At 38.8% G+C, this 72,089-nt stretch overlaps 1 protein-coding gene across 1 annotated transcript; it reads left to right on the top strand.

Annotated features, from left to right (window-relative positions):
• Window positions 1–23,075: 23,075 nt before the first annotated feature.
• LOC127197594 (solute carrier organic anion transporter family member 1A5-like) lies at window positions 23,076–49,127 on the top strand. Its single transcript, XM_051155540.1, has 11 exons — window positions 23,076–23,179; window positions 23,596–23,742; window positions 26,295–26,393; window positions 27,672–27,893; window positions 29,931–30,095; window positions 31,205–31,400; window positions 33,302–33,467; window positions 35,495–35,667; window positions 40,690–40,754; window positions 41,770–41,887; window positions 48,681–49,127. The coding sequence occupies exons 2-11, from the start codon at window positions 23,622–23,624 to the stop codon at window positions 48,901–48,903; spliced, it is 1,548 nt and encodes a 515-aa protein (XP_051011497.1). The 5' UTR covers window positions 23,076–23,179; window positions 23,596–23,621; the 3' UTR covers window positions 48,904–49,127.
• Window positions 49,128–72,089: the final 22,962 nt, after the last annotated feature.

Raw genomic sequence — 72,089 nt, 5'->3', positions numbered from 1 at the left:
CTTAAGGTCACAGCCTGACAAGCTCTGAGGCTATCTTTAATACCACCAAAGAATGAGCATAATGTTTACATTGGCTTTTTCAATGAATTCACATAAACTAAATTTTTTATTGACAAGATCATTTAGACTAAAATAACTCTGCTGAAAAACATTATAAGATTCAAGGTATTGCTGGTTCAATAGTTTTTATTCAAGAGATTGTGTGTGTGTGTGTGTATGGGATGTGTGTGTGTGTGTGTGTGTGTGTGCATGTTTGTGTTTACTTTATGTGTATATACATGTTTGTGTGTATGGGTTTGAGTACATACTTAAGTATGTGTACAGGTGCAGGTGCACATATATGGGTGTGCACACTACAGTGGCCAGAAGTCATGCTCAAGGCGTTTTTCTAGAATGTTCAACATTATGTTTTTGGTGGGGTCTTGACTTAGATTGGAATTTCCTGCTGTGAAAAGATGCTATTAACCCCTTTTGCATCTTTTCAAACAGAAAGTATTTAAATGGGGCTGCCTCACAGTATCAGAGGTTTGGTCCACTATCTTTTTTTTTTTTTTTTAAAGAATTTTATTACTATTATACAGTGCTCTGCCTGAATATACATCTGCAGACCAGAAGAGGGCACCAGATCTCATTATAGGTGGTTGTGAGCCACCATGTGGTTGCTGGTAATTGAACTCAGGACCTCTGGAAGAACAGTCAGTGCTCTTAACCTCTGAGCCATCTCTCCAGCCCTGGTCCACTATCTTTATGGCAGGACACATGGTTGATTGCAGGCAAGCATGGTGCTTGAGAAGGTGCTGAATTTTCTACATCTTGACCCCAAAGGCAGCAGAAGCTGACTATGTTCCACACAGGACCTATCTTGATCATAGGAGACATCAAAGCCCATCGTACTTCCTCCAACAAGGCCACACCTCCTCCAACAAGGCCACACCTCCTCCAACAAGGCCACACTTCCTCCAACAAGGCCACACCTCCTAATAGTGCCACTCCTCTAGGCCTTGCCTTTAAATCATAAGTCTACAGGGGACAGTCCTATTCAAATCACCACAGTTCTCTTCACTGAACTGGTTGGCAGTTCATTTGGTTACACTGCGAGGTTGTCACACTGCCATGATCCTGGTGTCTGGGATCTCCCAGTGTTGGGGTTACAGGCAGGTGCAGAGAAGCCAAGCTTTTTAGTTGGCTACTAAGAATCTAAGCTCCGATTTGAACTAAAACACTTTGACCACTGAAGCATCTCCCTAGCTGTGCGGGACAGTTTTATATCAGCTTGAGACAGGCAAGTGTCATTTGTGGACCAATGGCCTAGCTTGTGGTACATTTTCTTGACTGATGAGTAATGGGAGAGGGCCCAGGTCACTGTGGGAGATGCCATCCCCGAGAAGGAAGTCCTGGGTTCTATTAGAAAGTAGATTGAGCAAAACATAAGGAGCAAAGCAATACTCACCTTTCCTCCATGGCTTCTGCATTGCTTCCTGCATCCAGGTTCCTGCCTTCACTTCCTGTCCTGACTTCCCCCAGTGATGAACTGTGACACAGAATTGTAAGTTAAATAAAACCTTTTCCCTCTAAGTTGCTTTTGGTCCTGGAATTTTATCATAGCAACAGAAACCCTGACTAAGACAGTCTAGCCCTAAGACATGTTTTCCCCCAGAATTACTTGTTACAGCACAGTAAATTATTAAAAAATGGTCACTTAATAATTTACAAGTATTCCCCCACTGAGTCATCTCATTTGCCTTGATATGAGGGTTTGTGCCTAGTTCTATTATAACTTGTTATACCATGTTCTTTGATCTTCCTGGGAGGTAAGAAGTTTTATTTTTTTAAGTGAAAGGAAGAGGAATGAGTCTGTGGTAGAAGGAAGGTTGAGGGGAGGGACTTGGAAGAGTAGAGGGAGAGGAAATTATGGTCAGGATGTAATGCATGACTGAAAAAAATTAAAAAAAAAAGAAAAAGAAAAACAATTTAGCCTTAGAAGTTAAAAAAAAAAAGACGATTTGTTACAATTCAGTAAATAATTTAACAACTGTGTCTTTTCTTGGAGAGACAGCAGTTGGACACTTAAATCATAGACATCTGCAAATAATCAGAAGACCAACATGAGAGAACGAGAGAAAAGGGTTGCCACTCATGGGGTCAGATGCTTTGCCAAGATCAAGGTATGGACTGATAGATGTATGCATGCATATACACATGAGAATCTTTTAAAACAAGCACCAAAAATTCTTGTAACACTGTTCAGCTTGCATGAAGTTTTGCAACACAAATGCCATTTTACCTAATGTGTTGGTAATTTCTTGTCATAAAGATTGATTTTATATTAGGAATATCTAATCAGGATTATTCATCTAGAAAACTTAATTGGAATGATTTAGGGGGCCTTTTTTTCTTAATTTTTGTTATCTATTTATCTATCATCTATCTATCTATGTATCTATCATCTAGTTATTTAATTATTTTACAGGCAGCTTCCTGACCCCTCCCTCCTCTTCTCCCAGTCAGGCCACCTTCTCCTCATTCCCCACTTTCCTTCTTCTCAGAGAAAAGGAGGCCTCCAAGGGGTACAAACCAACCCTGGCATCACAAGTTGCAACAGTACTAGGCACATCCACTCCCACTGAGGTCTTACAGTGCACCCCACCTAAGGGAAAGGGATTCAAAGGCAGGCAGAAGAGTCAGAGACAGCCCCCTGCTCTCACTAATAGGGAACTCAAATGTTGACTTAGTTTCACATCTGCTACATGCATTTGTAGCATGTCTATGTCTAGCCAATGCATGCTCTTTCGTTGATGGTGCAGTCTCTGTGAACCTCCATGGGCCCAGCTTAGTTGATTCTGTAGGTCTTCTTGTGATATCTTTTATTACTCTGGACTCTTCTATCTTTCCTCCCACTCTTCAACAAAAGCCCCTTAGCTTGGCTTATTGTTTGGCTGTGGGTCTCTTTATCTTTTCCCTTAGCTGCTGCATGCAACCTCTCAGAAGACAGTTATGCTAGGCTCCTGTATGCAAGAATAGCAGAGCATCATTGATACTGTCAGGGGTGGTCTTTCTCCCATAGAGTGGGTTTCAAGTCGGACCAATCTTTGCTTTGGCATTTCCTTAATCTCTGTTTCATCTTTACCAATATACTTCTTATAGGCAAGACAAATTTTGGGTTGAAGGTTTTATGGTTGGATTGGTATACCACTCCTTCTAGTGGAAGTCCCACCTGGCTACTTGGGGTGGAGACTTCAGGGTCCTTAACCCTCTCAGCTAGGGTCACCCCCAATGATTCCGGGAGCCTCCCTTGTCCCAGAGGTGTACCCCATACATATTTATTTTCTTTTTCCCAGCCCTTTCCCCAACCCCTGCTCCCCACTACCATTAACCTCCCTAACATCTTTCCCTCCCAGTTTCCATCTTCCATCTACTTTAGATGGAGTGAGGTTCATGTATCTTCCCTTGTGTCCTCCTTGGCTTCTTCGGGGTGAGTTGTAGCATCATTATCCTGTACTACATAGCTAATATCCACTTATAAGTGAGTATATACCATGTGTGTCTTTCTGGGTCTGGGTTACCTCAATCTGTGTGATATTTTCTAGTGCCTACTCCAATTTATCTGAACATTGCATGATGACAATTTTTTTTTTGTAAAAGCTGAGTAATATTCTATTGTGTAAATGTACCACAGTTTCTTTATCCATCCTTTGGTTGAGGGACATCTAAGTTGTTTTCAGATTCTGGCTATTATGAATAAGGATGAATAAGGATGCTATGAACATAGTTGAGCAAATGTTGTTGTGTGGTGGATCATCCTTTGGGTATATGCCCAGGAATAGTATATCTGTGTTTTGAGATAGCACTATTCCCAATTTTCTGAGAAACCACCAGATTGATTTCCAAAGTGGTTGTACAAGTTTGTACTTTCACCAGTAATGAAGGAGTATTCCACTTTTCCACATCCTCTCCAGCATGTGTTGTCACTTGAGTTTTTTTTATCATAGCCACTCTGAAGGGTGTAAGATGAAATCTCAGAGTCATTTTGATTTGCATTTCTCTGACAACTAAGGACGTTGAACATTTCTTTAGTTGTGTCTCAGCCATTAGAGATTCCTCTGTTGAGAATTCTGTTTAGTTCTGTACCACATTTTTATTGGGTTATTTGGGTTGTTAGTATTAAATTTCTTGAATGCTTTAGATGGTCTTAAAGGAGGATGGGTTTAAAATGTTCTAGGTGTGTATTATGTTGTGGTGGAGTTCAATCAGAGGTCAGAGCTCAGTCCTGTGCTCAGCCTAAAGGGCTTCCTGACAGGGGTCAGGGGTCACAGCTAGGAGAAAGTTCCCCTGACAGAAGTACTTGTTGATTAATATGCAAAGATGACTTCATGACCTGGTGAGACAAATATTTTCTTCAAGCTTTGGTATTACAACAATCACTGTTTCTAAGGAAACTGTCTATTCTTTTACCTGTTCAAGTTGTTTTCAGTATTTTAGAGACAACTACTGTTTTCATAGCATGAAAACATCTTTATATCACAAAATGTGAACTTACATTAACCAAGGACACTTGAACACTGGCCTAGTTTCTGAAGAACGCTTCAAATATTCCTTGATATGTTGCCTCCAAACCCATCCCATTAGTAATCCTTTTACCTTTATTCCCATGTGGTGGAATCCATATATTTAATGTAAAAGAGACTCAGACTAAGCCCCTGTAAAATGCTTTTATCAGCAATGATATTATTGGAACACAAACCCCCACAAGATTTCCTTCAGTTCTCACATGCTTCTGAGGGGTACATGTTCCCTGGCTCCTAAACTTCTCCAGATGCTTACAAGATGTGCCATTTTGTACAATTTGTATACTTTGTTAATACTTAAGTGTTTTTCATCTGAAAAGCACAATGGTAGTCTTACTTTTTAATGCTAAATTTTTTTTCTGAGAAATCTCTGTGTGACTGTCTCAGTGCCGCTGTATGTATGTGTGCTCACTCTTCAGGACTATCCTCTGGTCCTGGTTTGAGAGATTAGACACAGGTGGTCACACACACCTGAAAACTTCTCTATCCCTTATCTATAAAACTTGTCATATGTCTTTAAGATGTTTTAATTTATTTATTTTTATATTTTATTTTATGTAAATGGATATTTCCCCCTCATGTATGTTCGTGTACCAGTTGAGTGTCTTGTATCTTTGTAGGCCAGAAGAAAGTGTTTGAGTTAAAGGTGTTTTTCAACCATCATGCCTGTGCTAGAAATTGAACTCAGGTCCTCAGGAAGAGCCACCAAATGCTCTCAACTACTCAGCTGGCTCTAGCTTCCAATCATACAATAATGATGAGTATTGTGATTATTAGTCACTATGATTATTAGAAAAGTCATCATGGATCTATAATCACTACTTTTCATAATTCATTTTTAGTAAATGTCTTAATTGATGCTTATATTAATATGAAGAATCACCATGACCACAGGAACTATTATAAAGGGAAACATTTAATTGGCTCAGACCTTTAGTTCATTACCATCATGGAAGAAACTATGGTGACCCAAAGGCTGACTTGGTGCTGGAGAAGGAGCCATTAGTTCTACATCCCGTCAGCAGGCAGCAGGCAGAGAGGGACTGTGGGCTTGACTGGAGTTTCTGATACCGCAAAGTCCACCCCACTGAGGCACTTCCTCTACCAAGGCCAACATCCTAAAAGTACTACTCCCTGGCGGCCAAGCCGTCAAATTTATGAGCTTGAGGGGGCTATGACTAGTCAAACTATCACAGTTACTTTGGAGTTTAACACGAGTAGATACTGGTGTGAATGCTAAGAAAAAAAGTTAAAAACCATGACTTTACAAGAGAAAATTTAGAGTAATTACTTTACAATAATCAGTTATCTTGTTTTTTTCTGAATTTAGAACTATCTAGAATGTTAAGGTGGTCAAATGGTCCACATTAGTGAACTGAATGAAGGCCCTGCTTTATACATTTAGAAACAAAATCATTCAGAAAAGTTTTCTGGGACAGGGGAAAGGATGGCATTCATGGGCTGCAGTCATGCATGCACTGGTGACCTCCCAGGTTCCAAAGGTTACTTCTCACCTAGGGGCTACACAGATTGCTGAATAATCTGCACAGGTTAAAAAAAAAACCCAAAACCTCTGAACCTTGAAGCAGAGCTGCTAACAAGAAGATTGTGATGGGGAAGAGAACCGAGGAAGGGAGGAGGAAAACAATAAGGAGAACATGCCATGTGTGCATGAAATAACCAACAGTACATTTAATAAAAACTATTAAAGAAAAGAAGGGAAAATTTCTCAAGGGGGTTGGGGAGATATCTGGGTCAGGAATGTAGTTGTCTTAAAAGCAAGAGAGCCTGAATTCAGTCCCCAAGGCCTGCAAAAAACTAGGCATGGAGACATACAACTATAATTCTAGCATGGGGGGGGATGGAGTCAGGCAGAAAATTGGGGCTCACAGACCAGGAAGTCTTGCCTTGTCTGTGCATCCCAGGTAGGTGAGTGTCCCTGTTACTAAAAAAAAGAACAAAGCTTGATGAATTACAACTGAGGTTGTCATCTGTCTCCACATGTGCATATCCACACATGAACTCATCCCGAACAAACATACACAAACTATCACAAAAAGGAAAGGATGAAAAAACTTAGACAAAAGAAAACTCTCAGGAAGCACAACAAACAAACAAACAAACAAAAGACAAACAATAAAACCTGTTCCAAAGGAGTTTTCTTCAGACTCTGCAGTGCTGAGGTAAAAAGTCAGCAGAATTGGCTGTAAGCTCAAACTTTTCTAACAATTACATTTTTTATGAACTTATTCACCTCACTTATAACCCAGATAACCTAAACTATAGGAAAAGGAGATTAAAGAATACAATAATGAAACAGTGAAACAGGGAAGACATCGGTTCTGATGGAATGATTCTCCTGGACTAATTAACAGGATTTCTTCTGCTGGAACCTGGAGCAACCATACCTGGATACTCAGCTAGAGTCCTTAGCCCAGAAGCCTTCCCTCAAGTGGTTCTCTCTATGAGCGTCTCGAAGTGGAGCAATGAACAGCCAAAACTATCCAAAGTCTTCAAAGGTTCCCTGTTCTGTTTTTGATTCACGTTCATATATCCTCACAGATTTTGTTCAATGATGTTTTTTCAGCTTGTTAACAACCAATCTCCCCCACATGGTGGTTCAATTTCTAAGGTGATAAATATCACCTGTTTTCTCCCAAATCCTTTTTTCATCCCCCACTTGTGATCTAAACAAAAGAAACGTTTCTCCTCTTTCAATTAGCTTTACATACACAGATGTTATGTAGGAGTAGACCTAAAGCAACATGGCCACTGGCTTCTTTTACTTTCTACACAGAACCAAACACTTTAGAGAAAGAACAGTGGATTCATTACCAATTTAGCTTCCTTTTCCAAAGCACAAAAAGAATAATTGATCTTCCCAACCTTTACATATCGGATCTGAAATACAAAACAAAGTGAAAAATTTAAAGTTTCAGTCACACTCTCTAAAAGATTTGCAGTGGGAAGAGATAACGTATCTGTAAATGACATTTCAATTTAGAAGAAAAATGTCCAGAGATGGAATTACACTATACTACAGATGTAGAGTACTTTTGAGGCACACTGAACGTAGTATTACCATTTCTCAATTGTTTTTTCTTTTCTTATGTTTCTGCTCATGGTTATCTAAATTAATTGGTACTTGTGACAATAAATTTATGACCAATAAGTACTAATATAATACAGTATAATTCGAGCACACAGCCACTCTTTCTCCTGCACCTGAGGGAGTCCAGAAAAGTTCTGCTCTGGGTTTCTATCCCAAATACACCACTTGGACTGCTGAGATAATGTGTTACAGAGAATATTCAACCAGAAAGAATAAAAATCATAGATTACTTTGCTGTGGCCATTGACTCCAGTAGTGAGAATGTAGCATTTTGTGCCCAAGAATGCAGAAAAAGATGAGAAGGTGTTGAACTGGCCCAGGACATCCAGAGACCTGCCATTCCTGCTGAAGAAACATAGTAGGCTTGCTGCAGAAACAATGCGTTGGTGCAATTCTGTGGTCAGTTCCTTCCCTTCCTGAAAGGGGTCAGCACTTGTTCTGTAGATAACAGTACAATGCTGAAGATCCATCAATAGGTGTGTCTTACACAGATTAACTCCATGCCACAAACCCATGCATTTCTGTTTGCATAAGCTACACTGACAAAAGAGCAAAGCCATACATATTGACAAATCTCACCATGACTAGCAACTATTCGGACTCCACTTTTCCTGAGTGAGGACACTGTGACAGGCAGAGGAGAGATTACACTTTATTGGATACAATTCTTCACCTCATGGCAGAGGCTGAATTTTCAGTTGATGGCAGATATATATGTGAAAAACAACTTTCTCACTTTTCCTCAATGTTTTTCTTCCTAGATATTTCTGTTGGCATTAACCTGGGTATATGTATGCAAAACAATATCAGGAATTTATATGAAGGCCATGCTCATACAGATAGAGAGACAATTTGATATCCCCACATCTACAGTTGGGTTAATCGATGGGAGCTTTGAGATAGGTGAGTTATACTTATTAAATTACTTATTTATACATATTAATATTTTACCCTTGTTTTCTGCTTTAGACTATATAATCTGACAGCGTTACATGCTTCCTCATGTTGACTGAATAGCCTGATGTGGTTTGAAGAAGCTGCTTATTGAAATATCCTCATGATGGAAGCTAATTATCACCACACAGCCTGACACAGTCTGCTTCTCTGAAGAGTGGCAGAAGATTAGCGGCATTAGTATATAATTATATCATTTGATAAGTCAATGAGAAGCTAAGGCCTTTTCTTTGCATTTAAGATTGTTGCTATGGGAACCTAGTGGAACTTATATTCTAAATGAGATAACAAATGTTTCTTTTCCCCTACTGAGTCTGTGAGGTTGACTGCTCTTCACTCCTAGTCACTAGGGAAGATGGGGGAGTTTTCCTGTTTCTGAGTGTGTCAGACATGATTGCTAAGAAGAAAGGATGAACATCAATCCTGCTTTTGGATGATGAACTGGGATTTGTGAGTACAAAGAGTGACTGAGCAAAATATACACAAAGTGACAGTTTATACTTTTGATTTTCAAACGAAAACCCAATGTTCAATTTTACAAATAAGGAGACAGATGTTGGGGTGAAAGTATGCTAGCTCAGACAGGTAGAGAAAGAATACAGTTGACCTTATTACTCAGCTGACACATTCCAGAAGGAAAAGTTCCATCTCCTTCTTCAAAGTGTCTTAAATATCCTCCAACTCCATGTCCCTTCTTCCTGTGCTTTCTTATGCTCACTCCCTGTCAGCCATTTGATTGCTCTGCCCCTTGACCCATAGCTAGCTTTATTTAGCTCTTGTTTACAGAAAGCTCTTGGGTTAAAGGTGTGTGCTAGGTCTGAGCCACACCACAACATTGTACTTCTATTGGCACAGGAAAAATGGCTGCTCATGTCACTGCTGCCCAGTTATTGATTATTGAAAACAATTCACACAGAAATTCATGGTAAACTTTATTTATTTATTTTTTGAAAACTTTAATTTCTGTGAATTTATGGATTTTATACTAAAGGCTAAAGATTCCTGGTTAAGGTAGAAAATATTAACTATTATTATCACCACTGGCTGTAACAGGTGATTTAACAGGAAGCCATAAATTAAAATAGTTATGAGAAGAAAAAATTCACATAGGCATATGAAAACAGCATTTGGTGTGCATTTCCCCAGGCAGTTTTGCAAGGACCTTTTCCTACAGTGGATAACACCTTACTTTTCCCCTGCCTCCCCATGAATTATTTAAGGAACATATCAAGGCAATGCAAAATGTGAACTCAGGCTAATGTGAGGAGGGGATGTTTTTAGTTTTAAGCAGTAGATGTTGCAGACAAAGCCCTGTGCATTCACGGGGAACACAGCCATACACTAGAAAGATGCACAAGGAGTTTATACCATGGAAATCCTGGGACATTAACTTCTGCATAATGACTTCAATGACAGAGATAGGTTGTGATAAGAAGACAGATGTGGGACAGGTGTTATTCAAAGTAGTGTAAAGTATCTTCTACTTTGATAGCAGAGCAGAGAGTAGCAGAATGCAAAGGCTTCATATATCTTTCAAATATTTAAGTTCACTTAGAGGTATACTAAGTCATTATTGAAGAGTGTTTCATTTTTCTGGTCTTTCCTTTATGTACAATATGAGCAGGGTAAACATTCTTATCAATATGAAAAAACATAGTGTGTGAAGAACTTCCTTATATATTTGGTTCTTTTCAACTCATTTTTTTTTTTTGTGTGTGTGTCCCAAGTGTATCCCAAGTATAATCGTGAGTAAAGTTTTAGCATTCTCCATAGTGGAAGATTCATTCAGTATCACAGTTGCTTTAAATTTTAAAACAATACACAAGATATTCTAAGCTCCCTTCCCTGTATTGAGACGGTTGTTAAACAATGGACCCTAGAGTCCAAGTGCTGGAGAGGCTGTTGACTAAGAGCTGCTAATACTTTACTTAAACATGCATTCTCATTCTCCCTCCCAGGAAACATTTTGTTGATTGTATTCGTGAGTTATTTTGGAACACAACTGCACAGACCTTTCATGATTGGTGTTGGATGTATAATTATGGGCCTAGGGTGTTTCCTAATGTCTCTACCTCATTTCCTCATGGGCCGGTGAGTATTTCAGTCCTTGATGATATTTTACGTTCAAATTTCACCTACAAGAAATGAAGCTCAGTATTCCCAATCTGAGAGTAACATTGCTCCCTAAAGTACAAAGGATAATATGGAAATTAGGAATGTGGCTTCTGGTCTGCCAATGTGATTTGTGACTCTTGTGGCCTCAGGCCCATTTAAGGGCCCATGTAGTCCAGTGTGGACTTGAGACACCTCTTCCATGAAGTTTAGACACATGATGGGGTTCTCTGAACCTGCCAACTCTTGTGCTGAGCCCTTCCTCAGCTCTATTTTGATACTTTGGTTAATGGGGTCCACACCTGGAAGGCTCGCCCCAAACTCTCAGGCACTGATCCTGGCCCTTGAGAGGCAGAGACAGGCAGATCTTTGTGAGATCAAGGCCAGCCTGGTCTACAAAGGGAGTCCAAGACAGCCAAGGCTACACAGAGAAACCCTGTCTTTGAAAAGGTTGGAAAATCAAGGGTCACCAATGTCAAGGCTTTCCTGTTTACCAAAATAACTTACACAAAAACTTGCAAAAGTGAAAAAATTTAAATTATTTATTTCCCTGTTGTTTTAAATGAAAATCTCAAACATTCTATTTTACAAGTAAAGGCTCAAGAACCAGATGCTGCAGTGAAAAAAAAATGCTAGTTTGGAAAGGCAGAAAAATCACCAAATAGACTTTCCTACTCAGCTCACATCTTCTTGGTTAAGGCTCCCCAAAATCACTTGCTCAGCTGACAGCCCAGAAGGAAAAGGCCAGCCTTACTCCCCAAAAACCCAAAATGCAAAAACCAAACCAAAACAAAATGGAAGGCTGAAGGCTTGCTACCTCAAAGCTCAAAAAGCCTAAAAAGCTAAAGGTCAAGGGTCTGAGGTGCTCAAGAGCTAAATCTAGTAGCTAAAAGCCCAAGAGCCTCTCCTACTTCTACACGCTGTCTTATATACCCTTTGACTCAAAGTCCCTCCTCTTTAATCCCTGTCAGCTGTTTCTTGATGTGCCTCTTGACTTAGGGTTAACTTTATTAAATCTTGTGTACAGAAAGCTCTTGGACTAAAGATGTATATTAGGGCTCAACCTCATGAAACAATAAATAGATATTTACACTTCACAACCTCAGAGATCACAATGGGATCAAATATCCCGCAACACCTCCTTTCCTGGTTTCTGGGGGACAGTTTTCAGTTCTTTTATCTGTTTGCCTGAGTTTCTTAGTAGTTTTTAATACCTTAATGTTAAGTGACATAAAAATTTACTATTTATATTTTTATGACTATAACAATGTTTTCTACCCTACAGTCACGCTACTCTTTGTTGTGGAACTTAATTTTTATCCAGACTTAATACTTGTACCTTATCCCCCTTTCCACTTTCTGTATTCCTCCTGCCTCTGAACTTCAAAGCTTTAGGCCAGCTAAGTACCATTTAAAAAAATTCTCCATTATTCACTTCCTTATGGATTTGTTTTACTCCCTTCTTTCATTTTCTTCTTCCGTGTGCCTCTTTTTAATTATTTGGGGTTTTTCTCTCTTCAGTTTTCTTTGTTTTTTAAAGATCTTTCATCTATTTTGTGTGTGTGAATATTTTCCCCCAAGCATGTATGTGCAACATGTGTATGTGTGTCTGGTAGGCCCAGAGATAAGAAGAATGTGTAAGATCCTTGCACCTGGAATTATAGAAGGTTGCCAGCTACCGTGTGCATGCTGGAAAATAAACTCAGGTTCTCTTCAAGAATGACAAATGCTCTTAAGCATGGAGTCATCTCTCCCCAGTCCTGCTTTTCTTTTCCTTGAGATCCGGTATTGCTGTGCATAACAAGGGTATCTGGATTTAATTTGTTGTTCAGGGTTGCCTCAAAGTCTGGGAGATCCTCCTGCTTCAGCCTTCCATGTGTTAGTACTATTAGTATGAGGCACCACAACTAACTTGTTTTGCCCGTATCCTGCTGACAAATATTCACTGGAGAAGCATCCTTCCTTCTGTTTTTCTCTCCTGTAGTTCATTCTATAGAGAAAATTTTCCCCTATGCACTTTGAAGACATTGTCTCAAAGTTTGTGGGAGTTGAAGTTAGAATTAGTATTCTAATGCCTGTGATCCTTTCCTAACTCTGATGATTATTGGCATTAGTCTTTTTCCATCTCAATGAGGTGCCTTAGGTCAGGATATTTGCAAAGTTTCTTGCCCTCTTTTCTCTTTGATAATTTCTTCTGAGAGGACATCTTGTTACTTGGTCAAGAATTCAGTGTCTCTTTCTGTGTGACTCTTCATCTGTCTCCCTTGTCCCTGGTTCCTTCAAGTATAGCTTTTCTTTGTCTCTGACATCAGTGCAATAGGTTGTCCTCAGGATGGCCTTGGTTATTCACTCATATCTAATAGAGACCAAGAACAGAAGAGAAATCTAACAGGAAATTCTACATGCAAGATAATGGGAGGGGTGTGTGTGTGTGTATGTGTATGCAAGTATGTATATGTGTGTGTATGTATGTATGTACATATGTGTATGTGTGTGTATGTATGTATATGTGTGTGTGTATGTGTGTTTTGTAGGGTATGTTCATAGGTGATTGAGTAGAAACTGACTGATTTTGAGCTATCTCTAAATTGTGTGTGTCTTGAAATCTTAGGAAAGAATTCCCTGCTCTTGCTAAAGATGCAGAAACTTGGCTAGTAGCCAGAAAAGAACGGGAATATCACCTTTTATAAGTTAAAATAAAAGTATAATACCCCTCCCTTTTGGCATCTATGTCCTCCGTGTACCTCTTTGGATCCTCTTACACCTGTGAGCACTTCCACTTGGAGAGATGCAGGATGAGTCTGAGGACCTTGGTATTCCATATGTGCACTTTAACCCTCACTTCAGGCTTGGTTTGTGTTCCCACCTTGGGCAGAAAGCTCTTTCTGCAGCTTTCTAAGGAGGCTTGGTCCATACCCTGTTACTCTCAGCAGAATGATGGCTGCTTCACTACCTTTTGATTCAGTAGCCATTCAAATATTGATGTCCCAATCTCCAAATTTTATTGAGCTTAATGTTGACTATACTTTTTAATCTCTTACTCACACTTTTAAAAAAAGATATTTTGTTTGTATATGTTGTGGTGATGGTATATGAGAGAGAGAGAGAGAGAGAGAGAGAGAGAGAGAGAGAGAGAGAGAGAGAGAGAGAGAGAGAGAGAGCTTTCCTGTGAGGTCATGCAGCAACTCCGAGGAGTCTATTTTTATTCTCTCTACGTATGTTATAGGACCTGGATGGAATCTGTGTTGTCAGGCATGCACATAATAACCATTGTTACCCACAGAGGCATCTTGGTATCTCACAAGCTTTTTTTTTTAAAAAAAGAGAAGCTCATGTATCTCATTGTACTCTCAAATCACTCTGTAGTTAAGTATATTCACGAAATTCTGCTCCACATCTCCCAAGTGCTGGGATTTTGGGATTATAGGCATTTTCCACCACCATGTCTAGTTTTATTGAATACTCAGACTTAGATGGACACATTTTCCTCATTTTGCATTCTGTCATTTTCTTTTTTAAGAGAAGCTGATTCTTGGTGATTTGCTCAAGTTAAATGACCAGAGTTTATTAGAAATTTTTGTCCCATGACACTGTGTTGTCAGTTGGTAGACTTTGTCACCTCTCACTATGGTGTGTAGATTTTATTTTTTATTTTGGGGTTACTGGACACATAGAAGAATGGTTGATTGAATTTTCAGAAAGGAATGATAGGGCCACAGCACAGAGAACTCAGAGCAGGTGTCTTATTTTGTGCTGTTTGTGTCTCCCTAAAGCTTTTATCTTCTTAATTCTATTTTATTGAATCTTTCTTTCTTTCTTTCTTTCTTTCTTTCTTTCTTTCTTACCCCACACCTATTATTTCTAGGAAATAGTCATTTAGAAATCACAGAGAGTTGATATTCAAGAATGTAAAAGCTATATCACCTGTTGTGGGATTATTAATATTTAATATTGATTTATATTTTTAATAAAATCAGCAGTTACTCCTTAAACACCTTTATACTCAAATAACAATACAAATAGACTAGGATATATTTAATTGGCCTAGAGCTCAATACTGAACAATATTTAATCCATCCTAAACATCTAAGCTAGTATGGTTTCCTTCCATTCAGATTTCCCACATTATACTTGCCTTTTACTCATATCCTAGGTCCTACTTATTTCTCCTGGTACTTCCTGGTCCTCTCCGTATGCATCCTTCCTTTTTCTTCTTTGCCCATTCTCCTCCCCTCACTGGACCAGGATGTTCACCCTATACTCTGTTACTGCTCAACATTGGCTGGTTGGGTTTTATTGGCAATACAGAATACAAGTAGTGACAGGTTTACACCAAGTAGAGACAGGAGATATCTAGAATAAACACTACAATGCAGTGTCCAGTTTTAAACCAGATACTGGGGTATAGATATCAGTATTTGAATGAAGAAGGGTTACCTTTACACAACCCACAAGAACATTATGCCAACACTTCCTCCTTTATATTCAATAAAAGTCTCCTTTTTTCCAATGGCAAACTAATATACAATAATAATTATGGAATATTTATGACAACTGCTATGTAAGATTTACATTTGCAACTTAGTATTTGGCAACTTAGGCGAAAATATGATCTGTCCTATCTATGAGAGTCTAAAGTTTTGTATCTAAATTATTTTCTATCAACCCATTAGCCTAAATATTTATCTAGACTTTAAAATATCTTTTTAGTTCTTAAACAATTAATCTTAAGAGTAAAATTACAATAATCTAGTTTTCAACCCACCAGAGACTTGAAAGAAAAAAAATTATTACCTGAGTAAACAGGTCATGCAGATTATCTGCTGCCAAACGAAAAAAACAAAAAACAAAAAACAAAACAAAAAACACGACAGTGATAGTTTGCTATCTGGACAGCCACCCAAAATGTTCTATAACATTGGAGTATTATCATTAGCCTTTTGCCAAGGATATTAGACAGACATATTTGTGAAGTTGGAATTATTAAGGACTTGCTTGGCCTGTCTTGGCAGAGTTCTACAATCAACTCCACCAGCACCCAAGCTTGCTCACTTCAGGTAGATTTTGTCTGTATCAGCATTTTTCCTAGTGCCTGGTTTGCCATATTTTTTTTGTTTTTTATTAAGTATTGTTTAATTTTTAGGTGTTCATTTATATTATTACACACACATATATATAACAAACTAGCTACCACAAGAAGAACCATGAAACAATCAGGAATTATATAACTGTTATATTCTTAGTGTTTTGGCTATTTGCATTCGACAGCTTTGAAGAAAACATCTTTCTTATCTTTGTGTGTTTATGTTTGGCCATATTTGAAGCCTTCTCTATAAGGAGGTTCTTTGATGCTCATTAATCTTTTTTGAGGCAGGATGGGTGTTGTCAGCAGTTCATCTGTCTTATTGTCAAGAATTCTTAAAATAACAAAAACATGATTAAATGTCATGTTCTATAGGTCTTTATGGTGTTTGAAGATCCTCTCTCTCTCTCTCTCTCTCTCTCTCTCTCTCTCTCTCAATCATCTATCTATGTATCTCTTCATATAACCTATCAGTCTGTCTGTCTATCTATCTACCTGTGTCAAATTAGATTAGCATGTGATATGACCATAAATCTGATTGACTACTCATTAATTTGTATATAACAGGTGTCAAAGATAACCATAAATTTGAATTATATATCAATGTTTGAAAAACAAATTTATTTTTAAATCAATATATGAAATTTTTATGCCAATTAATTAAAAGTAACTTTATTTGAGAATAAAAATTAGAGCCTTTAGTTGAGAAGTAGATTCAGTGATTTACTTTTTGGTCTATCATTTTTTATATATTTCCTATATTCTTCTGTCTTTCTTTCAACCCCCAATTCCATGCCTAATAAAGAAAGATGGAGAAAAGAAAAAGAGAGAAATCCTAGAGTCTAATTAATTTTCTCTCTGAATAAGACCATTTAAACTTACAATCAATTACCAATGACAATAAACATTCATAGCCCAAGAAAACACCCAAAAACCTACTCAGTTCCCTTTAAGAGAAATTGGGCATCATTCTTTTTTGGCTGATTGTCACTGATCCTAGGACTAGGAATATATTTTGGAGGTGGCAAATAAAATCAGAAAAATGATTAAACAAGCTAGTAATAGTATTTATAGCTAGTCTCTAAATATTGAGAAATTTCAGGCTTAATAGAAATTCTCTATGAAAGCTGTATCAATTGGGATCAGAAGCTCTCCTCAAAGCTTTCCTGGGAGTAGGGTCTGATGAGGAACATAAGCTGTGGTTGGATCATGCAGATGTTGGAACAAATGCATCAGTATCTCAGCATCGTCAGTCTCTAGTTCTTTTGTCATGGAAATATACAATTTCACACAAGCATTATACAGTCCTCAAATTATAATTGTATGAGATGTGCAGGATGCACAGATTGATAAAGGATACTTTTCTGCTCTTTGTATGAGCAGAAGATTGAACATTTGTATTTAGCTCTGCTTTTTTTTGACCTCCTTCAAAGAGGATGTATATTATCACTATTACCAAAGAACAAACAATCATTATCCTATTGAACTCAAAACAAGATTGTATTGATCTAAATGTCCTCCTCTGGCCTCTATGGCACCTGTTGTATTAGACCTAGTGGTTATCTGTTTCCTGAGAGAATGCTTCCCATTTAACAAGACAAGCCAGCTGTCCTAAGCAATAAAAAAGGCATTATGTTTTAAATAAACTTCATATAAATTCCTTTATACTTTTAATGTTCCATCATATTTTAGGCATCTTGTACCTGTTTTGAGGTTTTGTCCTGGGTTTTTATATTTGTCCAATAAATCAAGGACACCATGAAAAGAAGAAACCTGAGGATAATAGGCATTGAGGAAAGAGAAGATGCCAGACTCCAAGGCCAAGAAAATATTTTCAACAAAATCATAGAAGAAAACTTCCCCAATCTGAAGAAGGAGATGCTTATAAACATACAAGAGGGCTAGAGAACACCAAATAAAATAGACCAGAAAAGAAAAACTTCCCATCACATTATAATTAAAACACAAAATATACAGAACAAGGAAAAAAATATTAAAAGCTACAAGGGGAAAGGACCAAGTAACATTTAATATCAGACGTATCAGAATCACACCTGACTTCTCAGCAGAGACTATAAAAGTCAGAAGGGCTTGGACAGAGGTCTTGCAAACACTAAGAGACCACAGATGCCAGGCCAGATTACTATACCCAGCAAGACTATCAATAACCATTGATGGAGAAAACAAAATATTCCATGACAAAAACAAATTTAAACAGTACCTATCCATAAGTCTGGCTTTACAGAAGATACTAGATGGAAAATTCCACCCCAAAGGGACAAATTACAACCAAAACTACACAGGAAATAGATAACTACACCATCATAAAAACATAACCACACAAACTCTGTACTGTAACCAACATCAAAACTTAAAGGACTTAACAGGCACTGGTCATTAATATCTCTCAACATCAATGGTCTCAATTCTCCAATAAAAAGACACAGACTAACTGAATGCATGCATAAACAAAATCCAACATTCTTCTGCTTTCAAGAAACCTCTTCTCACCCACAAAGCAGACATTACCTCAGGGTAAACTGCTGGAAATTTTTTTCCAAGCAAATGGTCACAAGAAGCAAGCTGGTGTAGCCATTTTAATATCTAATAAAATAGACTATCAACCAAAATTATTTAAAAGGGATAAGGAAGGATATTTCATACTCATCAAAGGTAAAGTCAACCAAGAGGACATCACAATTCTGAACATCTATGCTCCAAATACAAGGGCACCCACATTAGTAAAAGAACTATTAACAAACTTTAAACCGCACATTGATCCCCACACAATAATAATGGGAGACTTCACCACCCAATCTCACTGAAGGATAGGTCATCAAAACAGAAACTAAGCCAAGAAATAACAATATTAACCAGCATCATGAATCAAATGGATCTAACAGATATCTACAGAACTTTTCACCCTAAAAAAAGAAATATACCTTCTTCTCTGCACCCCATGGAACCTTCTCCAAAATTGATCATATAGTTGGTCACAAAGCAAGCCTCAACAGATACAAGAGGATTGAAATAATACCTTGTATCATATCAGATCACCATGGTCTTAGGCTGCACTTCATCAACAACAGAAATAACAAAAAGCCTACACATACATGGAAACTAAACAACTCTCTACCCTGGGTCAGGGAAGAAATAAAAAAAAAAATTAAGGACTTCCTGAAATTCAATGAAAATGAAGGAACAACATACCGAAATTTGTGGGACACATTGAAAGCAGTGCTAAGAGGAAAATTCATAGCACTAAGTGTCTTTATAAAAAAAAAAAAAACTGGAAACATCTCACATAAGCAACTTAACGACACATCTGGAAGCCCTAGGAAAAAAAGAAGCAGAAACATTCAAGAGGAGTAAATATCTGGAAATAATCCAACTCAGGGCTAAAAATCAATAAATTAGAAACAAAGAGAACAATTCAAAGACTCAACAAAACCAGGAGCTGGTTCCTTGAGAAAATCAACAAGATAGACAAACCATTAGCCAAACTAACTAAAAGACAGAGAGACACTATCCAAATCAACAAAATCAGAAATGTAAAGACAGACATAATGACAGACATAGAAAAAATACAAAGAATCATAAGATCCTACTTTAAAGGCATATAGCCATAAAATTTGAAAATCAAAGGAAAATGGACAATTTTTTTGATCAATTTCACTTGCCATAATTGAGTAAAGAACAGATAAACAAGCTACATGGTCCCATTTCCCCTACAGAAATAGAAGAAATCATTGATATCCTGCAAACAACAACAACAAAAACAACAACAAAAGCCCAGGGCCAGATGGTTTCAGCACAAAATTCTACCAGACCTTCAAGGATGAGCTAATAATGATACTCTTCAAGCTACTCCAAAAGATAGAAATGGATGGACCATTACCAAATTCATTCTATGAGGCCATAGTCACATTGATACCTAAACCTCACAAAGACCCAACAAAGAAAGAGAATTTCAGACCAATTTCTCTTATGAACATTGACGCAAAAATACCTAATAAAATACTCACAAGATGAATACAGGAACACATCAAAGATAACCATGACCAGGTAGGTTTCATTTCAGGCATGCAAGGATAGTTTAATATATGGGAATCTATCAATGTAATTCACCATAGAAACAAACTGAAGTAAAAAACCACATGATCATCTCCTTAGATGCAGAGAAAGCATTTAATAAAACCCAACACCCATTCGTGTTTAAAGTTTTGGAGAGATCAGGGATACAAGGGACAAACCTAAACATAATAAAGGCTATATACAGCAAGCCAATAGCCAAAATCATATTAAATGGAGAGATACCCAATGAAGTTCCTCTAAAATCGGGGACCAGGCAAAGATGCCCTCTCTCTCCATATATCTCCAATATAGTACTGGAAGTTCTAGCCAGAGGAACAAGACAACAAAAGGAGATCAAGGTGATCCAAATGGGAAAGGACAAAGCCAAATTATCCTTATTTGCAATGATATGATAGCATACATAAGTGAACCCCTAAATTCCCCCAGAGAACTCCAACAGCTGATAAATACCTTCAGCAAAATGGCTGGATACAAAATTAACTCAAAGATGTCAGTAGCCTTCCTATAAACAAAGGACAACCATGCAGAGGAAGAAATCAGGGAAACTACACCCTTCACAATAGCCTCAAGCAATATAAAATATCTAGGAGTAAGTCTAACCAAGCAGGTGAAGGACTTGTTTGAAAAAAACATTCAAATCTCTGAAGAAAGAGATGAAGATGACATTAGAAGATGGAAAGATCTCCCTTGTTTGTGGATCGGGAGAAGTAACATAGCAAAAAATGACCATCTTGCCAAAAGAAATTTACAGATTCAATGCAATCCCTATCAAAATACCAACACAATTTTTTAAAGACATTGAAAGTTCAATTCTCAACTTCATATGGAAAAACAAAAAACCCAGAATAGCTAAAATAACACTGTACAATAAAAGATCCTCCAGAGGACTCTCCATACCTGATCTCAAGCTGTACTATAGAGCAATAGTAATTAAAGCAGCATGGTACTGGCACAGCAATAGGTTGGTTGATCAATAGAATAGAATCGAAGACCCAGAAAAGAATACCCTCACATATGGTCACTTGATTTTTGACAAAGAAGCCAAATCCATTCAATGGAAAAGTGATAGCATCTTCAACAAATAGTGCTGGTCTAACTGGATGTCCACATGTAAAAAAATGCAATTAGACCCATGTTTATCACTGCGCACAAAAATCTCAAGTCCAAGTGGATTAAAGACCTCAATATAAAACCAGAGACACTAAATTGGTTAGAAGAAAAAGTGGGGAAGAGCCTGGAACATATTGGAACAGGAGACAACTTCCTGAAAGAACACCAAACAGCCTAAACATTAAGGTCAACAATTAATAAATGGGACCTCATGAGGCTGAGAAGCTTCTGTAAGGCAGGAGACACTGTCAAGAGAACGAAGTGATATCCTACAGACTGGGTAAAGATCTTCACCAACCCTTCATATGACAAAGGTCTGATATCAAAAATATATAAAGAACTCAAGAAATTAAACACCACCAAACCAAATAATGCAATCAAGAAATGGAGCTCAGAACTAAACAGAGAATTCTCAACAGAGGAATATCGAATGGCTGAGAAACACTTAAAGAAATGCTCAATGTCTTTAGTCATCAGAGAAATGCAAATCAAAATGACTCTGAGATTCCATCTTACACCCATCAGAATGGCTAAGATCAAAATTTCAAGTGACACCACATGCTGGCGAGGATGTGGAGAAAGAACACTCCTTCATTGCTGGTGAGAATGCAAACTTGTACAACCACTTTGGAAATCTATCTGGCACTATCAGAAAACTTGGAATAGGGCTTTCTTAAGACCCAGCTATTCCACTTCTTGGAATATACCCAGAAGAAGCTCCAGCATACAACCAGGACATATGCTCAACCATGTTCATAGCAGCTTTATTCACAATAGCCAGAACCTGGAAACAGCTTAAGTGTCTCTCAGTAGAAGAATGGATAAAGAAACTATGGTACATTTACACTATGGAATACTACTCAGCTATTAAAAACAAGGATATCTGCAGTTTGTGGACAAATGGATGGAACTAGAAAGGATCATAATGAGTGAGCAGACAAACTCAAATGGTATATACTCACTTATAATTGGACATTAACCCAAGGGGCATGTCCCATGAAAGACCTCACTTACCATGAATTTGGGATAGATGTGAGGAGACCCTATTGAGATTCTAGGTGAGAAAACTATGGGAGAATGGGGAAACAGAAGGATCCAGTGGGTCCTAGAATCCTACAAGAAGAACATTATGACGGGCGGATCTGGGCTCAGGGGTCCTTCTCAAACTACTGCACCAACCAAGAACAATGCATGCAGTAAACATCTAACCCCTACCCAGATCTACCCAATGGATAGGACATTCTCCACAGTTGAGTGGAGAGCAGAGACTGACTTTCACAGAAACTCTGGTGCCCCATATTTGACCATGTCCCCTTGATGTGGAGGCCTGGTGGCACTCAGAGGAAGGATAGCAGGGTACCAAGAAGAGACTTGCTACCCTGTGATTATATAGAGGGAGAGGAGGTCCCCCTCAATCACAGACATAGGTGAGAGGAATATGATGAATGCGGGAGAGAGGGAGGAATGGGAGGATACAAGGGATGGGATAACAATTGAGATGTAATATGAATAAATTAATTATTTAAAAAAAAGAATCTGATTCTCTTATCTCTACCTCTCAAGTGCTTTGGTGACAGTCGTGGGACACCACAACCAATTCATGCAGTTCTGCAATTTAATGCCAGACCTACATGTGCTGCCTAATGATACAGACATCTATATTTCTGCATTTATTTATATATTTGTTTATATGTTGAGGTTTTCTGTGTGTGTGTGTGTGTGTGTGTGTGTGTGTGTGTGTGTGTGTATGTCTACATGTGTAGATCAGAGGACTACCATATGGAGTTATTCCTGTTCTTTCACGTTCATATGGGGTCCTGGGATTGAACTCAGGCCACCAGGCTTGTGTAGCAAGTGCTTTATGTGCTGTGTCACCTCACTACTCCTGCAATAGGATTTATGATGAGAAGCCTAATTGCTGAGGAAACATGTTTTTACAGGCTCTAGATGCCATATTATCAGGGAGAGTAGGGGTCACTAATTTGCAGATTCTCTCCTTGAACTCAGTTCTTCACAGTGAATGTTTCTTGTGCCTACACAGTTATGAATATGAAACAACGATCTCACCTGCGAGCAACTTGTCCTCAAACAGCTTCTTGTGTGTGGAAAACAGAACCCAGACCTTAAAGCCAACGCAAGATGCAAAAGGTTGATTAGTGCTTCTTATTGCTTTCTTCTCAGAGACTCCCCACAGATACTTTTTTACTACAGGCTTTGAATGCGACACTGGGATCAGTAGACAAGTAAGACAAAGCAACAAAATTCATTTCCTACTTCAGGGAAGGGGTTACCTTATAGGCTAGGATACTCCTGTTCTGAGTTTGCATATATTTATTGAGATTCTTTTGTTTCTTAAACAAAATTATAAATGTAGTCCTATGCATAAAAAAAGACTTAGAAGGGTGGATTTAAGCACATGATATGATCTATGTGATTGGTCTACTTTGGTTTTCTGTTGTCACAAAACACTGACTTGAGAAATGGTTTACAGGAAAAATTGAGTTAACCCTCATTAACACTTGACTGTCAAATACTCATATGATTTTTCTCTTGTGTTAATGCAGAGTGTGTGAAAGAAGTCAAATCATTAATGTGGATATATGTAATGGTAGGAAATATCATACGTGGAATGGGTGAAACTCCCATCATGCCTTTGGGTATTTCCTACATAGAAGATTTTGCCAAATCAGAAAACTCCCCTTTGTACATTGGTAAGTGTGAAAATCATCCTTTGAAGGGTAGAAACCAATTATTGATTTGGATGCTTTCTGGTTTCCAGAGGGTGAGCAGAGTGCTGCAACACTGTTGGTCATAAGATTGCTCAATGGGGGAATTTAGTAGAAGCCCAGGCAAGGCCCTTCATCAAGCTGCTTCTCACTGTTGGAGAGTCCTTTGGTGCCACCACATTATCTCAAAATCCTTTAAAGGTGCCCCAATATTTCCTGGAAATTTTCCTTAGATTCAATTATTTTTCTATATTTGCTACTGTTTGGTTCCCATTCTTTCATATCTAATTTATTATGACTTTAATATTGGTCATTTGGTGTCTGTAGTATTTTAAAATATAGTTTCACTTTTTTATTCTCTCCTCTCTCTCTCTCTCTGCCTCTCTGTCTCTCTGTCTGTCTGTCTGTCTGTCTTCCTCCCTCTGTCTGTCTGCGTATATGCATGTGACCTCTTCCATGTCAATGTCATGGTCAGAACACAGAATTTTAGATTTGGCCTGTGGATTGAGCCAGGGTTCTCACACCAGGTTTGGTGGACAAGTTCCTTTACCTGCTGAGCCATCTGGCTGCCCCTGTAGTGTTTCCCCTTAGCATGTTCCCGTAAACATGCTTACAGAGTAAGCCTTACCAAACCCTGCCTTCATCATGTCTTCTCTGTTAGGCCCACCATATCAGCTCTTTTCTTATTTACCAGCTGATCTCCTTTACTACTTTGGGCTCTATACCCTGCGTCTCTGTGAAGTCACTGGTGGAGTTTCCTTCCCTTATAGCTCCTCAGCATAGAAGGTTTCTTTATAATTTTAACAAATACATGTGTTTATTCTTTTATGAAATTATCATAAAAATCTATGCCCTTTTCAGGCAATGGGCTATTTAGTTTCTATGTTCTTATGTTGTCTCCTAAGTGATGTGAGTTTATTATTAATAACTTGCTTAACTTTTTGAGTTATTCCACCTATAGTTGATTATAAATCCTCAACTGTATATAGCAGTGTTTTTAACTGTGGGTCTTAACCCTTTGGAGGTCAAGTGACCCTTCCATGGAGGTCGCCTAAGAGAATCTGAAAACAGATATTTACATCACAATTCATAACAGTAGCAAAATCACAGTTGTGAAGTAGCCACAAAGACAACTTTATGGTTGGGGGCTTCTATAAAATTATGAGTGGCAGCATAGAGAAATTTGAGAACCACAGGTATATAGGACAGTTTTCAATTAATGTAGATATATGACTTAGAAACAGAAGAAAACAGCAACAATAATAAACTGAAGGAAGGTAAGGACAGAAGTGAATAAGCTTAAGATAAACTAAACTAAATATTAATTTTGTCTTATTGCTGAGACTTACATTTGGCAATAATACTTTTTAGTATTAATCCAGCTATTCTATTTAGAACCCTTGTCAGTCATCTATGGAAAAAATTACAAGCACTTTACTACCATAAGCTGTTAGTATATGTATGCTTTTATAAAAGTTCTAGAGACAGACATCCCCAGCACCTCACCAGCACCTCACAGCATGACGTGCATTAGAAGCTACTAGTGGTGTTTTTAATCATCTCAGCATGAAGGTCTCACTGGAGGAAATGCTGACGCAGTTGGTGTGCACCATAAACCTTCCAAGTGACTTAACCAAAGCTTTCCCCTGCTTAAAAAGTTCAGAGCCAAGACAGGCTCCATGCCTGTCATTAGTGAGTGAATTGGATCTCCCTGAAGATAAATTGGCTGAAATTCCCACTTCATAGTCTTTTTCCTTTTCGATTCTTTTTTTTATTTTATTTTTTTATTTTATTTTATTAATTTATTCTTGTTACATCTCAATGTTTATCCCATCCCTTGTATCCTCCCATTCCTCCCCCCCCCCCATTTTCCCATTATTCCCCTCCCCTATGACTGTTCCTGAGGGGGATTACCTCCCCCTATATATTCTCATAGGGTATCAAGTCTCTTCTTGGCTACTTGCTGTCCATCCTCTGAGTGCCAACAATATGATAGGCAGATTTGGGCCCAGGGGTCCCGCTCAAACTAAGGCACCAGCCAAGGACAATACAGGAGGTAAACTTTAAACCCCTTCCCAGATCTAGCCAATGGTCAGAATATTCTCCTTTTCGATTCTTTATGTCTACTGTCTTACTTTTTGAACATTATGCTACCCTTAATAAATGAGAATATATAGGGGGACGTAATCCCCCTCAGGAACAGTCATAAGGGAGGGGAATAATGGGAAAATGGGGGGGGGGAGGAATGGGAGGATACAAGGGATGGGATAAACATTGAGATGTAACAAGAATAAATTAATAAAAAAAAAAAAGAAAAAAAATAAATGCCTAAAATTTCATTGAGAGTAAAGGATCAAGAAGTAGACATTTAAAATAGAAGCAGAACAGTTTAATCAAAAGAAATGAACTCTAGTTCCTACTCTGCCTGGGAAGGGGAAAAAAAATCTAAGATTAAAAATAATTCAATCTCAAGGCTTTATTTTTATAAGCAAATTCTTTGTGTGTTTATGTAATTTCCTCTCTTTGTTTACTTTCAGGGATTTTAGAAACAGGAAGAGTCATTGGGCCTTTGTTTGGACTTTTATTGGGATCTTTCTGTGCAAGGATTTATGTAGACATTGGCTCTGTGAATACAGGTAACACAATGCCTTTTATTTATACAGTCCAGCCCCTAGAGTGTGGGAGAATGCTCAGGAATGCTGTCTCAACAGCTCTTTTGATCGTCAGCTAGACCTACACCACTTACAGATGGTAGTCCTAAGGGGAACAGAGGAGAAAGGCCACATTCTGATTCAAAATCCATCATAAGTCTATCACATTTCAGCCACAAAATTGGTTTAAAAATTTATATACATAGGCTTCTTTCAATGAGGCAGTCACTATGGATAGCAAAACAAATCTTTCAGTTATGTGATGAGCATCAATTTAAAAAGGTTTCAGATGAAAAACAAAAATAATCATTTACTTCTAAAAATTGATATCATCACATACTGCTAGATAAATTAGTTAATTTTAAAAAGAATATACAAAATAAAAATTTAATAACGTGCATTTTATCTTATTGTTTGTGTGTGTGCGTGTGTGCATGCGTTGCCTGATAAAATAGGGAGTTTCACTGTCAGTGCTTAGAATAGAAGTTAGAACCTCTGCAAAAGCAGCATCTCTTGGCCACAGAACTGTCTCTTCATCCCACTTCCTTGCCAAGTGTAATGTTTCAAGACAGGAATACATCAGGTTATAGCAAGTTCCTTAAATGTGTCTCAAATCGTGTTTCTGTCTTTTTTAAACACAATTTTAACCATTACTGCGTGTTGTTGTGGTTAATTTAAAAGTATGGCCAAGTAAATGTTTATTATTTGCCTTATTGTTATTACATCAGCATTATCTACTGTATTTAAGAATAGCCTTTTCATCTGGGGCAAGGCAGCTATTAGCTGCTAAGCTATTCTCTCTGCTCAAAGCCTGCAGGCCTTTGCTCTGCCCCAGTCTTCTGCCTTTCCCAGGTGTAGGCCTTTTAGTCATCCAGTCAAGGAGGCAAGGTTCAAGGCAGCAACTAGATGCTGCAAGACAATAATTAGCTTCAAAAGACATAGCATCAGGCCAAACTTCAGCAGCATGGAACACTCCAGAACCCTTTTTTTATCCTTAATTGTAATTTCACCTAATCCATGAACCTCGGACACTGTTTTCGAAAGGTCTGAATTATCAGGGAAGGTTACTTTGGCAAATGCTAGTAATCCCAGCATTTAGGAAGCAGAGGCAGAGGTAAAGGACCTCAAGTTCAAAGTCCAAACAAGAAGAACAAATGACGTACAAAATTTCTGCTCGAATGGAATGATGATGCTTAGTAATTTTCTACAGCTTACACAGGAAAGAATGGTGCAAGCTCATACGGTTTCTGTATTTCTTTACAGATGACCTGACCATAACTCCTGCTGACACACGCTGGGTCGGTGCCTGGTGGATGGGCTTTCTGATCTGTGCAGGAGTGAACATCCTCACCAGCGTCCCCTTCTTCTTTCTTCCCAAAGCACTCCCAAAGGAAGGACTAGAGGATAATGTGGATGAGACTAAAACTGGCAGAGAAGAGAAGCACAGAGAAAGAGCTAAGGAGGAAAAACACGGAATCACTAAAGGCAAACAGGAAAACTTTAAGCTCTATTTGGTTTAGCTGGTCTGTGGTTAGTGGGCACTTGTCACACTGTGCTGAGTTAAGGTAGCTTGTTACTAATCGTCCCTGATCAGCTGTGATAAACTTCTTCCACAGTTACCACTTGGAAACAACTGACATGATAGGGAACCTGACTTACCTTACATTAGACTTTATGAAAAACTCAAATTAATCTGAACACTCAATGAGTAAATATATTTTCTCATATGATTGAAAATCTATTTTATAGGAGATATTAATTCAAATTAAAAAGTACAAATAACCAAAAATCCAAGCGAAGACAATATAATATAATAAAAACCTGTTTGATAAGAAAAAATGTTAGTTTAGCGATGATGAGCATTCTTGAAGTCAAAGCTGAAAGAGAAATCGTGGCAGGTGACATAACGCTGTACATTTGAAAGTACATGATAGTTTACAGAATTGGTCCTTTAGAAAAGACTGTTTTAAACAAGCAGAAATGTTACCAACCTATGATGCAGAGTGGAGATGGTTCTGTGAGAAACTAGAATGGGACAGCGGAGTGCCCTGGCATTGACTGCTGAAGGGAGCACTTTATTGAGGATATTGCTATTTACTGTACCACTCATACCCTCCCAGATCTATGTGCATAGAATAGTCACAAATCTGCCCTGAACATTACTAACCATGGCTGAGGAGCCAGTCACGCTGGGAGCTAATGCAGGGGCTAAAACATTCTTAGAATCATGGTCATCTTAGTGATTCTCTTTAAAGGGCCAGTTCTGACTGCTCTGTGAGATTTTGTCACCTGCCAGATCAACATGATTTCAAAGCTAGGAAAGAGCTGAGCAGAGAAGACATACAGAAAGTGACTGTGCCCTGTGGGGACTCATCTAGAACAGGGATGTCAACAAACTAGGTCGAGTTTGAAAGCTCCCAGGAGTTATGACTGCAACCATTTCACTCATAAAGATGGATTTTACCACTAGAGTATATATTTTTTAAAAATTAAACCATTCTGCCTTAACTTTTAAATAGTTTCTTCTTGATACTTTTCTCCCAGTGAAATTCTAGGTAATTTATTAAGTATTGTGTAAAATTAGAAAAATCAAGGCAGCTTCACATGAAAATACATAAAGGAAAAGACTGTGAAGGGTCTGTTCAGCCAAATTGCCTCAGTGAGATCCAATCTATTTTCTAGAGACATGATCCAAACCTGATTCTCTGCTTTTTAAACAACTTGAATCTCAGCTGTTCTCTCTTCCTCCTCCTTCTCCTCCTCTTTCTTGTCTTTCTCCTCCTCCTCCCTCCTCCTCCTGTTCTTCTTCTTCTTCTTTTTCTTCTTCTTCTTCTTCTTTCTTCTTCTTCTTCTTCTTCTTCTTCTTCTTCTTCTTCTTCTTCTCCCCTCCCCCTCTCACCATGCCTCGCTGACTCTCAGCTTCTTAAGCAGGGAAAATTTTTGCTATGTCACTTGGAAGATGCTTAGTGCACACCAACTGGCACAGCATTCCTTTATGTTGAGATGTTTAAAAACATCACTAGGTGCTTCTAATCCTGCTATCAAGTACTGATGAGATGCTGGGGTTGTCTGGGCAGCAGCATTATTTCTGGAGCCTTCACAAGCTTTTAGCTCATCCATTCTTGCACAAAGGAGTGATAGCATCAGAGTCTCAGCTCAGACTTCCCCATAGCATGTCCTTTCAGATTCCAGAAAACAAATCCATCACTGTCTAATGAAGGCAGGAGACTAATAGAAGGAGAGAAGAGAAAGCAAATGAAAGGGTGGGGCTATGGACACAATCCCATCTCCTTATAGTTTGGCTTGCTGGTACAATTGAGTTCTGGCTCTTATATAGCCTGTCGTACCACTTACTTCCTGAAGTGACTTAAACAATGATATAGAACTTTAGCCCCAAAGGGGTAAAAATGTACCAAATGCATTGTGTCACAGCACTGTATCTTTAAGGAGATTTTAGGAGAACACTGGACATAAAAGGCAAGGCCAAGTTAGCTTGTTGGTTTCTACACTCCCTTGTTTCAGATTTCTTGCCATTCATGAAGAGGCTGTTTTGTAATTGGATTTATATGCTTTTCATGCTTCTAAGTATTCTCCAGATGAGTGTATTTATCAATTCATTCACCTTCCTGCCTAAATACCTGGAGCAGCAATATGGAAAATCCACTTCAGAGGCAGTCTTCCTCATAGGTATGTACTTACATTATTTAGTACCACACAGATATATAAACAATAAGAAGATGTGACTAGGATACTACAATGGAATTAAAATCTGGTAGGATATTCTTATAAATTGCTTCTTTTCAGTGTCCAGTGAAATCAAAGAAGGATATGGAATGGAATTGACTAGAAATGTGCTTTTGTTCTATCTCCAGTGATAATGGAAACCATCACACTTATGGCAGGCTTAGGGGAAGCTCATACCAGCCAGTTTTCACACACCAATGTGTCACTTCAAAGAGGGATGCAGAGTCAACTCCCTGGGACTCTGTGTCTCACTCCCAGATTTTACCTCTGGGCTTCCGTTCTTGCTCTCCTCATTCCTCCTCAGTCAGTTGCTTGGTCCCTGGTGGTCTGAGGAGTCTGTGCAGCCACAGTCTGCTTTTCTAAAAAGTACACTAAGCTCAGGCATTGTAAGGAACTTTTGATTTTTCCTGGGTTCATTTTACTCTCAAAAACCGAAGAAAGATCACAGGTTTTCAGCATCCACCTTACCTAGAGATGCCCGAAACCCACACCCCAGTCCTCATCATCAGATGCATAACATTCAATATGCAGATGTAGACCTGCAAATGGCGTTTACATTCTTCTAAGCTTGTTGCTGGCATTGTGTGAAAACAACCTAGCCAGAATTTGTTCCTGTCTTTTTCTTTTATTTTCCTTTGAGTTTTGGCTGGAGAAAAAGTCAGTGAGGAAGAATGCTGGGCAACGGACAATGCACAAAATGTTCTACACTTGATAACCAAGGACTCAACGGTGACCTTTGAAATCACCTGGAGTTGAGTCAAATTTCCAGGAAACAGAGTGGAGAGAAATATACGAAATATTTAATATCATTTATGTGTGATGCTTATAAAGTCTATATAAACTGCTGCAAATGATTATGTAAATGATATGTTTTTAAGCTGACTTTATGGGGCATTTGGAAACCTCTTTTTATGTAGTATGTGAGTGAGTAGGGCTCAGATCACTGTATATTAGAACTAAATAGATTCTTAAATAAGTTATATTAGATAAATTTGTTACATAATTTATTTTCCTGCTCTCTTTAATAAATGCTACCTTAATTGCCATTTTAGGTCTTTATACCTTACCTCCAATATGCATTGGATATTTAATCAGCGGGTATATAATGAAGAAATTCAAGATCACTGTCAAGAAAGCTGCATACATAGCATTCTGCCTATCCTTGTCTGACTACTTTCTAGCACTCTTTCACTTTATGCTGACCTGTGATAATTTCCCTGTTGCTGGCCTAACTACCTCTTATGAAGGGTATGTTGTTTCCTAATGAAGATCATATTTTCAATTTGCTAGTGCATTTCCTCCAGAAGTTATATACAACTAGATCATTTTATTATAACCTAATGGCGGTGATCATTGGTTACATGTAGCTTCCTCCCACCAGTAAGTCCTATAGGATCCCAGACAAGTGAAATGCTTATTAACGAGGTGAGGGGACTAACAGTGGGTAAGTATACGATTCCACGTGCATATGAGTACCTGCCATGGTGATATCCTAGTCTGCTTTGAAGTATGATAAATTAAAATAACTTAGATATCTGTAGCTTAAATTATCTATGTATTTTATGCCCCCATCAGCAGATAGCTTTAAAAGTTGAGTATACAGGCCAACATTCCTTCATAGGTTTCTAAAATGGGCTCAAATTTAGCAAACTAGAATCTAATACATGGTAAGTCAATTAATGTATATATTTATAGATGTCACTGGTAAACATATCTCAGGTACTCTGTGGTCTTAGATTTTACATTTTAAGTGTTGTCTGGTCATATTCTGAATTAACATGGGAAATGTAAAACTTAGTTTAGGGAAATGGTTTTATCAGTTAAAATGAAATAAAGCATACAGTTGGAATTTCTTTTCGAGGGGTTGAGGATAGGACTCAGTGATAAAGTGCTTGCTGAGCAGGCAGGAGGTACTGGATTCAGAATTTCAGAATCCATGGAAGCTTGGCAGGCGGGGTCTGTGTAACCCTAGTGCTCTGACTGTGAGCTGAGTAGAATGGGCAGGAAACTGAATGTTCATGGGCCTATTAGTCTGGCATTTGCAGCAGCAAACAACAGGGGCCTCTGTCTCCAACAAGGTAGAAGGTTATCTTCTGACGTCCACATGCCTGCTGTTATACAGGTGTGCCTACACACACACAGACACACAGATACACAGAAACACACACACATATGCACATGTGTGTGCGCGTGCACACACACACATGAGAGAGAGAAAGAGAGAGAGAGAGAGAGAGAGAAAGAGAGAGAGAGAGAGAGAGAGAGAGAGAGAGAGAGAGAGAGAGAGAGAGGGAGAGAGAGAGGGAGAGAGAGGGAGAGAGAGATTAAAACTAAAATTCTTTCAAAACCTTTAAAAATTATACGACTTGAATAAGTTAAAATCTAAAATCACAACTAGATATATATATATATCATCTGATTTGACTCTCTTTTTAGACAGGAATTTTTCCACTCTCTTTGTAGACGTAGAAATTGAAACTCATGGGAAGTTAGTGATATCACAGTAACTGGCTTCAACACTCCAAAGCAGAATTGTACACGCCGAGTGCATCTCCAGCCATGCTGACTGCACACTGTGTTTGAGGGACAGCATTGAGTTCATCTGCTAGACTCAACATTTTCCTCTTTCAATCCCATAGTAAATGCTGGGGGATTGCTATATCTCAGAAAAGCATGGCTGGTTAGTCATATCTGTCTGTATTGGGGTCTGAATTCACCATTTATCTTATAAATGGAAACTGCAGAGTTTCCCCAAGCCATCCCTCTCAGTATTTCCCATAAGGCAGATCAATGAGAGACTAGCCACCTTCCATTCAGCTCTAACAGCACAGAACTGTCCTATAGCATTGGCTTTTAGTGTTTACTTTTGAAGTAATTGAAAAAAGCATCCATGACACCAGTAGAGCAGATAACATGGGCGCCAAAGCCAGTTTAGAGACCTCACATTGATATTTGGGTGGTCTGTCTGTGTTCTGGGGAAAAGATGAAATGTTTCTCTCCCTCTCCCTCCCTCCCTCCCTTTTTTGCCCCCTCTCCCTCTCCCTATCTCTCCCTCTCTTTCTGTGTTATGTGCACGAGAACTTAAAGAGATGAAAATAAAGTGCTTCAGTAGGTTTTCAGAATCCATAATGTATTTAAAATCATTTCAGAGTTCAGCAGCCTCCATATGTGGAGAATAAGTTCCTTGCTGACTGCAACACCAGGTGTAGCTGCTTAACAAAAACATGGGATCCAGTGTGCGGCGACAATGGCATAGCGTACATGTCAGCCTGCCTTGCAGGCTGTGAGAAGTCTGCTGGAACAGGAATCAACATGGTAAACACCCTTTCAGTGTTTGGGCTGCTGTTTGTGTGCTGCACTAACATGTGCTGTGACCTAAGCCTACATCCGCTAAGAAGCAAAAATAGTCATGCCTAAAAATTAGATTTATCCTTTTTGTAAACAACTCAATTTTCTTTGTATATGCACACTTGCCCTTAAAATTCCTAAACATTATGTAGAGCTTTAACAGAGTCTGAGCATTATTTTGTAATTTCAAAGCAGTTGAGAATATTGTTCAAGTGATCTGAGTTAAAATGTCTGGACAGGATGGAGAGATGGCTCCACTGTAAAAAGCACTTGCTGCTCTTTCAGAGGACATGTTTGGTTCCCAGCGCACACATGGGGCAGCTCACAACCCCAGCTCCAGGCCATCTGACACCCTCCTCTGCCTTCCTCAGGCATCCACATGCACCTGTTTGTGTACACACAGATACAGAAGCATGCACGTAAATCCACATTAAAGTTGAAACTGTAAATTACTCTGACAGAACTTGACCTTTGTTGTGATAGGATCTTATGAAGCCCAGGCTGGCCTCAAACTTGCTGTGTAGTTGAGGTGAACAGAAGACTTATCTTTTCATATCATGATCTGATTTATTTATTTATTTATTTATTTATTTATTTATTTAGTGGTATGCAGGTGCCTGTCCATATGGAGGCCACAAGGCTACCTCAGCCGTTGACTCTCAGGCCCCATGTTCTTGGTGCTTTTGAGACAGGATCTCACCGGCATGGAATTTGCTTCTGTTATGCCATCTGGCACATGAGCCCTGGATCTTCAGAGCACCAGGGTTGCAAGCACATCCTCCATGTGAGCATTTCTCACATGTGTGCTGGGGATACGAACTCAGGTCCTTAAGCTTTGCAGGACTTTACTGACTGTTCCACCTCCTGGCATCTCATCATGATCGTTTAGCAAGATAAAGAGTCAAGCATTTTTCTTGCCTTAAACATGGTGTAATACTTAGAGTGGGTTGATATTCAAGATAAAATATAAATTTTGATATATAATCAAATTTAGAAATCAGACAATTAAAAATATTGACTTTACTTTTTAAATAAACACTTTCTCTTAGGGACATGACTTTGTTTATCTGTAAGCACCTAACTACTCTATCATTCTGAAATACATTTTGTTTTAGTACTTAGTACTAGGTGAAAAATTAAACAAAGCACTATTTGCTATCTTTAAAAAAAATCTGGTTAGGGCTGGTATAGCCTTTAATCACAGCACCTAGAAGTCAGAGGCAGGAGGATCTGTGAGTTTGAGGCCATCTAAGTCTACAGAATGAGTTCTAGGACAACCAGAGTTATACAGAGAAATTATGTCACAGAACATCAGATAAAATGTGTTTAGGCTGCAAAAGTTAGCTCAGTAGATAAAGGCATTTGCCACTAAGCCTCACCACCAGAATGGTGTGCTGGGACCCACATCGTATAGGGAGAGAAGGAACTCCCCTAACCTAACCCCTGATTTCTCCTTGTATGCCATGGCAAACACATGTACACATACACACACAAGCGAATAACCAACCAGCCAACCAAATGAATATTAAAAAATATAAAGTGCATTCAGGATAATTAATTTTTTGCAAATTTAGCCTGTGATTTAGAAAAATAACAGCATTTGAAAAAAATCTACCTGTTTATATTTTACGATAGAATTCTGAGATTGAGGGGAGAGAGAGAAAGAGGGAGGGAGGGAGGGAGAGAGAGAGAGAGAGAGAGAGAGAGAGAGAGAGAGAGAGAGAGAGAGAGAGAGAAAGAGAGAGAGAGAAAGATGGGAATAAAGAGGAAATGAACCTCCATTTTTTATTTATTATTATTTTTAGTTAATGGTGTATGCATGCTCACTCTGTCCCTCCTTCAAACTATATGATTGCTCTTCCTCTGAGTTATGCCATTGGCCACAACACTCTCCATTTGATCCAACTAGCTGTGTAGAAAATACTAAAGGTTTGGGCCCAGTATTTTTATGCCTTCAATAGGACACTGGGTTTTATTTGTTTGTTTTTTGACAGGTGTTTCAAAACTGCAGTTGCATCTACTCATCAGGAAACTCATCTGCTGTCCTTGGACTGTGTAAGAAGGGCCCTGACTGTGCTAAGATGCTGCAGTACTTTTTAATCCTGAGTTTAATTGTCAGTTTCATCTACTCTCTAGCAGCCATACCTGGGTACATGGTTTTCCTGAGGTAATAAATAACACCTTTAATTAGCTTTCTCTCTTTCCTTCTTCATAGTGTTTGTGTGCGTGTGCGTGTGCATGTGCGTGTGTGTGTGTGTGTGTGTGTGCGTGTGTGTGTGTGTGTGCCTCTAAGAACATAGGGAGGTCAGAAGACATTGTTGGCGATTCAGTTTTCTCCTTCATCTTGTTTTGAGGCAGGGGCTCTCTTGTTATTTCTGCTGCTGTGCTGCCTGTTCACTCCAGCCTACCTCAAGGTCCCAAGCAATCCTGTTTTCTCCTCCTGTTTCCCTGGGAATGCTGGAATTACAGATGCATTCCACTGATTTGATCATATTTAGTTTAATATTTTACTAATGTTCCTGGGTTCTGGGGATTAAATTCAGATCACCAAGTCTTTATGACCAGAATCTATATGCACTGAGTCATCTCACTGATTTCATTTAGTTTTTTGGTAATTTTTTTCCCAAGAGAGGATCTTGGATTTGGCTCCTAGAACAGCAATGATCTAAGATATATTTATCAAGACTCTTCTACTAAGCATTGCTGAATTTAGCAATAATCTAGTTTGGTGAAATCTTCCCTCCCATCTTTTCCTATTTCTGACCCTTATATCTTAAGCCTAAATGAACAGACACCATGTTTTGACAGGTGAAGAGTATTTGGGTAGCACTCACTTCCTGTGGCTCAGCCAACTGACTGGCACAGTGTGAAACCTTGTGTAAAAGTGACCGGGGTCCCTTGACGTCCTGAGCTTAAAGAGTCTTTGTAAAGAAACATGTATGCAATGGCAGATGCTCTCTATCCAGGAAGTACATTAGTGCACTAGCATAGACTCTAGAATATGGAGGGTTATGAGGGCAATGGCAGATGCTCAGCTCTTACACATAAAATGAGAATGTGGCAGGGCCAAGTTTCAAAGTTTATGTTCTTAGCAGGTGTTCTTTGCAGTCTAGAAAATTTCACACACATCAAGAATGGGAAAACAGTTCTACCTGCCTTTTATTGTCTTATTGCATTTCAGAAGCAAAATTGAGTTCACCATGATGTGTGATTAATTTATGAGTAAAACACGTTACCTTATAGACTGGACCATGCTTCTCTTCTCCCTTTCCCTGTGCTTGTCTGATTCCTTGGCCATGTTCCCTGTGCACTTGGTCTCTTCCTTTTCCATGTATAATTCTTCTTTCCTTTTCCTTTTATCCTCTTCTCCCATCAATTTCTCTTTTCTTCTCCTTCCTCTCCTCTCCTCTTCTCCTCCCCTCCCTTTCCCTCCCCTCCTCTCCTCCCATCTTCTCCCCTCCCCTCCTATCCTCTTCCCCTCCCAGTCCTTCCCCTCCCCTCTTCCCCTCTCTTCTCTTCTCCTCTCCTGACCCCTTTTTCTCTCTGCCTTCTAACCCTTCCTTTCACTCCTCTTCATTCTTACCCCCCATCCTGCTACCTCCTAATACACAGTCACTGGAATAGGCTAAATACATGTTCTTATTAATTCATTTTTTATAAGATGTTATATTTTTATATTCACCAAATAGAGATGTGGTATGTGCATTTCTTCATCTCATAAATTCGTGGACAGATGAAGGTGCCAAGTATTGCTAGTTCTTAATTCTTATTCTTACAAATGAGGGACATTTGGGTGTGGCATTTGTCACCCCATCACATGCCAGGGAGATTCAGCTGATGTGGCTAAGTGATATCTCCTTTTTCCTTCAATACTCCAGATACCTTAGGTCCAAAGCCCCATGCTCAGTTGATAATGATAATTTTTTCCTCATAGAGGAGAGTGGTCATAGGTGAAGGGCATATGAGCAGATGAACACCCCTGTTAGGACCTCCAAAGATGCTCTGGAGAGATGCTCTCATGTTTACTGCATACCTATAAACACTTCATCCCATTCTCACTTTCCCACTTATCTTATTTCTGAAGCTGACAATTCATTTGAGACTGGTTGTAAAAAATTGATGTTTTAATGTATAATTATTTAATTTATGTTTGTGTGTGTGTGTGTGTGTGTGTGTGTGTGTGTGTGTGTGTGTGTGTGTGTGTATGCCATGGCATGGATATTGAGATGCCAAGACATGTCATAGGAGTTGGTTCATTTTCTACCGTGTGAGGTTCAGATATTGAACTCGGTTTGTCAAGCTTGGTGACAAGGATCTTTACCTACTGAGCCATCTTATAGGCTCTAATGTGTGCTTTATTGGTGTAGCTAGGGTAAAATGTATTAAAATCATTTTTCTTGTATCTCTTTGGTCTCTCTTGCAATATTTGATGATTGCAATGTAAATGATAGAAAACACAATACTACTGTTTGCGTGCTATCATTATTTTTCTAGTCTGTTGTGTTTTCTTAAAGTCTTTCATAGAATCACTTCCAAAATGAAATTCCTACAATTGTACATGTTTTGGCTTTCTTACCCAAGGATTATTTGGCAGGAAAAGGCCACAGTTTAAAAGGGCTTCCATATTCTTATTTTATAAGAATATTTTTTTTAGTTTTTATCCTTACACCTTTATAGGCCTCCCCGTTGTATGTAATTTTCAAAAACTTCATTCATCATGACCAAGTAGGCTTCATTCCAGGCATGCAGTGGTGGTTCAAAATACAGAAATCGATCAATGTAATTCATCGTATCAATAAACTGAAAGAAAAAACCACACGATCATCTCCTTAGATGCTGAATAAGCGTTCAACAAAATCCAACACCCATTCATGTTAAAAGTCCTGGATTTTGTCCTGGATACAAAATCAACTCAACAAAAAATCAGTACCCCTCCTGTATACAAGTGACAAAGAGGCTAAAATATACTTTTTTTTTTAAAGACAGTATAGGAGAGACAAATGTCTGAAGTTTTAAAATCCATATAACAAAGTAATTTTCTTAATGTTATAGCACACATAATAGACTCTTTGTTTATCTGTGGGACTGCATTTACTGTACCTTGAATTTTTATATGACACATATTGCATGAGAAACTGCTTGGCAAACAATTTAAGAAAAGAAAGATATATTTGTTTTGGGTTTCAAAGGTTTGGGTCCAGTGTCTACATGTAGAAAAATGCAATTAGACCCTTATTTGTCACCATGCACAAAACTCAAGTCCAAGTGGATTAAAGACCTCAACTTAAAACCAGAGATATTAATTCAGTTAGAGGAAAAAGTGGGGAAAAGCCTGGGACACATAGGCACAGGAAACAACTTCCTGAACAGTACACCAACAGCCCAGGCCTTAATGTCAACAATTAATAAATGGGACCTCATAAGGCTGAGAAGCTTCTGTAAGGCAGGAGACACTGTCAAGAGAACAAAGCGACAACCTACAGAATGGGAAAAGATCTTCACCAACCCTTCATCTGACAAAGGTTTAATATCCAAAATATATAAAGAACTCAAGAAATTAAATACCACAAAACCAAACAACCCATTTGCGAAATGGGGCTTGGAACTTAACAGAGAATTCTCAACAGAGGAATATCAAATGGCCGAGAAACACTTAAAGAAATGCTCGTCCTCATTAGTCATCAGAGAAATGCAAATCAAAATGACACTGAGATTCCATCTTACACTCATCAGAATGGCTAAGATCAAAAACTCAAATGACACCACATGTTGGTGAGGATGTGGAGAGAGAGGAACACTCCTTCATTGCTGGTGGGAATGCAAACGAGTACAACCACTTTGGAAAGCTATCTGGCGCTTTCTCAGAAAAATGGGAATAGGGCTTCCTCAAGACCCAGCCATCCCACTCCTTGGAATATACCCAGAAAATGCCCTACCACACAACAGGGACATATGCTCAACCATGTTCATAGCTCCTTTATACATAATAGCCAGAACATGGAAACAGCCTAAGTGTCCCTCAGTAGAAGAATGGACTAAGAAACTGTGATATATTTACACGATGGAATGCTACTCAGCTATTAAAAACGAGGAATTCCCGAAATTTGTGGACAAATGGATTGATCTAGAAATTATCCTAATGAGTGAGTTTACCCAGAAGCAAAAAGAGACAAACGGTATATACTCGCTTATATCAAAACACTAGTCCAAGGGATACGTACCATGAAAATCTTTACTTACCAAGAAAGTGGGTCAGAGGAGAGGACATCCTATTGTGACTTTAGGCGAGAGTAGCATGGAAGAATGGGAAAATAGTAGGACCCACAGGGTCCTGGAAACCTACAAGAAGAACTTTATGACAGGCAGATCTGGATCCTGGGGTCCTCCTCAAACTAAGGCACCAGCCAAGGAGAATACAGGCAGTAAGCTTCGAACCCCTACCAAGACCTAGCCGACGAACAGGATATTCTCCACCACTGAGTGGAGAATGAGATCTGACTCTCACACGAACTCTGGTGCTTCTTTTCTGACCATGTCCCCTGGATGGGGAGACCTGGTGGCACTCAGAGGAAGGATAGCAAGTTACCAAGAAGAGACTTGATATTCTAAGAGCATATATAGGGGGAGGAGGTCTCCCTCAGTCACAGACATAGGGGAGGGGAGAAGGAGAGAAATGGGAGGGAGGGAAGAATGGGAGGAAACAGGGCAAGGGCTAACAATTGAGATGTAATATGAATAAATTAATAAAATTAATTTAGAAATAAATAAATAAATATCAGCTATCAAAAAAAAAAAAAAAAAAAAAAAAAAAAAAGGTTTGGGTCCAGTATGATGAATATGGCATGGTGATTGCCATTGCCACCAGAAACCTCTTCATCTAAGTTAGCAAATAATGTCTAACTGATAAAGATCTCAGCCTTGCTTTAGATGTGGAGGTCAGAGGTCAGCTTTCAGGCATCCACACTTTCTTTCTCTGTGTGGGCTTAACAGAGACATAGCTGTACCATTCTCCCTTCAGGATGAAAAGCTTAAGCATTACAATCATGAACTATCCCTGTCATTGGAGGGTGGTAGGGCAGATATGGATTCTCCTGATGAGCTTGTATGTATGCATGTATGTATGTGTATATGTGTGTATGTATGTATATGTGTATGTATGTATCTAAGTATGCATATGTATATTTTTCAGGTGTATCAAGTCTGAAGAGAAGTCGCTTGGAGTTGGATTACACACATTTTCCACAAGAATATTTGGTATGAAGGATTTCCTTAACACATCAGACCAATTTTTCATGCTTAGTATACCAATTAATTTTCCTTGAATCAGAAGAGAATATCTTTTCAAACCACAACACAGCTGCCATTTTAAAGGGAGTAAGGGTGTATTCAGGAATCAAACATGAGTGACCATGACACGGGCACACAGATTCAGGTCATCCAGATGTGCTCCAACAGGAAGATTGTTTTGTGACGTTTATAGTTGGAGGACAAAGAAATCCATGAACAAGGTACTTCTCAAATACATCACTAGGAACATCAGGTAGAGTAGTTACAGCAAAGCAGGAAATTCTCTGCTGTAGGCTCAGAAGCTGACTTATGTCATTCTTAGTGGGCGGAGGCTCGTAGCCTCCTCAGTCAATACGTCACCAAAGCTTCACGTAAGAGTCATACAGATACGTGACCAGAGATGGGGATGGGTTAAGGAAAGGCTCAATAAAAGAGGTGAAAAGATAATTTTCTCTGGGTCTGTAAAATCCCAACTGTCTACATCCAGAAGGTTTGAATGATCTTGTAGTATCCTCAAGGTAGGTAGGTGTGTCCTCCCCACTTTGTAAGCCTTTCTGTTTGGAAATGGCTACTTGTAATTACTCTGAGAGTGAAGTAACTGCACAGATGAAAACTACTTCCCCTTGTCTTTAAAGACCTTACCTGACCTTAACCACACCTTTCATCTTTTTGTAGAGTCAACAATAAAGTGTTAGTTGCATGAACAGAAAGCCAATAGAAGGCATCTCAGCAAACATATGAGGTTCATGACTATGAACTCAATGAATATCCATTCTTTGCATCTTCCATATAGCTGTCATTTGTTATGATCTAGAAACTTTACATTAACTTACAATTCATAAAAGTAAGTTTAGAGCATTTGGTTCATTATATGTCTTCTGTCTTTTCTTTCTTCCTGTAAATGGACTAGATTTTTAAAATGTTGTTGTTTACCGGTTTGGGGTTTGATTTGTTTGCTTCAGTTTTTTTCTCTTCACTGCAGGCGGCATCCTAGGACCTATTTACTTTGGTGCCTTGATAGACAGAACATGTTTACATTGGGGAACTCGGAAATGTGGTGAGCCAGGGGCGTGCAGGATGTATGATATAAATAGCTTCAGGTAAAGATAACCATTGAGAATTGCTTTTGTAGCATAAAATGTCCTCACTCACATGTAGCATTTTCTTAATTGATAAGATTGCATATGGCATCATATTTTAGAATGCACATGGATGGCATAACTTCCTTATTTAATATTTGTGTATTATTTCTAAAGTGTCTGATACATACAAGCCTGAGTGGATTTCCTCAAAACCTTTCAATATACTTTAGAAGTGGAGCAGGTGTCTGCATAGAGGCCTTGGGGTAGCAAGGATGAGCAGCATCTTGAGCTGAGCTAGTATGGCAGAACACAAGAGGTAAACAGGAGAGGGGGATTAAGGACCTGGGACAATTGTGTTGTAGGTGGGAACAAAATCTCTCAGCACCCACCACTGTGTATCTATGGCCAGAGAGGAGGGAATCCTCCTTCATCTAGGGATCAAGATAACAGAGTCACAGCACAGCCAGGAGGCATGGGTTATGACCTTCTAACTTCTGAAAAGTTTAAAGCCCTCCCATGTTTACAGCCTGACTTGATGTACCTCAATCTGTTTGGTACCACGCAGTTCAGCAAATGTGCTGTAGACAGGGACTATCTGAGAAGGGGCCTGGTATCTACATGTGGCTGATAGTCTCATCTCTGTTAACCCATAGATGCCCCGCTACACATAATGGTTAGCTGCCCCATGAACACACCTTGTCTCAGTAAGGTGCTTGTGGTACAACTGAGAGTGTCACAAGGGAGAGGAGGATGCCACATAGAGAAACAATTGAAGCCATCACCCTCTAGAACTGGGAGACTAAGGAGCCAACTATTTGAGCTCCAGGTGCATGCAGTTCGGGTGGTTTCATGCAGTTCCTTGGTGTAAAAGAAAGCAGTTGCTTGCATGCATCCCATCATTCTCAGTGACGCGCAGGCACCTGTCACTCACAGCACAGTGAAAGAGCTGTGCACTCCCTGCTGCCTCACCCTGAAGTTCATGCCAGCCTAACCTAGAAACAGTTCTGGCCCTTACTTTGTTTGTCCTCTATGGCAGCAGGCCTGAGGAATATCACAGAGAAACTCTGTTTACTAAAGGCTGCATTGGAGAAAAGACCGCCCCCCCCCCCCCCCGGCTCCTAAAACCGCTTTGGCCAAAAGGAAGTTTTCCCATCTCTAGGTATAATGGAATCTTGGTCTGTTTCTGGGTGAGCATTATCCTGAATAAATCCTAAAGAAAGAAGAGCGGAGCACGGCTCTGTCCAAAGTGTTCATGCCTAAGGCAAATACAGCCTCACATACCTGTAGTAGCAGAACGAAGGGACTCAACTAGTTCTGTCAGCATACTTCTGTGTGTGCTAAAGTTCCAGTTGCCTTGACATCCCAAGAATGGGACAGTATACAGGAATGGTGAGCAAACTAATTTTTCTCCCTCAAATTGATTTTGCCAACACTTTTTATAACTGTAGCAGAAAATAAACTAAGATATTTCTTAAGCACTTACTTATGTATAAAAGTTGAATCTATTTCTACAGTGCTATACTTGAAGTCTTAAGCACCTACAGTTATATACTATATTTTTACTCTCCTTCTGCAGAAGCAGCCATGGTAATTTTTCTGTTTTCTTTTTGTTTCTTTGTTTCTGTTTTTTTTTAAATACTGGGTTTCTCTGTGTCCAGCTTTTGCTGTCCTGAACTAACTTAGTAGACCAAGTTGGCCTTGGGATCACTGAGATATGTGTACCTCTGCTCCCTGAGTGTAGAGATTCCTTTATTCTTATGTAGTCCAGTATGTCCTGCCTAAAGAATGGTAATACCAACAGTGGACTGTTTCTTCTCATCTCAATTAATATAATAAAAATAATGGCACATGTCCATGTTTACAGGCTAGCATAATCCACACAAGCCAGCACTGAAATTTTTTTCCCAGGAGATTCTAGATTGTATGAAGTTGACAACACTATCCACAATACCAGAGTTTATTGTAAACATGTCGAGAATAAAAAGGAATACTTTCTTAGTTATTTAGAAATATACAATAAAGAAAACACAACTTGAGGAAATCGTGGAGTTGGAAAACCTAGGGAAGAGACAGAAATTGCTGACACAAGCAACATCAGCAGAACAAAGAGAGGGAAGAGAGTATCTTAAAAGTAGAAGATACAGTTGAAGTCATCAATACATTAGTCAAACAAAATATTAAAACTAGAAACTTCCTGACACAAAATATCCAAGAAATCTGAGACACTATGGAAAGACCAAGCCTAAGACTAAATAGGAATAGAAGAAGGAGAAAACTCCAAGCTCCAAGACCCAGAAAACATTTTCAATGCAATCAAAGATGAAAACCTCCCCAACCTAAAAAACAGTGATGCCTATAAAAATATGAGAAGCCTACAGCAGTCCAAATAGAGTGAACCAGGAAAGAAAATCCTCATGTTACATAGTGACGTACATACTACATGTACAGAGCAAAGAAAGAATATTAAAAACTGCAAGGGAAAAAGGCCAAGTCACTTAAAAAGGTAAACCTATCAGGATTACTCCCTGACTTCTCAACAGAGACTATGAAAGCCAGAAGAGCTGGACAGATGCCATGCAGACCCTAAGAGACCATAGATGTCAGCCCAGACTACTATACCTAGCAAAAATTCCAACCACCATTGATAGAAAAAACCAGATCTTCCATAACTAAATTAAGTTTAAACAGTACCTAGCCACAAATACAGCACTGCAGAAGATACTAACAGGAAAACTCCAAGGAGACTAACTACACCCAGGAATATAAAGGAAATAAATAACCACATATTTGCCAAACCAAAATAAAGGAAGTGGCGTTTCTGCACACACACACACACACACACACACACACAAACATACATACAAACACACACATACATGTGTGCACACACACACACAGTATCACCACCAATATCAAAATAATAAGAATTAACAGCCACTGGAAATTAATGTCCCTCAACATCAATGGCTGCAACTCTCCGTATAAAATGACAAAGGCTAACAGAGTAGATGCAAAAAGAGGAGCCATCATTCTGCTGCATACGAGAAATTCACCTCAGCAATAAAGATAGACATTACCTTAAACTAAAGGTCCAGAAAAGGCATTTCTAGCAAATGGACCCAAGAAACAAGCTGGAGTAGCCATTCTAGTATCTAATAAAGTAGACTTTTAAACAAAACTAATCAAAAGAGATGGAGTACTGACACTTCATACTCATCAAAGGATACATACAACAAGATGTCTCAATTCTGAACATCTGTGCTCTGAATGCAAGAGCACCCACATTCTGAAAAGAAACATTACCAAAGCTTATATCACACATCACACCCCACATATTAATAGTAGGAGACTTCAACACTCCATTCTCACCAGTGGGCAGGTCATTGAGACAGAAACTATCTAGAGAAATAGTGAAACTAAAAGATGTAATGAAATGAATGGACCTAACAGATTTCTACAGAACATTTCACCCAAACACAAAAGGATTTCCCTTTTTTTCAACACCTAACGGAATCTTCTCCAAAATTTGCTACATACATGGTCACAAAACAAACCTCAACAGATACAAGAAGATCAAAATAACCCCTTGCATCTTATCAGATCACCATGGATTTAAGCGGGAACTCAACAGTAGAAACAACAGAAAGCCTACGAATTCATGGGTGCTGAACAATGTCCTACTCAATAATCACTGAGTCAGGGATGAAATAAATAAAGAAAGAAAAGACAGTCTAGTATTCAATGAAAATAAAGGCATAACATACCCAAACATGGGACACAATGAAAGCAGTGCTAAGAGGAAAGCTCCTAGCACTAAGTGCCTTCATAAAGAAATTGGAGAGATATCATACCCTTTGAAGGCTCTAGAACAAAAAGAAGAAAATACACCAAGAGGAGTAGATGACAGGAAAGTATCAAACAAAGAGAACAATACAAATAATCAATGAAACCAAAAGCTGGCTCTTTGAGAAAATCAACAAGATAGACTAAGCCCTAGCCAGACTAAGTAAAAGGACAGAGAGAGTACCCAGATTAACAAAATCAGAAACGAAAAGGGGGACATAACAACAAACACTGAGGAAATCCAAAGAATCTTTCGGTCTCATTTCAAAGGCCAGTATTCCAAAAAATTGAAAAATCTAAAAGAAATGGATGATTTTCTTGATATTTCACTTACCAAAGTTAAATCAACATCAGGTAAACAGTTTAAAGAGTCCAAAGGAAATTAAAGAAGTCATCAAAAGGCTCCCAACCAAAAAAAAAAAAAAAATCCCAGAGCCAGGTGGTTTTAGCACAGAATTCTATCATATATTCAAAGAAGAGATAATACCAATATTCTTCAAACTATTTCACAATATAGAAATATAAGGAACAGTACCAAACTCATTCTGTGAAGCCACAGTCACCCTGACACTCAAACCAAAGACTCAACGAAGAAAGAGAATTTAAGACCAATTTCATTTATGAACCTCGATGGCAAAGCAGTCAATAATACACTTGCAAACCAAATCCAGGAACACATCAAAAATGTCACGCCCCATGATCAAGTAGGATGCATAGCAGGGATGCAGGGGTGGTTCAACATAAAAAAATCTTTCAGTGTCATCCATCATATAAACAATCTGAAAGAAAAAAAATCACATGATCTTTTCATTTGATGCAGAAGAAGCCTTTGACAAAATACAACATCCCTTCATGATAAAAAAAAATGTCTTAGAGACCACCTAAATATAATAGCAAGTTGATAGCTAACATCAAATTAAATGGAGAGAAACACAAAGTGAGTCTACTAAAACCAGGAACAAGACAAGGCTGCCTACTTTCTCTATATCTCTTTAAGATAGTATGTGAAATTCTAGATAGAGCAATAAGACAACTAAAGGAGATCAAGGGGATGCAAATTTGAAAGGAAGAAGTCAAAGTATGGCTATTTGCAAATGATATGACAGTATACATAAGTGACCCTCAAAATTCCACCAGAGAAGTCCTACGGCTGATAAACACCTTCAGCAAATGGCTGGTTACAAAATTAATTTTTAAAAAATCAGTATCCCTCCTGTACACAAACGACAAACAGGCTGTGATAGAAATTAGGGAAAAAACATCCTCACCATGGCAGAAATAATATTTAAAATGTGTCTTGGTGTAACTCTAACCAAGCAAGTCAAAGACCTGTATGACAAGAACTTCAAGTCTCTAAAGACAGAAATTGAGGAAGATATCAGAAGATGCAAAGATGTCCCATTCTCATGAGTCTGTAGGATTAACATAGTAAAACAATGTCCACTTACGAAAAGAAAATCTACATCAAGTCCCCATCAAAATACCAACACAATTATCTAAAGACATGAAAGAATAATTCTAAAATTCATATGGAAAAATAAAATCCCATAATACCCATAATAGCTAAAATAATCTTATACAATAAAAGAACTTCTGGAGGTATCCTCATCCTGGATTTCAAGATATACTAAATAGCAATAGTAATTAAAACTGTATTTTACTGGCATATAAATAGACTTGTGGATCAATGGAATCAAATCAAAAGCCCAGAAATAAACCCATACACCTATGGACACTTGATATTTGACAAAGAAGCTAAAAACCATACAATGAAGATACTAGATTGTATGAAGCCTGTAACACTATTCACCATACCAGGTTTTATAATAAATATGTTGAGAATAGGAGAGAATACTTCCATAGTTATTTAGAAATGTGCATATATCAAAATATGCATTTCCCAAACATATTAAATCCAGACACTTTAGGCATATTTTATTAAGTACACAAAGAAAAGAATCTTATGACAGTATTAAAAAAAAATAGTGAAAGGAAAAACTACCTAATTCGTTTGAGGAAGCTTGTAGTGTCTTCATGGTTTAACTGGACAAGTTCCTTAAATGAAAAGATTAGTACCTAAGGAGATGGTTCGGGGATTAATAACACATATTTCTCTTGCAGAGTATATGAGTTCAATTCCCATAACCCACATTGGGCAGCTCACAACTTCCTTTTACTCCAATTCCCAGGTTTGAGTAATTACTAGGACTCATGAACACATGAGACTGAACACATATACATAGATAAAAATAATTGAGATAGGTTTATTATTGTACATAGTAAAATATGTATGAAAATTGACAAATTGAGTTTACTAACTACATAAAAAATGACTAATAGGACTTATTTTAGACATATAAGAATTTTGATATCACAAAAATCTAATGGTGTATCAGAAAGACAAGTTGAAAAGTGACTTTATGGTGTTTTATACATGTGTGCTAACAATATGAACAAACCAAACAGAAAAGAGTAATTCCCTTAACATGATTCAGGGGTTTTATCTCAATATTTCAGAGACCATGTGATAATGACAGAAGAGGCATGTGGCAGAGTGTGAGGTGGCTAATTTTGAGGAGGATGTTCATGTTGACTGTTCTTTCTGGAAGCATTGAGTGCTTCCCACATTCATGGTGGGAATTCAATGCCATTCAAACCTTTCTGAAAACATCCTCATAGACAAACTCAGAGATACACTTCTATAATGATCCTAAATCCAGTTGGGATGACAATGGAAATGAGCCAAAACAAAGATGAAGAAAATGTATCTAAAGTTTTATGGTGAAAATTTTTTTTGACATTTTAACAAACTAATTTAAAAACTCAGCAAAATAGACTATATAAAATACACGTGCATAATTATTATCAGCTGCTTTTCTTCAAAGAATACAGACGGGATCTGTAAGAGTATAGAAAACTAGGTTTCACTAAACATTAAGATTTAATACAGACTAGTTCTTTTCAACAGGCGCATTTACCTGGGGGTGCCTGCAGCAGTAAGAGGATTAAGCTATCTCCCAGCATTCTTCATCCTAATACTTATGAGGAAGCTCCAACTCCCTGGGGAAATTGACTCTTCAGAAACTGGACTTGCAGAGATGGAGCTCACCGAGAAGGAAAGCAAATGCTTAGATGTGCACAGAAGTCCTGAGGTTGAGAATGATTCAGAACTGAAACGTATGCTACACTGAGTTTCCTATTGGCCTGTGCAAGCCCATGATGGGAATGTACATTTCACTTTGCTTTTTAAATCATGAGAGGTATTATCGGAACTGTATTTTATACTTAAGGATCTTAACAATTATTTTTCCTTATGATAAAATTATTTACTGATAAAAAATTTTCAAACTTTGGGGTAGTGTTTAAGATTTTCACAGGGAAGATTTCTTCAGCAAACTGCACACTGAACCTTAAAATTGCCTTAATTTTAAAAAATGATTGGCAAATTACGTTTTCTGTCACTCAATAAAGGGAAGGATGCTTTTCTCACAAATCTTCAAATATCTTTAAAGCTTTACTGTTACCAAAATAATATTTAATTTCATTGAATTTACACTTCAATATTGGAGATAATTAGAACTGAAAATATGTATCTGAGTTGTTTCACATTGTAACAAAATTGTCTGCATGTGTGTTTAACTATTTAGGAATTGTTAAGTCTTTTTTAAAAAAAATGTAAATTTTAGATGCTTCAAAGATTAGGCTTCTCTTTAATGTATCATCTTGTGTTTTCAATCTCTTCTCTCCTTACTCATTGCACACACATTTGATCATTTTCTTTACAGCTTTGGCAGATGTAATAAGGTTATTAAGAACCATGTAGCAAAAATAGTTTGAACTTTTTTCTAGAAGTTTAAAGCAGGCATTAAACACTTTCTTAAAAGCAAGTATTTGAGAAAACCAGTCCTTTCAAAGGCCCTTTGTAGAGATGGGGGTTTTACCTCAGTGGTACAATGCACACCTAATACATGGGAGACCCTAGTTTAAACCCCAAGGTGTCATAATATGCTGACAAAATAAAATAAAATAAGAAAACAAAATAAATCAAGGCTGGACACAGTATAAGATGTTCTTCAAAGGCTACTCTCTCATTCAGGAGTCCTCTTAGGCCCAGTGTTCATTGTATCCATGTGTCCTCAGAATACACAGATACTAACTTTCAAAATCTTATTAGACTAAAACCTTTGATGGCAGGACAGCTGGATGGCTCAGTGGAAAGGGGTGTTTACCACCAAATCAGACAAGTTGGGTTTGATCCTTGGGACCAACATGGTAGAATGAGAAAACCAATTCTTGAAAGTTGTCCTTTGCCCTGTACCCAGGTAATGAGGTGCACATGCCCCACCCATAAATAAATAAATAAATACATAAACAAATATATGAATATGTAAAAAAATTACAAAGTTTTAAGCACAGATTCTTGCTTAAAAATGTGATTGATAAAATTCAATATAAGTATTAAAAACAAAACCAAGATTTGGAGATTTGAATAAGAAATGTTCTCCTAGACTCAGGCAGTAGGACTTTTGGCCTACTATAGGAAGTTACTTAAAAGACTGCTTTTTTTACTTTACTGTCCATGACTAGGATAAAGAACAATTTGACTTTACAGTGCCTACTTATAATAATGTGCAACCTGTGACAAGGTATCACTGGATAGTGCTTCCACAAGGAATATTAAATGGCCCAACACTGTCAATATTCTGTACAACAGCAGGAAAAATAATTTGTGAACAGTTCCTCAATCTAAAATTTGTCATTATATGGATGATATCGTATCAGCTTAATCAGATGCAGATACCTTAGAAAAAGTACTTGATGACGTAAAGAGAATTTTGCTTGCTTAGAGATTGCAAACTGCTCCTGAAAACATACAAAGAGGGAGATTCTATTATTTAGAATAACTGATAGGTTTACAGAAAATTTTGATCACAGAAAATACAATCAGGAGAGATCAATTACAAACTATTAATGATTTTTGAAAATTTCTGGGAGATATTAAGAGGCTATGGCCCTCAACTGGATTAATTTCAAATCTTACAAGGTGATAAAGGCTTAAATAGTTTAGGAAAATTATCAGCTGAGGCTGAGAGACCGTTGGCTCTGGTAGAAAAGAAATTGCAGATGCACATGTGGATCATTTGGATCCAAAGCTGGATTTTATTGGGTTATTTTGCCTTCTACTCATGTTCTAAAATGAATTCTTATGCAGATAGAAGATAGTATCTTAGAATAAATAATTAAAGAAAAAAGAATAAACGCCTACATGCAGAAAAGATTTCTCAATTCATTCCAAAAGGAAAAATGAGACCATCAATTAGCAGGAATAGACTCAGCAGAAATTTTGGTACCTTTTACTAATTGTGAAATAGTCTCATTATGGTCCAAAAATGAACATTGTCTAAGAGCTTGCCGTCATCTTTAGGAGAGTTTAACAAGAAATATCCTCAAAGCAAGACACTTCAGTTTATAAAAAGAACAATTGGATTCTCCCTCATATAGTAAAAGAGACACCAATTACTGGAGCCCTGACATTCTATGGTGATGCAAAAAAACCAGGAAAGGCAGGATATAAGTCAGAAAAAAAAATAAGTAAAGTGGCCCAAAGCCCTCGTGATTCAGTTCAAATTTTGAATTGTATGCCGTTCTTATGGAATTATTAGCTTTTCCTGAATCTCATAATATAGTTCCTGAATCTCAATATGCAGAAAGAATTTTTTGCATATAAAATTGTGCAACTAGTTCTGGATGATTCAGAATTAACCTTATTACTTACTCAACTACAACAAGCAGTTTTAAATAGAAGCCATACATTATATATATATATAAAACGCATGTTAGGTCTCATAGGAATACTAGGCTCGGTAGCACAATTAATGATGAAATTGCTAATTGAGTATTAGGACATGTGCGAGAAGGCGCAGAATTTCAAAAGAAACACTATGCCAACAACAAAGGTTTAAAGAAAGGTTGTTCTTTCACTTAGGAAAAAGCCAAGGATATTATAGGGAACTGCTCTACTTGATCTTTGTATTCCCAAACTCCATTACTTGCAGGAAGTAATTTAAAAGGTAACCCAAATAATTGAAGTTTGACAAATGGATGTGTCATTTTGCAGAGTTTGGAAAATTAAAGTGTGTGCATTGTCCCATAGATGGTGAGCATCTGCTTTAAGTTCTAAAAGGCTGATTCTGTAATTACAAGTTTATTAGGAGTTCTGATTACTATGGGAATACTTGTACAAATTAAGATTGACAATGTTCCAGCATGTGTCTCTAGTAAAATAAAATCATTTTGTTTTTCAGTTGGTTGTTTGTTGGTGGTAGTGGTGGTGGTGGTGGTGGTGGTGGTGGTGGTGGGTGGGTTGTTTTTTATTTTATTTTTGCTTTTGTTTCTTTATTGTTTTTAACCTACTATAGGTATATTGCACAATCTACAGGACAAGCAGTTATAGAAAGATCTAATCTCATTTTTAAATATACTCTTAATAAATGGAAATGGGTAATAAAGCAACCCCCACAGAGATAGATTACATAGTGCTTTTTTAACTTCAAACTTTTTAAACGTGAACGAGACAAGACCATGAGTTGCAGAGAGACATTGGATAGCAGGGGAAAAACCTGCTGAATTATATTTTAAAGCTGTGTTGACATCAGAATGGGAATCGGGATATATGTTATATTGAGGGCGAGGTTTGTCTTTGTTTTCACCGGAGAAGAAAAGCTGTGTATATCTTATGTGTGTAGTAAAATCTCAAGGAATAAAGAAACGGTATGTGGATGCTCCTTCTGCCTTTTCCCTCGGGGTTTCCCAGGTGCTGCTGCACACTGGGCCAGACGGACAGGAAGAAGTAGAGCCAGAAACAGCTGGCATCTGTGGTATCGCAGTTCACAGTGTCATGACGCAAACGGTGAGCAGTCTTCCTCCAGGGTTCTCAGAGTTACAGCTGTCTGGTCCAGACTGGAGGGAGAAGTCCTTCCCCGAAGTTCTCAGCGTTACTGCTCTTTTGGGCGGTAGGAACCTGGGATGCTTCCTCTCTTCAGAGGGTCCAGACACCAGAGGAAGAAATGAAGCCCTGCCAGGCTGGCCGGTCCCAGGGTAAATGCCTGGAGAGAGAAAGCCCTCTCCGAAGCAGCTCTTGGAGTGTTACAGCCTTTAAGCTCAGATGCAGCCAATCTCAGATGATAGTTGGTTAAACAGCATGTGTCTGTTTATTCAGCGTGGTTCTGTTTTTGTTTGTTTGTTTGTTTGTTTAAGGCATGGTTTCTCAATGTAGCCTTGGCTGTCCTGGAATTCACTTTGTAGATCAGGCTGGCCTCGATCAGAGATCCATTTGCCCCAGCCTCCCAAGTCACAAGAGGTGCATAAGAGCATCTAGAGGGATGGCTCAGAAGTTAAGAGTACTGTCTGCTCTTCCAGCGGTCCTGAGTTCAATTCCCAGCAACCACATGGTGGCTCACAACCATCTGTAAGGAGGTATATCTGAACCTTGGGGGAGTTCAAAGGGGTTCCAGGATGGGTATATCATTGGTTTGGGGCTAGGGTTTCTGGTGATGCTCCATTGCATGGGATGGAATTCCAGGTGCCAGCCATGTGAACACTCCTGGAATTGCAGAGGTAGGGATGGAGACAACGCTCACCAGGGCACCCTGGCACAGAACTGGGAGGGAGTGACCCTTACTCCGGGTGATCTCAAGAAAGAGATTTCCTGTGTTAGGATACAGCTGCACCTTGCTCTAGCTCTGTGCCAGATTCCCTGGAGGTACTGTCCACGGGCCCGCCAACAGTATATTTTAAAAAGACAAGAAAAGCCATTCATAAATAAATGGGGGGAACACTAAAGGCATTAAATCTGTAGATTTACATCTAAAGATTTATTTATCAGGAATTAGATAAAGACATCTCATTGTATATAGGCACACAGGGTGTGCTGATAGATTTATTGATTGATTGTGTCTGTGTGTTTGTGTGTATGTGTGCACGTGTGTGTGTGTGTGTGTGTGTGTGTATTTGTGTACGTTTTAAGTATGTTTTAAAGCACATACTTGTAGAAACCCAAGGCCACTCTCAGGATCATCCTTATAAGGGCTGACTTCTTTCCATTAAGAAAGACTGTCTCATTGACCTGAAACTCGGGGGTTAGGCTACAGTGGCTGACAAGGGAGCCCTAAAGGCCTTCCTATTTCAGCTTCTCTAGTTCTGGGATTAGATGTGCAACACACCACCACACCACACAGTTTTACAGAGGCCCTAAAGGCAGGTCCTCCTGTGAGGAAAGTACTTCACTGACTTGAGTTGTCTCCTTAGTGCCTGTTCTCTTTCTCAAATGACGTTCATTCTACAATAGCTTTCTGAGAGAAAGACACAGGAAAATTTATGGTCTTTTGTTTCTGATCATATCTTTATTCCATTCAAAATATTTTATTTTACTTTTTGACAAACAGCCCTTTGTTGTTCAGTCTGGTATGGAAATCCATATGTAGCCAAGGATGACTTTGAACTCCAATCTTACCTGGTCTCTAAAGTGTTTGTATTGCCAATGACATTCCTGGTTTAACCACTGGTATATCTATAAAGAAAAAAAATTTCCTTACAGAAACAGTTCCTGATTCTTCAGTGTGACTTCTAAAACACTGTGGAATCTGTTTGGAGCTTTTTCTTATTCTTGGTCTGTGAAATTTTATGTGACATTTTTGGGGCTATAATTTTCATCAAAAGACTTGGGAAACCTACATTTTAAATATAGAAACTTGAACACTCCCATTCTAGGATTGGACCCCAGGCTCCTTGCATGTAGGCAATACTGCACACTGAGCAATAGCCCCAGCCCACAGATAAAACATAGCTAGAAACAATAACCCAGGTAAGCTAAATAGATAGATGGCCTTCAAAAACCTCAGAGATCAGCCAGGCATAGTGACACATGCCTGTAATCTCAGCACTCTGGGAGGCAGAGGCAGGTGGATCTCTGTGAGTTTGAGGGAAGCCTGCTTTACAAAGTGAGTTCAGGACAGCAAAAGATATACACAGAAAACCTGTCTTGGAAATAAAAAATAAAATAAAAAAATATACACACAAGTGATATTAGAATTCAAAAGCACGTTCTTTATGAGAAACTTGTCTGGAAGGAAGTAAATATTCTATACCATGACAGGATTGTGAACTAAATATGTGTATTTGATAGGACCCTATACTTTTTTTCATTTCTTTTTTAAATTAATTTATTCATATTACATCTCAATGGGTATCCCATCCTTTGTATCCTCCCATTCCTCCCTCCCTCCCATTTTCCCCTTACTCTCCTCCCCTATGACTGTGACTGAGGGGGGCTTCCTCCCCCTTTATATGCTCATAGGGTATCAATTCTTAAAGACTGGCCTTTGGTGGTGGGTGTTCATTTGGTGAGAAGGGAGTAACTCCGTGCCCACTTCCTCGCTCTGAGTGCACTCCACCATCCTATCGGGTTCCGCATCACAGATTCTTTTTTTTCCTTTTTTTATTATTAATTTCTTCAAATTACTTCTCAGTTGTTAGCCCATCCCTGTGTTCTCCCATTCCTCCCTCGCTCCCACTTCCCCCCATTCCCCTCCCTTATGTCTGTGACTGAGGGAGACCTCCTCCCCCTGTATATGCTCGTAGGGTATCGAGTCTCTTCTTGATGACCTATTATCCTTCCTCTGAGTGCCACCAGGCATCTCCATCCAAGGGACATGGTCAAATATGGGGCACCAGAGTTTGTGTGAAAGTCAGATCTCCTTCTCCACTTAACGGTGGAGAATGTCCTGGATAGGACCCTATACTTAACAATTTAGGTTTTGCTATGTGATAAGGTACAAATAAATGCTGAATTCTTATTAGTAGGTTAGCTACTTCAGGATGATGTGTACCAACAATTTTGAAAAGTATTGCTTGGATATTCTAGGCCTGAGTAAAGAAACAAATATATTGAGGATCGTGGAAATCTATTCTCAGGGATGAAAATGAAGGCTACAAGTACACAAAGAATGACCATTTCTGGACTTCTGGACAGAAACTGGATGAATCAATGTGTTATAGTTTCTGTTATCTATCTATCTATCTATCTATCTATCTATCTATCTATCTATCTATCATCTATCTATTTATATCTATCTATGATCTATCTAATATATATATCTATATATTATCTATCTATGTGGGTACAAGAGTGCATTTCCTACCTGTGTATGATTATCTTCACCTCTCTATCTATAACCTGACTTCTAAAATTTATGTTGTAATTATGGGAACTAAGTTTCTGGGGGAGAGGTTGATTTGAGAGCTGTGATGGGTAAATTTTAAAACAAAAGGAATCTCAATCATCTAATGCTAGAATGTGAAGAAGTGGCAGGGACAGGGTATAAACCAGTCACTGATAATCAGGACTTTCAGAGGAGTATATGAATGTTTGAGGAGTTAGCTTCTGTCCCATAGGCTTGTTTGCATGCAGGAATTAAATTGGAACAGCTTCCGCTGGAAAAATTGACCATACTTTTAATATTGAAATGGTTAGTTCTCATTGTCAACTTGACTGGATTTAGCATCACCATGGAAACATGGATGTATCACCATGTCCTGAAAGTTTAACTGAGGTGGGAAGAACATGGGTGATTCCATCTTACGGGTTATCAGACTGAGTGAAATGGAGAAAGTGAGTTGAACACAAGAATTCATATCTGTCTGCTTCCTGACAATGCATGTCATGAGACCTGCCCCCTCTCAATCCTCCTACCACGTTCCTGCCATGATGGTCTACATCCTCAATGTGTGAGCTAAATAATTTCTTCTTCATATTGTTCCATCAAATATTCTGTCTCAGAAATGTAAAATGTATTTAATGCAATGATCAAATGAGTAGGTATAACCCACTAAGTAGATTAAAAATCCAGAAGTTCATACTGACTTAAATTCATCAACATTGGGCAATAAGAAAAACCCTACTTTACTTTAGAAAAGCAGCTGCTGCATTTAGCATAAACAATGGAGTTTTAAATTGTCACTGGAGTCTAAAACTAGTGAATTACAGATAGACAAGAGACTGTATGATTTGTAGAACTCCAAACAAATGCTTTATGAAATAAATGGGAAAATATTATATTCATTCATATATTGGAAGACATAAATGGACCACCATATAACCAAAGCTCACCTTACCAATACTGGAACAAATGAGCATTATGTGTCGGAGCCTTTTTGGAAGGCATAATATCATCCCTATGGTATTCTCAGTCAAACTGTGCAATAAGAATATTTCATGAAAGAACTTTAGATAGATTTGTACTCATGGGTATTTTAAATAGCTGACATTCTTAGAAATTGTAATTTTAAAGACAATATGGGCCATAAACTTCAAACCCCTACCCAGATCTACCCAATGGACAGGACATTCTCCACAGTGGAGTGGAGAGTGGGGTATGACTTTCACATGTACTCTGGTGCCTCATATTTGACCATGCCCCCTGGATGGGGAGGCCTGGTGGCACTCAGAGGAAGGACAGCAGGCTACCAAGAAGAGACTTGATACCCTATGAGCATATAAAGGGGGAGGAGGTCCCCCTCAGGCACAGTCATAGGGGAGAAGAGTAAGGGGAAAATGGGAGGGAGGGAGGAATGGGAGGATACAAGGGATGGAATAAGCATTGAGATATAATATGAATAAATTAATAAAAATTTTTTAAAAAGATAAGAAAAAAGTTATATATGTGTTTTGTCTGTCATATGTGTGTTGATGCCAAAGAAGGCCAAAGGTGGGTCCCCTGGAGCTAGAGTTTCAGGTGGTTCTGAACCACCTGGTGTGTGTTCTGGTAAGAGATGTGCCTCTCTTATCCAAGGACTTGTGTCTACAGCATCTTGATAGTCTCTGTAAATGGTCAAGAATCTCTTCCTCTCAAAAAAAGGGTGACACACTCTTCTTACCCAAGGAAACGAGAGATGATCACCTAAACATGATGTCTGAGATTGGATTGGGTCTTGTAGCAGTGTTAAAAAGTGGTATAAAGGGGGCTGTGAAGTGTCTCAGTTTGAAACAGTCAATTGCTGCCATGCAAGAGGTCCTGGTTCAGATCCCCAGAACTGACTCCTGCAAGTTTTCTTCTGACCTACACATGCGTGCCATAACATGTATGCAACACACACACACACACACACACACACACACACACACACACACACACACACACACCCCTCAAACTAATAAGTGTAAATTTCCCCAGAAATCTAAGAAGAAAATTATTAGGACAATTCAAATAATTGGAATATAGACAGTATATTATGTATTTGGTGTTGAATCAATGTCAAATCCCAAATGTGAATGATCAATGTTTTGGTTATATCAAATAAATAATTACAAAGCAACACTACTGGTTAAAGAAATTGCTTAAATATTGGGCTTTATAAACACTCTCTATTTCCTTTTCTCCACATCCTCAACAGTATGTGCTGTAACTTGAGTTTTATATCTCATCCATTCTGATGGGTGTTAGATAGAATCCCAGAATTGTTTTGGTTTGCATTTCCCTGATTACTAAAGAAATTGAGCCTTTCTGTAAATACTTCTCAGCAATTTGACATTCCTCTATTGAGACTTCTGTTTATCTCTGTGACTCACTTTTAATTAGATTATTTGGTTTGATGGTGCTTAATTTCATGCATTCTATATATACTTTGGCTATTAGGCCCCTGTCAGATGTAGGGCTAGTGAAGATCATTTCCCAGTCTGTAGGCTGTCATTTTCTTATGTTGACAGTGTCATTTGCCTTAAAGAAGCTTTCAGTTTCATGAGGTCTCACTTATTAACTGTGAGTCTTAGAGCCCGAGCTGTTGGTGTTTTGTTCAGGAAGTTGTCTCCTGTGCCAATGAGATCAAAACAAACAAACAAAACCAAAACCTCTGTGTTGACAAAGCCATCTTTGCCATAGAGCTCACTATGAACAGGTAGAGAGATAAGCAACCAGATATATAGTAAATATACGCACCTGCTAAAAGCAATAGGAATTGTATTTTTTCATGTGTGTGTTGGGGTGCTTTATCAGACCTCTGAGTGCATGGACTACTACAGCATTGGTGTTTCCAGGTTGCTACAGGAAGATGTGATTGGACCAGTGGTATCAATCAATCCCCTTTGACCTCTAAGCCCTTTGTAAAGGTTGCCAGTCCAAATGTTGGGTACACTGAGTCCACTGATTATTATTTTTTCAGTACAAAGTTGTGCCTCTGAGATCATTCAAGGCAGGGACTTGTAGGTTCTAGTTTGGGGTGGCTTCCAAAGGAACTAAGAACTCAGAATCTTGACATAAAATATATGGCAAATATGCATTGAGATGAGACTGTTGCTTCAGCTGATTGAATGAATCATGAAGAATCATAACTTATAATCAAACATGGGGAACTAGTCCAAAATCACAAAATTAATCAACAGTACTCACACACATAACATGCTTTCATGATAGGCAATGCACATATCATATGAACTCAGATGGATTAGAATCTACCAAACAACCATTTATTATGTTAACAACAGAGAAAATCATCATCAGGGATACTTGAGTAGAAATTCCACAAAGTTGCTAATGCATTAAGAAATCACAAAACTATCATAGTTTAAAAAATGGAGTGAGGGGTGGGAAGAGGCATTTGTGGAATTCTGGAAGCTGGCTACCCTTTGGTAAAGCAATAGTGTTCTAGCAATAGAGATACTATTTTCCAGAGGAAAGAAAGCTTTGATGATGTGTCTTTCAGTATTGCACATGAACCCCTGCTGCAGGAATCTCTAAGCTTTGGGAACTTTGGCAATTGCTTAATGGGTAGAATGCTTGTAGTGGAAGCTTAAGGATCAGAGTTCAAATCCCCAGAACTGAAGTACCTGTAATCTTAGCACTGCTGCAGAAAGATAGGAGGCAGAGACAGGAGAATCCTCTGAATCTCACAGGAGAGCTATTTCCTCAGTATGGATCAAAAAAGAGACCTTGTCTCAATCTAAAGGATGATGCGGGCCAATACCCGAGCTTATCCTCTTATCTCTGCATATATACCTTTATAAATGAGTGTGTGCATTTGTATGTGTTTATGTCTGTGTGCAAACACACACATACAGACACTCATACACATGCACACAGACGTACATATGCACATACAAACACACACACTTGTAAACAACTATGCAGTACACATGCACACACAAACACGAGCATACACATGCATGCATGCACATGAATGCACACAGGCACGTAAATTCAAAGATGAGGGAAGGCATTAGTATAAACGCTAAATGAATATTCTGGATGCAGTACCAAGTCAAGCAGTATTTGTAGAGAATGGAACTTCAAATGGTAGCTACATGTCAGTTCAGTTTTGTAGTCTCATTGCTTTTGCTATGCTGCAAATATCCACAGGAAGAGAAGCTTCTGGAATGGAAATGAAGCCTTCTTAATGCCCAGCTGAGGCTCTGAAGAGGTCCAGGATAGAGTCTCTGGTGCTAGATGCAAAGGCCCTTCCAGTTCGCTTCATCTCTTGGGTTGCCAGAGCTCAGAGCTCAGGCAACTGATCTGAATTGAAAGGAGAAGGAGGAAAAAGAGCCCAAGTTTCTTCTATAGGGACTGGCTATACTGTGGCCTAGGAGGAAAACTTAAACTGACCACAATTTTCCTGTTACTGAAGTTGTAAAAGCAGCTTCTGGCTAGAAACTGTGGGGCCATCATAAAAGGAGGGTCTTTGATCTGTAGATAGGCCTCTTTTGTAGAAATCTCCAGTAAGCTAATGTAAACTTAAACTTGTTAATCCTAAAAGGCTGATAGTAAAGGCTAGAATCTGATAACTTATTTGCAAATCTACAGGGAAATAAAAACTAACAAAGACTTTCTGTTTCTGGGTTAACTCACACATTATGATCATTTCTAATTCCATCCATTTGTCCAGAGATGTTGGGATTTCCTTGTTTTTACTAGCTGAGTAGTATTCCATAGTGTATATGTACCACAGTTTCTTTATCCATTCTTCTACTGAGGGACACGTAGGCTGTTTCCATGTTCTGGCTATTATGAATAAGGCTGCTATGAACATGGTTGAGCAAATGTTCTTGTTGTGTGGTGGAGCATCTTCTGGGTATATTCCAAGGAGTGGAATAGCTGGGTCTTGTGGAAGCCCTATTCCAGGTTTTCTGAGATATTGACAGATTGATTTCCAAAGTGGCTGTACTAGTTTGCATTCCCACCAGCAATGAAGGCGTGTTCCTCTATCTCCACATGCTCGCCAGCATGTGACATCACTTGAGTTTTTCATCTTAGCCATTCTGATGGGTGTAAGATGGAATCTCGGAGACGTTTTGATTTGCATTTCTTTGATGAATAAAGACACTGAGCATTTCTTTAAGTGTTTCTCAGCCATTTGATATTCCTCTGTTGAGAATTCTCTGTTTAGTTTTGAGTCCCATTTCTTAATTGGGTTATTGGGTATACTCACTTATAATTGGATACTAGCCCAAGAGGCATGTCCCATGAAAGTCGTTACCAGCAGATGGGGATAGATGTGAGGACATCCTATTGGGACTCTAGGTGAGAGAAACAGGGGAGAATGGAGAAATAGAGGGAACTAGAGGGTCCTAGAAACCTATAAGAAGAACATCATGATGGGTGGATCTGGGCCCAGGGATTCTGCTCAAACTATTGCACCAACCAAGGACAATAAATGCAGTAAACATAGAACCCCTACCCAGATCTAGCCAATGGACAGGACATTCTCCACAGTTGAGTGGAAAATGGGGTCTGAGTCTGAAATGAACTCTGGTGTCCCATATTTGACCACGTCCTTTTGATGTGGAGGCCTGGTGGCACTCAGAGAAAGGATAAGCAGGCTACCAAGATGAGACTTGATAGGCTATGACCATATAATGGGGGAGGAGGTCCCCCTCAGTCACAGACATAGGGGAAGGGAATAGGGTGAAAGCGGGAGGGAGAGAGAAACAGGAGGATACAAGGGTTGGGATATCAATTGAGATGTTATCTGAATAAATTAATTAAATAAAAAAAATTTTAAAAGAAAAAAATAAGAGAGAGATAGAAAATAAACCATTCACACATACATACATTCAAGAAAAAAGGTGGATGAATTTTGGCAACTTAACTTCAACTGAAGTTGAGCTTCCCAATTTCAACAATGTTCATTGTTGGTCACTGTACTTATAGTTCTGAGAAAAGGGAATTTAACCTCAGTCAAATAAGGGCAATTAATCACAAAAACAGATGAATTCTAAAATACAACATGTTACGTGTTTTAAAGCTAAACATTTCTTTTCTATGTATCCATTACATAAGTTTGTAGTGAGTTCAGAGTGACAAAGGTTGACAAGGCCTGAAACGTAGAAGAATAAATGGCTTATCAATTAGGACTGACCTAACTGTACATTATCCAGCTATCTCTTAGTTCATAATGAGTTCAGCACAATAACTTTACCTGTCGTTCATTCTAAGAAACAGAGTAGATTTAAAATGACAGCATATGATGTCACAAAGTGACAAAGTATAAGGCATTACAGCAGAACAGTTTGTATATTTCGACATTAAGGTTTGTACTTAATTTAAACATTTCTAGGTAGCCCCATTCTATCTTATGTTCATGGGATGTTGAAAGCAACTTACGTATATTTGTGATGAATAGTAGGATTTGTGGTGCCATCTGAGGCGGAGGCTTATCTGAGGCCACAAATCTGCTTCAAGGCTATCCCTAGTGAGGCACCTGGGAGTCCACAAAGGTATTTATTGCAGCCATAAACTCTCTAAGATTGTTTTAGAACATCTAAAACAATTTAATTTATTAAACTATTTGAATCAAATCAGGAATTCCACAATTAGGGATTAATTCATCTGAACAACAAACAGTACATCCTAAACAAGATCCTGTAGGAAGTTTCCTCAACCAGAGATAGTTAATACCCAGAAAGTGACAGTTCATATCAATGCCAGTTGTTTTTTCTTTTTGGTTTTTCAAGGGTTTCTCTGTGTAACCTTGGATGTCCCTGACTTGCTTTGTAGACCAGCCTGGCTTGAATGTAGTCTTGGCTGTGCTAGACTCACTTTGTAGACCAAGCTGGCCTTAGACTCACAATGATCCACCTACCTCTGCCTCCCTAGGTGCTGGGATTAAAGGCATGCGCCACCATGCCCGACTCTAATGCCAGATTTTAGAGGGATGCAGCAGTGCACAATTGACAGGGTAGTCAGAGGTTGGAAGCGATTCTGGGGTACATCACGATACAGACCTTGCAAATACTAGATCACCTCCAAAGATCCCTCATGCCTATTAAACTTCCACAAATCAACGGCTCTTGACAGCATGTCAAAGGCTGGAAGCAGTTCTGGGGGTTCATCACAGTAGAGACTTTGCAAAATACCGAATCACCTCCTAGAAAGTCCATATGCCTAATGAGCTCCTTTAACAGAATGGCTCTTGGCAAAGCCTCATTAGAGAAACAGATAAAATGGGGCTGTTTAATCTTGAGTTCAGCTGGTTTCCTCAGGAAGGGGATAAAGCCATGGACTAAGGGATGGCACTGTGTGTTTCTTGGTCCTAGAAACTCTCCTTCTGAAGGCATGTAGAGCTCAGGGCAGAGCTGGAAGCTGAGTCACCCTGGAGCCCATGAGCCCTCCTCTGGAAGGTAAATAGTCTTACAGGTTGCTGGGGACCAGAGGCTGGGGTCTGGAAACTGGAACCATGCATCCCCAGGTTACAAGCAAGTCTCTGTTGGTTTTTTATTCTTAATCACTCTCTTAGATTTTTTAAAAAGTAAAATTAGTTGTGAAATTCAACATCCAACACCAGCTGGAGTTAGAGATTTGTCATGGTGGAAGACTGTCACTTTATTCTATGTGGAATCTCACCTCATTAAATGTCTTAATCTTCCATTAAATTACAAATAAACAAATACTTCTGTTTTCTTCAATGAGTGGGAGGCTCTGGTATGTGCATAGAGATGGGTCTAATAGGAGACAATTTTTTTTATTATACTTGCCCAATTTTTTTGAAAATAATCCTGAAATAGTATAAAATTTGTTAGAAGTTGAAACTGAGAAAGAGAAGTTTCTTAACAACAAAAAGGACTAAAACTGTACAGAGATATTCATATCACTATAGGCAATAGAGGAAAAGATTTATTGATCTCTTGCTGTATACAGGACCCTGCCATGGTTGCTATGGGAAGGAGATTATAAGTGTTGTGTGTGTTTCCTTCACAGAGCCATTAGAAATCATTACATGGCTGGGAATAATTAGTGTTGCAAATATTTTAAGATGTGAGAAAAACAGTAAGTCATATGAGGCAGGAAATTAAGGATGTAATGTGACAAACAGTTTTGGAGTTAATAAGTAGGGTCAGAAGGTAAAGGCCCTAGTCACTATCTTAAGGAAAGGAATCCAATATCCAAAACTCATAGGATGAAAAGAGGAAACAGAAACTTGAAATTCGTCCTGTGGCCTCCACAGTGTGCACAACTGCTCTTTCATTCATGTGCAGAAGCTGTACACATTTGCACACCAACAATGACCAAAATTTAAAAATCCAGACATAGCAGAGTAACTAAGTTTCTCCCTTCTGCTCCAGCAGCCATCTTCCAGTATTGAGTGCCTTGGTTACCTAGCATGCTGACCATCAGCTGAATGAGTCATATCCCACCACCCACTGTACATTCCCACCTAACTGTGGAGCACTCCGTATATCAAAGTCTGAACTTTCTCTTTCTGTCTATCTTCTTATATGTCAGTCATTAGTCTCTGAGGCAACAGCCTGTGGGTTCTCTTTGATGTTTTCTCTTTCTTTTTTTTTTTAAACACATACAATTATTTCATTACACATGAATAAAACAAACTACATACAGCAGGGAGAACCATGAGACAATCATGAGTTATATAAATGTTACAGATTTCTAGGACCCTCTGGATCCTTTTATTTTGCTGTTCTCCCATGCGTCTCTCATTTAGAGTCCCAATAGGATGCCTTCCCCTCTGTCCCAGTTTCCTGGTAAGTGAAGGCTTTCGTGGGACATGCCCCTTGGGCTAGTATGCAGATATAAGTGAGTATATACCATTTGATTCTTTCTGCTTCTGGGTTAACTCACTCATTATGATCATTTCTAGCTCAATCCATTTATCCACAAATTTCGGGAATTCTCAACAGAGGAATATCAAATGGCTGAGAAACACTTAAAGAAATGCTCAACCTCCTTAGTCATCAGGGAAATGCAAATCAAAACAACTCTGAGATTCCATCTTACACCCATCAGAATGGCTAAGATCAAAAATTCAAGGGACACCACATGCTGGCGAGGATGTGGGGAGAGAGGAACACTCCTTCATTGCTGGTGGGAATGCAAACTAGTACAGCCACTTTGGAAATCTATCTGGTGCTATCTCAGAAAAATGGGAATAGGGCTTCCTCAAGACCCAGCTATTCCACTCCTTGGAATATACCCAGAAGATGCTCCAGCACACAACAAGAACATTTGCTCAACCATGTTCATAGCAGCCTTATTCATAATAGCCAGAACATGGAAACAGCCTAAGTGTCCCTCAGTAGAAGAGTGGATAAAGAAACTGTGGTACATATACACTATGGAATACTACTCAGCTATTAAAAACAAGGAATTCCCGAAATTTGTGGATAAATGGATTGAGCTAGAAATGATCATAATGAATGAGTTAACCCAGAAGCAGAAAGAATAAAATGGTATATACTCACTTATATCTGCATACTAGCCCAAGGGACATGTCCCACAAAAGCCTTCACTTACCAGGAAACTGGGACAGAGGGGAGGACATCCTATTGGGACTCTAAATGAGAGACACATGGGAGAATAGCAAAGTAGAAGGATCCAGAGGGTCCTAGAAACCTACAAGTAGAACATTATGATAGGCAGATTTGGGCCCAGGGGTCCCGCTCAAACTAAGGCACCAGCCAAGGACAGGAGGTAAACTTTAAACCCCTTCCCAGATCTAGCCAATGGTCAGAATATTCTCCACAGTTGAGTGGAGAGTGTGATATGACTTTCTCACATACTCTGGTGCCTCACATTTGACCATGTCCCCTGGAGGGGGAGACCTGGTGGCACTCAGAGGAAGGACAGCAAGTAGCCAAGAAGAGACTTGATACCCTATGAGAATATATAGGGGGACATAATCCCCCTCAGGAACAGTCATAGGGGAGGGGAATAATGGGAAAATGGGGGGGGGGAGGAATGGGAGGATACAAGGGATGGGATAAACATTGAGATGTAACAAGAATAAAATAATAAAAAAAAAAAATAAAAAAATAAATGTTACATTCGTAGAGATTTGGCTATTTGTATTTGTCAGACTTGAAATAAACATCTTTGCTGTCTTGTTGGGTCTAAATTTCTGAATGAAATTCAATATCTATCATATCTCATCTCTATTAATTTAAGTCATTAATTCTGATCTAAAAAGATCTTATTCCTTAACCAACTAAACTTGATTGGAAAACTAAACTATTTGGTTTTCAACCCCCCCCCCCCCTCAGAGGCTTGGTATATTGATCCCCAAAGATTTGGGTTACTTATATTATTGATTAACTTTTAAAATGGTTGTTTTTAAGTAGATGACTCCACCTAAAGTGTTTTCTTTAGGATAATGTGTAGACTACCAATGAAGTTTTTATGATTATGGGGCAATATCTACTACAAACAACTGTCTTCTCTAATATGATGCCATTTAATGCGTGATATACACTTTTCACTGCAGGTAACATTGTGTGAATGAAAATAAACTGTTAAATGTACACAAAGATAGCATGTTATAGCTTGGTATTTATTATATATGCTAAGTTGTTAAACTCAGTAAGAGCTGGTTTGATGATGTTTCAGATTTCACATCCAAAGACTTATTGTGTTTCTGAAAAATTCAATCAACTTTAACAATGCTCACTTTCTTTAAAATTAAGAAGTTTAGAGAATCATTTTTTCTTTGTTTATGGATATTTCTCAAAGTTGGAAATGCCAAGCTAGAAACAGTTTTCTTACTAATTTTGATTTCTGGTTAATAAATCCACATAATGAGTTACTAGATAAAATTTTGAATTAAAAATTAAATTTGAGCATAATGCAAAAGTAATTTATAAAACCATTTTTTAAGATCAGGAGGTTTTAACATTAATGTTGGTGCTCCTCACTCATCGCCTCTTTTCGAATTACCCATTAGAAGTGTAAATAGAAAGACACATGGCAACAAATGGCCATTAAAAGTTGTCTAATGATCTGAAGCATAAGGCTGACAAATGACCAGTTATATATATCAACTCTGATGACCCAGTCCCCGATTACCCCCAGTATTAAGCCAGAGTCATATGCTGTTCCTTTTTGAAATTGAGACAAGTATTCTATTTTCCATCTCCCACATAGAAGTCTGTGCCACACTGGTCTGACATTAAATATATGCAGCCAGTGGGACATTCTGGCAGTGACTCAAGGCACTACTTGGCAAATCAATGGCTCTAGGCAGAAACTTAGGATATTTTGGACTAACTCATTGAAGCCAAAGAAGGGATAAAATGAGGAGACTTGACCAATGCAACAAGTGAAATAAAATATTTACATAACAATTAAGAAAAGTAGCTAGGATAAAGCACTAGCCTGGCTTAGAAGTACATAGTATTCTATTAAGATTAAAGAGTTATTTTCAGGAGATAAATTTTCCAACTGTATTTAATTTTTTTTGTGTGTGGTTTTGAGACAGGCTTACCTTCTTTCTGTACATTGATTAGCAAGAGGTCCACCATGAAGACCAAGATTACTTTGAACTTACAATCACTTTCCCGCCTCTCTCTCTGTAGTGCTAAAGCTGGGATCATAGGCTTGTGATCTCTTTATCAGATTTTTAAAGTTTTATTTTCTTTGTGCATCTGTGCACTTGTGTGCAGGTTCTCATGGAAGCCAGAAGCATGAATTGGCATCCCCTGATGGAGTTCCAGGTGTTGTAGGGCAATCTGATATAGGTGCCAGTGTCATGTGCAGTCCTCTGGTCAGTGCAGGGCCCCATTCCTCGGCCCCTAGTCAAGCAGCAAGACTCTTAGACAGCAGGCCTCTACCTCATCCATTACTCTTAACTGGATATCTGTCCAGTGATACTTACAGAAACCAGCATAGAAATTACCAAAGGGGAATTAAAATAAATTTGGATGTAAATCTATTCAGAAGATTCTGGCTTAGGACTTACACACAGACACATATATCTGAGACGGGCCAGATTGCTGCAGCTGGTAAGAGTCTACAGGGGTAAATATTGACTTTCTCCCTCATGACCTATGTGACTGTATATACAGCTGTTCAAATCCTCTCTGCTTTACATCATGGATTTTTAAATTAGGTGACAGTACTAATGTTACAAGGCTTGAGAGATTTGGATGCCCTGTGTGATAAAATTTTTCAGAATAATGCTTCATATATGTAAAGGATATACCAGGTTGATGTTCATTATTTATTTATCTATAATCTCCCATGATGTCCAACTTTGAAGAAACTGTGCTATTTAAATGAGATCAGCACTGTGTCTTTCCAATGTAGCAGCAGTTCTTAAAAAACATAGCCCGTTTTAGACATTTCTTGTGTGTTAGTCACTGAACTAAAGAGCACACATCACACATAGAGTCCAAAATATCACTTTGAGCAATAAATATGCTGGTGTTTAAGAAAATACTAGCTAGCCTAATTGGACATCTATATGTAGAAAAATGCAATTAGAACCATATTTGTCACCATGCACAAAACTCAAGTCCAAACGGATCAAAAACCTCAACATAATACCAGAGACACTAAATTGGTTAGAAGAAAAAGTAGGGAAGAGCCTGGAACACATTGGCACAGGAGACAACTTCCTGAACAGAACACCAACAGCCCAGGTCTTAAGGTCAACAATTAATAAATGGGACCTCATGAGGCTGAGAAGCTTCTGTAAGGCAGGAGATACTGTCAACAGAACAAAGCGACAGCCTACAGACTGGGAAAAGATCTTCACCAACCCTACATCTGACAAAGGTCTAATATCCAAAATATATAAAGAACTCAAGAATTTAAACACCACTAAACCAAATAACCCAATCTAGAAATGGGGCCCCCGCACTAAACAGAGAATTCTCAACAGAGGAATATCGAATGGCTGAGAAACACTTAAAGAAATGCTCAACATCTTTAGTCATCAGAGAAATGCAAATCAAAACAACTCTGAGATTCCATCTTACACCCATCAGAATGGCTAAGATCAAAAATTCAAGTGACAACACATGCTGTCAAGGATGTGGAGAAAGAAGAACACTCCTTCATTGCTGGTGGGAATGCAAACTTGTACAACCACTTTGGAAATCTATCTGGCGCTATCTCAGAAAACTGGGAATAGGGTTCCTCAAGACCCAGCTATTCCACTCCTTGGACTATACCCAGAAGATGCTCCAGCACACAACAAGGTCATTTGCTCAACCATGTTCATAGCGGCCTTACTGATAATAGCCAGAACGTGGAAACAGTAGAAGAATGAAGAAAGAATAACTGTGGTACATTTACACTGTGGAATACTACTCAACTATGAAAAACAAGGAAATTCCAAAATTTGTAGAGAAATGGATGGCATTAGAAACAATCATACTGAGTGAGTTAATCCAGAAGCAGAAAGAATCATATGGTAGATACTCACTTATAATTGGGCACTTGCCTAAAAGGCATGCCCCATGGAAGTCTTCACTTACCAGGAGATTGGGATAGATATAAGGACATCACAGTAGGACTCTTGGTAAAAGAAATTTAGGAGATGGGGAAATAGAAGGATGCAGAGGATCTTAGAAACCTACAAGAAGAACATCATAACAGGTGGATCAGGGCGCAGTGGTGTTTGTTCAAACTATTGCACTAACCAAGGACATTACAGGTAGTAAACATCTAACCCCTACTCGGATCTAGCCAATGGACAGGACATTCTCCACAGTTGGGTGGAGAGCAGGTACTAACTCTGACATATGACACTAATACCCCATATTTGACCATCTTCCCATTGGGGAGCCCTGGTGGCACTCAAAGAAAGAATAAGCAGGCTACCAAGATGAGACTTGATAGCCTATGACCATAAAGTGGGGGAGGAGGTCCCCCTCAGTCATAGACCTAGGGAAGGGGAACAGGATGAAAGTGTGAGGGAGGGAGAGATGGGAGGATACAAGCGATGGGATAACAATTGAGTTGTAATCTGAATAAATTAATTAAAAAAAGAAGAAATGGGAAGATGTTTGATTAAAAAAAAAAGAAATCTTACGGGAATGTTGTAGTAGATTTTCTAGGAAAACTGTGAAATTAAAGTAGTCAATGTTGAAAATACTCTTTCTTTCAAGATAGAAAATAGTTTGATGAGGCAAATACAGTTGAATAGAGACAAGTAACATTTCTGTGTTGCATATATTACCTATGCAAAGAAGGATGTCTATAAGCCTATGTATGTTATAAATAAACACATATAGATCTCTGTTTAGATATCTGCTATTTTGTAAACTCTGCAACTTTTTTAAAACCTGGAATTGTTGGATTCTTCCCAAGATCATAGACTTATTCTTTGTTTTTACTTAGGTTAAAGTAAATGACTGAAATGATTTTAAGTCTCCCCAGGCTTCTGTGAATCAGCAGTGCCCCAGAACGTGTTTCTCTTCTGGAAACTCCAGGGAGTTTTTGGAATTCAAAGAGCTCAAGAAGGAAGATAGCCTGGGCTTCAGTGAGGCAGAGGTTACTACAAACAGCAGATGTCTTCTCACTCTTACTACAAACAGCAGCCTTCAAGTGAGTTCAAAGGCTTCACCTGGGTCTCATTTGCTTTTACTGAAGGAAGGAGAAGCCTTATTCTAACCACACTGTCACTGGATTAAGGCCAGAGTCTAACAAGCTCTGAGCCTATCTTTAATACCACCAAAGAACAAGCATAGTTGTTTATATTGGCTTTTTAAATAGAATTCACACAAACCCAAACTTTTCTGCTGTTATTTATGTTGTGTGCCTGTGTGTGTGTGTGTGTGTGTGTGTGTGCGTGCATGCGTGCGTGCATGTGTGTGTATGTGTGTGTGTGTGCACACTTGTTTATTGATGTGTATATGTTTAGTGTATGGGTTTGAGTGTACACTTAAGTATGTGTGCAGATGTAGGGTCACATATACTGCTGTACATCTTATAGAGGGCAGAAGTCAATGTTATATGTCTTCCTCTAGATGCTCAACCTTATGTTTTTTGATGGTCTTGTCTCAGTTTGCGATGTATTGCTTCGAGCCATTTACTGATGAGACATCCTGACCACCATGCCCACTTTGAAAAGACAAATATTTAATTGAGGCTGGCTTAAAGTTTTAGAAGTTTAGTCCATTATCACCATGGGAGGAAGAATGGCGGATTGTGGCAAACATGGAGCTTGATAAGGACCTGAGAATTCTACATCCTGTTCTGAATGCAGCAAAAGCAGACTGTTCTGCACAGAGGTTATCTTGATCACAGGAGACATCAAAGGCCCTCTACCACCCCCCCCCCGCCCGTGAAACACTTCTCAAAGACCCTCTACCCGCCCCGCCCCCCGTGAAACACTTCTCAAAGGCCCTCTGCCCCCTGTGAAACACTTCTCAAAGGCCCTCTGCCCCCCCTCCCGTGAAACACTTCTCAAAGGCCCTCTGCCCCCCCCCGTGAAACACTTCTCAAAGGCCCTCTACTCCCCGTGAAACACTTCTCAAAGACCCTCTGCCCCCCGTGAAACACTTCATATTTGAACAAGGCCACACCTCCTAGAAGTGCCACTCCACTGGACCATGCCCCTAAATCATGAGACTACAGGGGGCACGAGTTTTCAAACCACCACAGGGGCCAGTATTGCCAAGTTGGCACAGTGCCGTGATCCTGCTGCCTGGGTTTACACATTGCACCATCTCCTCAGCTGTGTTGGACAGTTTTATATCAACTTGAGACAGCCTAGAGTCATTTGTGGACCAATGGTCGAGCCTGTGGTACATTTCGTGATTGATGAGTGATGGGAGAGGACCTAGCTCACTGTAAAAGATGCCATTACTGGGCAGGAGGTCCTGGGTTCTGTAAGAGAGGGCTGAGTAAGACATGAGAAACAAAGCAGTAGCAGCATTCCTCCATGGCCTCTGTGTTGCTTCTGGCATCCAGGTTCCTGCCTTTACTTCCTGCCCTGCCCTCTCTTGGTGATGAACTGTGATAAAGAATTGTAAATTAAAGTAAACCCTTTCTCCTCTAAGTTGCATTCCATCCTGCTATTTTATCGTAGCAATAGAAAGTCTGACTAAGACAGTCCAGCCCTAAGACAAGCTCTTTATCCCCAGAAATACTTGTTG

The sequence above is a fragment of the Acomys russatus genome, chromosome 13, assembly GCF_903995435.1.
Source record: "Acomys russatus chromosome 13, mAcoRus1.1, whole genome shotgun sequence".
In the NCBI taxonomy this organism is placed as follows: domain Eukaryota; kingdom Metazoa; phylum Chordata; class Mammalia; order Rodentia; family Muridae; genus Acomys; species Acomys russatus.
This window is presented reverse-complemented; position numbering and strand designations above follow the sequence as displayed.

Coding starts and splice junctions, on each gene's coding strand:
- LOC127197594 (XM_051155540.1), top strand. CDS start 23,622: ATGTGGATATATGTAATGGTAGGAAATATCATACGTGGAATGGGTGAA. Junction 23,743..26,294: donor AAACTCCCCTTTGTACATTG/GTAAGTGTGAAA, acceptor GTTTACTTTCAG/GGATTTTAGAAACAGGAAGA. Junction 30,096..31,204: donor AGAGGCAGTCTTCCTCATAG/GTATGTACTTAC, acceptor TTGCCATTTTAG/GTCTTTATACCTTACCTCCA.